Raw genomic sequence first — 72089 nt, 5'->3', positions numbered from 1 at the left:
AATTTTGGAGTTTGGTTTAATTTAATAGCTTTTTTTGCAATTGTAAACTTCAATAGGGGTTTTCTATTAAAAGTATCGTAACCAAAAAAAAAAAAACAGACCAAAAAAATCAACTAAATACAGATTGGTGGGACGTGCGACGGATTTTTGTTGGTCGTCCGTAATAGTTTGGTAGAAAGATTTTCAAAAAAACAGACCAAAAAAATCAACTAAATACAATTTTTTTTTGGAAAAAATAAATAAAAATTTCGATTGACGTGTCAACTTACTATATATAGTAGTTGGATGCTCACTTAGTCACTTGCACATTGTTTAACGTTTATAGGTCAAAATAAGCGAATGTCATCTGTCAAAGTCTTCCCATATATAATTTGATAATTTGGTTTCATTCTATGTTCCCAAGTCAACTTTTAGGTGCCATCTTACCGGCAACGCTAGGGTTTCTCACTTCCACGTACGTACACTCTAAATCTTAATAATCTAAAACAAAAGATAGATGATGGAGAATTTCATGAGTAAATTTTAATATTTATTAATTTAAAAAATATACTAAATTAGCGATCGAGAAATTAAATTTGTGGTGTAAATAAATTGAAATCATCACCAAATATTCAATCGGTTAATTTCCACGTTATGGTTACGAGGGTTTACTTTTGAATTTGATCTAACTTTTTTCCGGTGTCAATGCAATAAGAATTTCCATAATAAGAGTATTATTACCGATCGATATTGAAGAATTAATATCTTATATATTACCATTTTTTGTGAAATAGCTCATTTTTTTAAAAAAAAAGTTCACGAAGCACGGATACCATAAATTAAGATGCGTAGAAATCTTTAATTTCATTAAGTTTGTGCATGGATTGATGAATTTAAATCTTTTGATTTTAAATTCCTTGACTTACTTGGACTTATAATTACTTGGATCGACAAAATTGAATTAGCTTTCAGAACAACTATATATCAACTCATGTGATTTCAATAGTAATTGTGAGTAATTTTAAATATGCATGGGAGGATAAATTTCATTCAAAAAATTCTATATGCAAACTTATTATAGCTAGCTTAATTAATATTGGCGGTCTTCAATCGGGACAACACAATTGTATTCTTTTCAAAGAAATAATATCTGTGATGCCTACGTTGTTGTGATTGTCGATCGAGATTTCAGAAGATCGAAATTTTCTAACATGTCATCCACGACTCCATGTTTAACTTTTTAAAATCTAATTAAAATCGAACATAAATAAATATTGGATCATATCATATATTTAGTCATCAGATTATTCACATAATTGCACAGCTAATTAAATCACACTAAATTTGGTTCTATTCAATTATAATCTACCTAACACAAAGTTACTAACAACAAAGCACATACATATATTGGTCATACGAGGAACACGACATAATCAATACATATTGATTAAAAATTAATGCTGATGCGACGAAATACACATTTAAATTTCGAAGGAAAGAAAGGACGAGACACATGCATTAAAAAAATTTCAAAGTATGAGTTCTCATCGATTGATCTTTGATCCGATCCGGTCAAGCACGAAAAATTCAAAAATATTGCCTGAATACAACAAAACATACATAAAAATGATTACGAAAGACAAGAAATTGGCAGCCCTCTGCTGAAATATTGCATGTGAATTCAAAGAAGTCATGCTCAGGGTTTGGTTAAAATTTCCCCCTTGAATTGATATTACAATCAATATATATAATATGTGTAAAATTACGATTCGACTTGATGTTGTTAGCGACATTCAACGACTTTAGTGTGGAAAAATGAGAGGTAATGGGAATGTATCCAACGATTTTTGTGTCTCGTTTTCAACTCATCTCTGTGGTTTGGTAGCCGCCAATTTGCGATACTTTGTTACGTTGGCCCATGTTTTAGAAATTTTTAGATGTAGGTATTAATTTCAGTTGGCTATATATTCTATGATATATATGGCATTGACCCGGAAACAAGATAAATTTAGAGAGCCATAAATTAAATTATGTTTTTAGAAAAAAATAAAATAAAATGGGGGTAATCATTTTCTTTCGTCCTTATCATAAATTTGGGCCTCAACAATTTTCGGAATGTGCAAAGAAATATCCCCCGGCTTAGAATTTTGCATCGTTTGTAGTCCCCGGTGTTCGTTCCGTACAAATTAAAAATTAGTGGAAACAGTACAGATGTTGCAAAAAAATAATATTACCCTGTTAGAAACAATATGGGTGACCGATTAGTACTCGATAATCCAATGAATGAATTTCGTGGCTTGATATCGATAATATATAAAATAAAGTGGGTGAAGATGGATTTCCGACAAAACACTGCGATGCGTGCTCAAATCAGTTGTTGCCTATAAAAAGTTCCAAAGAACCAAATCATTCAACTAGTAATAGAGAGCGTATCTTGAGAATGTGATAGTATTATCTATTATAGGATTGTGTCGATGCTATCCCATTGGAGTAGTGCCCAATGAAATATCCAACGGATCATATTAATGCAAGCTGCGAGATGTTCACATGAACATCTCGTTTGCATAAAAAACGGGCCGTTGAATCTGACATGTGGATATCGACATTACCCTATTATAGATTTTTGGAGAGTTTTATGGGCTAAAATACTAAACCTTTGTGCGAATGGCCGGGAGAGTAGATGAATTCCTTTGCTGAATTGTCGCAAACATCAAGTTGGCGATGGATTAGCTGGCAAAGCCCATCGGTTTGTGCAAAATTACATCAAATATTAAGGTAGTGTTTGAGAGAGCTTCTAGGAAGCAATTCTCAGTTTAATTTCCTTAACAAAATTTTGAAAATTTGTGAAATTTTGTTAAGGAAAAGCTGAGAAGTGCTTTCTACAAGCTCTTCCAAACACTACCTAAACCTTTACATCTTTTTTTTTTCATATATATATATACTTATTTATTCTTATTTATTAAGTAAGAAGGCCTTAGAAAAACTAACATGATCTCTTGGTATGACACCCTAATTATGAAATTTCAAATTATTTGAAAAAAAGTGGAAAACAACTAATATAATTCATTATCTTTTAACTACTCCTTATGGTTAATATTTTAACCCAAAAAACATTCATTTTTTCCTATAAATTTATTAGATTTTTTTTCCGAAATTATTAATTTTAATAAAAAAAATCAACATTTTCTTCACACACACGGTGTGTGACAAAAAAATTGATTTTTTTTAAAATTAAAATGTGTGCAAATACACTATTATACTAGCGACTGAGGCACACGCGATGCGTGTGCAATATTTATACATGAATATTAAGTATAACATGTGTATGAATAAGTGTGCTATAAACTAAAATATTAATGTTGAGAGTGAATGTCTAAAATAATAATTATATCTTACCTCAGTTGAAATGACAAAATGTGGGTAACATGGAGTTGTAAAGAAAATTGACATAATTTTACCATAAATTAGAATTGCTAAAAAAAATCATATCTAAAATAAAAACAATGAATTTTTAATAAATGATCATAATTCTCGGCCGATAAATGGAAATAAGACCAACATATACTGGAAAAAAAACAAAGCATATAATTAACTGGAAACATATTGGAGCTAAGATTGAAATATTTTATTTTAGAATCTAAGTTATGACTCCTTGTAATAAACTTTGAAAAATCTATACTCTTCAAAACTCAAATTTAAAATTCTTTCACAGCCTCTCTTGATCCTTGTACATCGATGCATTGACATGCTACCTGTCCAAATAGAAACAATCATAAATAAAATGAGTGCAAGCAAATACTATTAAATATACATTTAAGAATTTAATGTAACAAAATTAATATAAATAAAAGAAAAACATATATTTCAGAATTTTTTTTCCAGTCTATGTGAGTAAAAGTAGAACGTCTTTGTATACAACATTTTTGGGATATAACCAGATAGCTAATGTAACTTTCCATCTTTTATCAAATTCTTTGTGCAATGTTGAGTTATTCTTATTGAAATTGTGACATATATGTAGCAAATAAAAAAATATTTAATTTCATTACGTTTGAAAAAGAAAATGCATCACATATATCTAGCAACCGTGGCACATGCGTTGCGTGTGTAACGAAAAAATATGGCAAATACGTGTAACTTAATACATGTTCTCAAAATAAATTTAATTCAGTCAAATAAGATAACTAAAATATTTAAAACATATATATACACATCATGTATCTTTTAGAAAGGCGTTAACTAAAAAAAATTGAAAATACAATTTTAATATATACATGTTCCACGAAATAAGCAATTTCATTAGATACACTTGAAAAAGATTCCTACATTTCAATTTTTGAACTTAAACTTCCCTCAACTCCATTTTAGATTTTTGATGTGTGGACTTGTAGTAATTGTAGGAACCGAAGAGTCGTACGTTGCTGCATAGAATCCAATGTCATGATGTTGTAATTTCTAGCAAAATAATAGATGAAAACCATTAACATACTCATGCACCAACAGTAAAATTGCAAGAAAAAATGTTCATGAAAAGTAATTATCATTAATTCAAAAAGAAACTTGAGAACATAAAATTTTAGGCTACTAAGAAGAAGACAATATTAAATCACGTAGTCATCATCAGTATTTGAAAAATTGGAATTAAGACACCTACAAAAAAGAAACACACAAAAAACATTAAAATGTGTAAATGACGTAAAATTGTGGCAAACGACAAAGTAATAATAATTTCATTCTGAACTAAATAACATTTATAGTATTTATCAATTATGAAATCATACGAATAAAATTTATGTTTATAAGCTAGCTTCAACTTTGCGTAATCAATTACCATGAAATTTAAAGGTATACATAGTTAGACAGATACATATGCATCGCTTTGATCATAAATTTTTGTTAACATGCCTCGTAAAATTTCCAAAAGAAGAATCCAACTTTAGATAATTTTTTTTTGACATTTCAGAAAATTTAAAGAAAGAACTCTAAGAGAGAAAGCAATAAGAAGAATATGAACTAAACAGTATATGAAAAAGAATCGTACTACATGCCGTTAATTTAAACTGACGATGTTGGTTTGAAATCACGTTATGAACTACTCATAAGCCAGTAAAGTAAAATTTAATCAAATTTAGTAACATATAATGAGAAAAAGGAGATATGTCTATATGTAAGAGTTCAAAATCAAATATCTTAAATAAAATTTTATCAACACGACACTATAAATGAACATGTGTTCAAATGTTATCAACACGACAATATAAATAAGATCAAAATATACAATGAATAATGAATAAATAAATAAAAAATGGGATAAAGCAAAATAATTCTTATTTAAAAAAAGGCAAAGAAATAAAAAATTAAATTAAAAAATAAAGAACACAAAACTTAATCCAAAAAAAAAAGAAAAGAAATCACATGATACCTCTATTTTCGAGTATTCAACATATAAGATGTGGTAAAATTTATCTAAATATAATGCCATATATATGCATAAATTTTCTTATATTCAATTCACAAACAAAACAAAATATATATGCCGACAAATATAATGTATAAATAAAATTATACACAATAAATCTAATTCAACTTAATTGACATCGTATCTCAAAATTCCCAATTTTTTCTATTGCAAAGCATATAGATATATAGAAGACAAATACTAACGCCCTATTGCCATTTTCTTTGAAAATCAATCTTTGTTGTTCAGTGAACAGAGATAATGAGTCTAATGACAATCTTCTCTTCATTATCGTTAATCCTACGTACTGTGGTACGCACTCATAGAAAAGCTATTGATACAAATTAAAAAATAATAAATATAAAATTTATCTGCATTCGAACAATGTTAAAATCACAAAATCCATAGCCAAGAATTGAAAATCTCATTAATGTCTTGCGATTCAAGCAATATAAATTACCTCGAAAAAACAGTATGTTGGCTTTTCATATCACGCCAATCTTCATGGCGCTTTACCAAGATGAGAACAAACCCACCTCAATGCGACGCCTAGAATCCTCAGATCCCTCCAAACCAACAGTTCTCGGCTACTATGTTTGCCCTTGGGTTTCTCCAATTCAGTCGCGAGCAATCCTCACTGGCACATATTTTTTCTCCTTTTCACCATCCACGGTCATCCCACAAATTTGGACAAAAATCAGATCTGCTCTGCACCAACAATTTTATTGTTGAGAGATGGACATGAAAATGCATGGCATTGAGAAAATGAAAATTGTGAGATTTGTCTTTTTTACTATGATGATTAATTAACCTGAAAAAATCGCTCTAAATCCAAAAGGATAGAAATAATCACTCTCATTCCAAAACATAATATAACTCACGCCCAATCTTCAATAAATTCCAACCAACCTACCACTCCAAGCAACATCAATCGGCAACATGAAACAACTTGAGAGATCAAAATAATCAGAAAGCAACATGAAAAATTCATGATATTTGAAAAATGGGGGAAAATACAATTTACATATGTACCTTAATTTTTAATGTTTTTGCGATAAAATTTAGCGAGAAACACAAACAAAGAGACCCGAAAACCAATCGTTATTCATCAATCACTCCGAGCAACATAGAAATCGTACAAATGAGAAATATGATTAAGAAAGTTGAATCATGAAATACAAATGATGAATTACATTTTAAGAGCATTTCTCAGTAAACGTTAATTATCAAATACAAATGTTTGTATTATTAAATACAAACATATATTTGCTGTCTTATTTTTGGAACAAACGTATATTTGCTCAGAATATCAACAGAATATTAAATACAAACATTAATTATTTTGTTGCCTTTGTATTTCCTGTTTTTGTTTCATAAATATTAAATACAACAGAAAATAATACAAACATTAATACTATCATAAATATTTTATTTCATAAACCATATTGTATGAAAGCCCGTCAATAGAAATACAAACGATGAACATATTTGCTCAATTTAAATGTATACAAAGATAAAAAATGTTGAATATAAATTCCATTTCTTCAAATTCATTTCTTTTCTGAACTCCTTTACAACACAATAAAGGAAAAGTGTGAATAATTGATTCAAGTAAATGCCGTAAGGTAAAATTCAGTTCCATCAAACCATTTTGACCATTCTAATAATGCAAACAATAAACAACAAATAAAAAAAAAAACACAACAGAGCCTAAACATATTCTCGTGAAGGGAATAAGTTAATGATTGAAGCAAATAGCTCGACAAAGCAGAAAACAAACAACATAATTCGGATAAATAGAATACCGATATTAAAGTCTTTATTAGACAGCGAAGGAGAATTGCGAAAAATTCAAAAGAATAGAGAACAGAAGAACTAAAAATCTGATTGAATGAATATGAAACCTTGGACGCTGAACAATTGGACCCATAAGGATATCAACAAATCTGGACGGTTTCTTCGATGTATGCTTGATTTTCCATTCCCGTCGCCATAAGAATTTGTCGGCTTCGAAAGAGAAAGCAATGAACTTTAAAGTGAAGGGGTTGTAGCAAACAGATGCGGTTTTTCCGAAGTAGAAGTTAAAAATCAATCGGTTTTATGGTTTTCTTCATCATGTCAGCCACGATCTGTGAAGAGTAAGACGGTGGGTTTTTACTTTTTTTTTTTTTTTCCATACCAAACTGAGGGGTCGTACAAAGCGTGAGTTTTTTCGGCCACGACGTGAAGAGCAAGGCGATGGATTTGTTTCGTGGGTTTGGTCATACCAAAATAAGGGGTTGTACGCAGCGTGAGGTTTCGTGGTTTGCTTTTTGTTGGTTAATTTATTGGGCCATTCCAAAGTGACGACCATACCATACGCACAAAACAGTTTTTATCATACCCTCAGCCTTTATAAAATAGAAAGAGATATTAACAGTGACGGAGCCCCAACTGCCCCCAAATTTTTCCAAAATTTATATATATATATATATATATTAATTTATAACTAATTAAATTAAGAGAAGAAAATGTTAAAATAAATGTTTTGAAACAATTTCGCCCCCTCCAATTTTGAATTTAAAAATTTATAAATCATTTCAGTTTTATTTTAAAATATAAATCCTAATTATAATATTTGTGATATCGATATATATCATGTTTTTCATTAGTGACATAAAGACCAACTTTAAACAGAAATAATATAATATTATTTATATTTGCAAACATTGTTTTACAAAATTGTTTCCAAGATTTCACAAATAAAAAACAGTTACCTATGAAGTGTTATTTAGAGTTTTTGAATATTATATTCAGCACAATCACCAAATTTTGGATGTATTAAAATAATAGAATTGTAAAGACTATATATAAATTGAAACATAATTAATTAGTATTATCATTATATTAATTAAATTTATCAATTATCCCGTATTCATTGTAATAATAGTGTGATTTTTAGTTTTAAAAATTTTAAATATGAGATTACGTATATAATAAAGTAGAAGATGATTGTTTTAATAGTTATTTGGTAATGTACATTTATTTATACATATTTTTTTCTCCAAAATTTCATAAAAACTCGAGCATAATATAAGATATCCAATTCATGTAATCAACGTAACTAGAAACTTTTATTATTAATATCCTTTCTAAATTTAAATTTTTATACATATTTGATTTTTAATGATTAAAATTTTAATTTTAGTATTCTAAATATTGAAAATTTTTGACCCACTTCTTAATTTTAAGTAATTAATTAATAAAAAATAATTTAAAATTTAAATCTTCATTAGATGAATTTTTTTTAATTAAAATAATCTATTATTTACTATATGAGTCAAAAAACATTTATTTTTCAAAGTATTATATTTATATTTTAATAATTAATTATATTACAATACACAATTTCGCCCCCAACGAAAAAATCCTGACTCCGTCCCTATATATATATATATATATATATATATATATATGATGATGATATGATAAAAATTCTATCATATCTTTATTTATATTTTAGAGATATATCATAATATTGCATGAATATGCATAAATCTAGTTGTGTTATATATTATAATTTTACATGGACTGAGACTCTATTCCTATAAATAAGGGATCTCTAACCCTTATTAGGACAAGTTGTATCGTTTTCATACGCCTCCCATATACTTCTTTTACACATCTTATTTGTGTCTTTTTCATCATCATTCACTCTCACTTTACATTCACGCATGTTGGGAATTTTCCGTTCGATCCGCCACCTTTCATCCTTGTTCCTAACCTGCACAAAACAGATAACAAAGAAAAACAAAACAAGAGCGGCCATAACGTGAGTAACACAAAGGATTCCGGGGCTCAGACCGCTACGACTCTCCAATCCACGGCGAAGGCCACAAAGGCTCCTCCCAACCCAACTCATGCCTACTGCCCTCAATCCCACTACACGTCTACTGCCCTGCTCTCTCACACTCTCGGTTGCTCTCTCACGGCTGCCTCAACAAATGAGGCTCGCCGCTCCATTCTCTCTGGCCTCTTCTTCGGCTCCTCAACACACAGTAAGGAATGGCTCACACAGAGCCGAGGGCTATTGGCTCACAAAGAACCACGGGCGAGAGAGTATAATAAGTTGGGCCAAATCCCAACAATCTCCACCTTTTGGCCCAACATCGGTTCACTTGTTATGAGAGTCATCTATAACCATCAGCATCGTCCCACAATAAAACACAAAGTTAGTAAAAGAACAAATATGCAGCAAACACAAAGTAAGCTACAACACTACACCGAAAACAGAACACATCTATCAAAAACATCAAAGTTTAAAAAAAATTTCAACATTTTCAGAAACAAGACTCGAACCAAGTAAAAAATTCACCTCGTTTGGAGCCGAGGAAAGTTCTGAAAATATCAGGCATAACTATTTTTCACACAGAAAAATAGAAAAAACCTTCTAGCAAATTTGACAAAGAAAAATGCACAGTCACAATGACACAGGTCTCACAAAGTGACACAAGCACAAAGCTAACATATTTTCACACATAAAACATTCACATGATCAAAAAGACGCACATGGTCACAAAGACACGGGCGAATCACAAAGAAACGCGAAAAAAAATCTATAGTCTCAGACATGGAAACACGACAATAACCGCACATAAATCCTAGGATTCTAGGAGCAACAAATGCACATAAGTCCTAGGCTTCTAACAACACATGCATACAACATCCGCACCAAGCAGTTACTCTACTAAAGTAGTAAAAGGGGGTTCCAGCCAATATACCAGAGCGAAACTCAACGCAAGAGTTTCGATTCCAACAAACCAGTAAGGCTGACAACCGACACACAGCAGCGGCGGCTCCTAGCGGCAACAACCATCAACGGTGGCGGTGACGGCAGCACTCACGGCGGCGGAGGCGACAGCTCAGCAGCTGCTCCGGAGACGGCTCTCCAACTAGCTCTCGGCGACGGATCTCCACCTGGCTCTGATACCACTGTTGGGAATTTTTCGTTCGATCCGCCGCCTTTCATCCTTGTTCCTTACCTGCACAAAACAGATAACAAAGGAAAACAAAACAAGAGAAGCCATAACGTGAGTAACACAAAGGATTCCGGGGCTCAGACGCTACGACTCTCCAATCCACCGAAAATCCACGGCGAAGGACACAAAGGCTCTTCCCAACCCAACTCATGCCTACTGCCCTCAATCCCACTACACGCCTACTGCCCTGCTCTCTCACACTCTCGGTTGCTCTATCACGGATGCCTCAACAAATGAGGCTCGCCGCTCCCTTCCCTCTGGCCTCTCCTTCGGCACCACAACACACAACAAGGAATGGCTCACACAGAGCCGAGGGCTATTGGCTCACACAAAACCACGGGCGAGAGAGGGCAACAACACTAAGCCGGCCGCCTCACTCTCACGACCTCTCTCTCACGCACAAAAATAAGAACCAGAGAAGTTGAGGCGCTGCTCACTGAAGCAGAAAGGAACGCACTCTGTCATCTCATCTGATTAGGGAAAAGGGGGGGAATTATATATGGGCTTTGGAAGTGGGATGGGTAAATATAATAAGTTGGGCCAAAACCCAACAATCTCCACTTTTTGGCCCAACACCGGTTCACTTGTTATGAGAGTCATCTATAGCCATCATCATCGCCCCACAACAAAACACAAAGTTAGTACAAGAACAAATATGCAACAAACACAAAGTAAGTTACAACACTACACCGAAAATAGAACACATCTGTCAAAAACATCAAAGTTTAAAAAAAATTTCAACATTTTCAGAAACAAGACTCGAACCAAGTAAAAACTCCACCTCATTTGGAGCCGAGGCCAGTTCTGAAAAATATCAGGCATAACTATTTTTCACACAGAAAAATAGAAAAAACAATCTAGAAAATTTCACAAAGAAAAATGCATAGTCACAAAGACACAGGTCTCACAAGGAGACACAAGCACAAAGCTAACATATTTTCACACATAAAACATGCACATGGTCACAAAGACACGGGCGAATCACAAAGAAACGCAAAAAACAATCTATAATCTCAAACATTGAAACACGACAATAACCGCACATAAATCCTAGGATTCTAGAAGCAACAAATGCACATAAGTCTTAGGCTTCTAACAACACATGCACACAACATCCGCACCAAGCAGTTACTCTACTAAAGTAGTAAAAGGGGGTTCCAGCCAATATACCAGAACGAAACTCAACGCAAGAGTTTCGATTCCAATAAACCAGTAAGGCTGAAAACCGACACACGGCAGCGGCGGCTCCTAGCGGCAGCAACCATCAACGGCGGCGGTGACGGCAGCACTCACGGCGGCGGAGGCGGCAGCTCCAGCAGCTGCTCCGGTGACGACTCTCCACCTAGCTCTCGGCGATGGATCTCCACCTGGCTCTCGGCGACGGATCTCTACCTGGCTCTGATACCACTGTTGGGAATTTTCCGTTAGATCCGCCGCCTTTCATCCTTGTTCCTAACCTGCACAAAACAGATAACAAAGGAAAACAAAACAAGAGCAGCCATAACGTGAGTAACACAAAGGATTCCGGGACTCAGACTCTACGACTCTCCAATCCACGGCGAAGGCCACAAAGGCTCATCCCAACCTAACTCACACCTACTTCCCTCAATCCCACTACACGCCTACTGCCCAGCTATCTCACACTCTCGGTTGCTCTCTCACGGCTGCCTCAAAAAATGAGGCTCGCCGCTCCCTTCTCTCTGGCCTCTCCTTCGACTCCTCAACACAAAGCAAGGAATGGCTCACACAGAGCCGAGGGCTATTTTCTCACACAGAATCACGGGCGAGAGAGGGCAGCAACACTTAGCCGACCTCCTCACTCTCTCGCCCCTACAATCCTTTCACTCTCACGACCTCGATCTCACGCACAAGAAGAAGAACCAGAGAAGTGGAGGCGCTGCTCACTGAAGCAGAAAGGAACACACTCTGTCATCTCATCTGATTAGGGAAAAAAGGGGAATTATATATGGGATTTGGAAGTGGGTTGGGTAAATATAATAAGTTGGGCCAAAGCCCAACAATGCACTCATATTTGCCAATTTTTGCATTCATCATATTCTCTGCCTTTAAAACACGACTTAGGCATCGGAGGGGTCTCGCCGAAAATACTTTTGGCGCCCCCTGACCTAGTTGTTGCTTGTGCAGAGTTCGGTGGTACCCGACCCGACCTGCTTCATGAGTTGGTGGATCCATTCTACCAGACCGAACCCGAGGTAAAATTTCGACATCATCAATTGGCGCCATCTGTGGGAACGATATCTATTCCCATGATATATTCTCTATGGTTAAAAGAAGAAAAAAAATCCCAATCCTCATGGTCGAGCACCATCCTTGCCTCACGCTTTTTCCATCTCCGTTGCATGGTTGTAAATCCTGCAATTAGCCAAGTCTCTAAGTCACCATCGCGGAATCCATCACCTCGGTGGAACCTGAAAACAAATCCCAAATTACAAAATATTAAGCCCGTCTTTATGAGATTTTCACTTCAATTTGCGTCAAACCCAAGCCCGGCCAGCACCTTACTAAAACCTTGGCAAAGGCTGGCTGCTATTCCCATTGACATCCTCTAAGATAGTCAAGCTTGCAGAGGAAGAGAGGAGACTATGGGTTTTTGAGGGGACGAGATCTATTTACTTCGAATTCAAGCGGCGCAAACCTCTTCCATGTCCCATCTATTTTAGAATCTGCCGCCATGCTCCATCCGCGTCTTTTCTCCACAGAACCCTCATCGCCGCTCTGTAACAATGTGGCGTCTTCACCGTTACGCTCACTGTCGCGGAACATGTTCTTAGCCTTTGTCCCATGAGTATGCTTCACCAAGGGATTATCGACCATCGCCGTCTCTGTCTTGTGTGCTCACACAAGTAATACAAACTATATTTTGCTGCCCGTGTTCCTCTGCTTTTTACGAATGTGTCATCTCGCACACGTCTCGTGCTATGCAATCCGATCGTTGTGCCTCTGTACAAAATCCCCAAATCAGGTTTGAAGGATGAAACTCTTATTCGCAAGAGAATGAGTTACACATTTTTTTTCGTTTAATTCGATGCTAGAAAGTCTCAATTCTCAATTCCTAAATCCTAACTTACTAAAAACCCATCACCAATTGGCCAATTCTCAACCCCTTCTCTTAAAAAAATTATGATTACCTTTTAAGAGAGTCACAGTTGATGATATCTTTTTGGATGACTTGGATCAAATTATAAAGTTGGTTCGGTTAAACTATTATTTATTTTGGTAGTGGTGTTGTCCGGTAACTAAACAAATTAATTGTGCTTTTGAGAGTTTAAAGTTATAATGTATGGGCTATTTGTTGTCCTATGACAACAGAAAATTTGGGATTCCCAGTGCATGTGGGTGACAATTTCTTTGTGATGAAACACATTACTCTGTATATTGTGAATAAGACGGACTATGTTGCCTCTTAATTAATGACAAGATCAAATGGCTTTTTCTATGGGGATCATTCATTGAAGAAATCGAAAATTGAGATTTATGCCAGGAGATGGTAGTAATAGCAGCACGTTAATTAATAGCTTACCAGATTATAACTATGATTTCAGCTAATTATATTGGTTCAATAAGTAATATTTTTCTTATTACCTTAATGTTAAACCCTATCTTGAGTAGTCTATGTGATACTACTTATTGTTCTCTTGATAATCTTCTTAAATGTCTAATTAGTTATACAGGGCAATCAAAACCGAACTTATGTCAAGTTTTCTTCCTCTTGTTTGATCATCTACGTAGACTATAAAAATATTTTGTTTAAAATTCAGAAAGAATTAATTCATTCAAAATCTTTTGCATTGGCATTGAAATAAGCATAAAACATAATTCTAGTCGCGTCTGGGACTAAAATACTCTAATATAGGCTAGTGTTATCAATGGTTAATACCTAGATCCACATAGACCCATTACGTGACTGGCCCATGTCAAATCCGATGAATCCATTTATGTTTGTCTAGTGATGAGTTTATGTAGGAAAAATATATTTCAACATAATTAACTCATACTCTTGCCAAACCTTAGCACTAGATCACAATTTTGTGTGCTGATTAACTCCAAGTGCATGTCTTTTATAATGAAATTCAAAGTATTATTATTTTGGATTTTTCTGCATTGGTATCGTCTTTTGGTGCAGCACTTGGAACATATTATATTTGGCCATGAATATTTCTTGGACTTAGCCCATGTCGCTTTTACCATCAATCATCTTAACATGACACCTTGTGGCAACCTAGGCAAGCCTACTCGGCCACTCGAGAAATAAAGAGACATCAGACATGCAATCTCACTATAAGGTCCAATTATATCACATCGGGCATGCAATCTCGCTGTAAGACCCAATTATATCACATCGGGCATGCAATCTCGCTGTAAGGCCCAATTATATCACATCGGGCATGAAATCTCACAGTAAGGCCCAATTATATTATAGTGGGCGTGCAATCTCGCAATAAGACCCAATTATATCATATCAGGCGTGCAATCTCGCTGTAAGACCCTATTATACGTCATTATGCATGCAATCTAGCAATAAGGCCCAATCTGTGGTTCAACAGTTCAAAAAGCCCAGGAAGGTCTGGCACTCAAAGTTCACGTCAGAGGCCCACATCAGTGGTATACAAAGCCCAGACAGGTCTGACACTCAAAGTCCACATCAGTGGCCCACATCAGTGGTATACAAAGCCCATGCAGGTCTGACACTCAAAGTCCACTTCAGTGGTATAAAAAGTTCAGGCAGGTCTGGCACTCAAAGTCCACGTCAGTGGCCCACATCAGTAGTATACAAATCCCAGGTAGGTCTGGCACTCAAAGTCCACTTCAGTGGCCCACATCAGTGGTATACAAAGCCCAGGCATGTCTGACACTCAAAGCTTACGTCAGTAGCCCACATCAGTGGTATACAAAGCCCAGGCAGGTCTGACACTCAAAGTCCACTTCAGTGGCGCACATCAGTGGTATACAAAGCCCAGGCAGGTCTGGCACTCAAAGTCCACGTCAGTGGCCCACATCAGTGGTATACAAAGTCCAGACATGTCTGGCACTCAAAGTCCACTTCAGTGGCCCACATCAGTGGTATACAAAGCCCACATCAGTGGTATACAAAGCCTAGGCAGGTCTGGCACTCAAAGTCTACTTCAGTGGCCCACATCAGTGGCTTCAGTGGCCCACATCAGTGGTATACAAAGCCCAGGCAGGCCTGACACTAAAAGTCCACTTCACGTGGCCCACATCAGTGGTATACAAAGTCCACGTTAGTGGCATAAAAAAGCGCACATCAGTGGCATCAAAAGCCCACGTCAGTGTCATAAAAAACCCACATTAGTGGTCTCAAAAAGATCGGGTAGGTCCGGCTTCATAAATCCACGTGAGTGGTGTTCTCAAAATCCCGACCAAGCTCGGCACATCTCACGCAATTCGTGGTCAATTCAAAAAGCCCGACCAGCTCGGCACTATAAGTCCATTAAGTTGGAAAAAATCACAAGTTCGACCATCTCGGCACCATAGAAGTTCACTCCATCGCGAACACTCAAAGAAAAATGCAGTCAAACAGAATATGGTCTTACATGCTCTAAAATATAAAGTCAACAACTTCAAAGTTCCTCCTCATTTCACTCGTCGTCACTTATCTCCGGGAGGTAGTATTGATGATATGATAAAAATTCTATCATATCTTTATTTATATTTTAGAGATATATCATAATATTGCATGAATATGCATAAATCTAGTTGTGTTATATATTATAATTCTACATAGACTGAGACTCTATTCCTATAAATAAGAGATCTCTAACCCTTACTAAGACAAGTTGTATCGTTTTCATACGCCTCCCATATACTTCTTTTACACATCTTATTTGTGTCTTTTTCATCATCATTCACTCTCACTTTACATTCACGCACTCATATCTGTCAGTTTTCGCATTCATCATACCCAATGCCTTCAAAACACTGATTTAGGCATCGGAGGGTTCACGCCGAAAACACTTTCGGCGCCCCCTGACCTAGTTTTTGTTTGTGCAGAGTCCGGTGGTACCCGACCCGACCCGACCTGCTTCATGAGTTGGTGGATCCATTCTACCAGACCGAACCCGATTTAAAATTTCAACATCATCAATATGTGTGTGTGTGTGTGTGTGTGTGCATGCTGTTTGTATCGTGTTTTCTTTTTTTTAGTGGTTTGTAAACTTTGTATCATGCTTTACAACAACTGAAGTTTAAAATAAGGGTAATTTGCTCAAAAATCCCCAAATGCAAATATATTTTGCTTTGACTCCCTAGTCATAAAATGTGGTACAAAACAATACAATATGTGGTATAAAACCATACAAGATGTGGTACAAATTAACAAAAATTGTGGTACAAAAAAGTGGCTAGGGAGTGCAGAGCAAAACATGTTTGCATTGGGGATTTTTGAGCAATTTGCACTTAAAATAATTATATAATCTACATTTTTTCAATTTGTTATCCCTATATTATAAATATTTTGTTATCTTATTTCACGAATAAAATCTTTTATATTATGATAGGTAAATATGTTCGTTCGGTATCAACCAATCCAATTCTTAGAAGATTTTAAGTGATTTTTACTTTTAAATATATTTAATCCTCAATTTTTTTTCTAAAAAAAATAATTCGATTTTCAGCATAATTTAATAAATTTTTATGATATCGCCCGATGTCTCTCTCATTACGTTGGTATACTTTTAGTTAGGAAAAAAATTAACATTTCTGGTACTTTTATAATAGGCAAATGAGAAAATTATTTTTTTGGTCCTGTATGTTTGTCAATTTGCGATTTCAGTAATTTATATTTTCAGATTTCAGTTTTAGTCCGCTATCATTAATTTTTTGGTAATTTTAGTCCTTTTTCCGACGTGGCGTTGACGTGGCACCAATTCAGTGCTGATGTGGAGCTGACGTGTACATTGCCACGTAAGCATTTTCGAATAAAAATGATCGAAATTGCCAAAAATCGGAGCATACAAGACTATAACTGAAATATAAAAACATAAAAGACAAAAATCGCAAAGTGACAAATATACAAAACCAAATTTGCATTTTTCTCTAGGAAAATTTACAGTTAGTTAGTAAGTCACACTTTTTTTTAGTACATTTTCGCCTAATGTCCAGTCCAATATCATGTCAATAATTTTCAATATCATCTTATTATTTTCTGATGTCTCGACAATATTCGTGAACCGAAAGATAACTAACATTTAAATGAAGAAACCCAACTATTTATTACCGAAAGATAACTAACATTTAAATGAAGAAACCCAACTATTTATTACTTTACTTGCAGAAAAAATTTATGATCATGCCGGCCAGCAGAGAGAAACTCAAAATCGAATAATGCACGACCACGCGAGACAAATGAATAAATGTATCCACATGTAATTTGGTATGTTTGAAATTAATTATTTGAACACTGGCAATCCTTTTTTTGTGATGACAACTTGATAAGTGTAGTGATGACGAGTCGTGAAATTTAGATTTACACTTAACCTATTTGTCAAATTCAAACCTAATTAAACACGATTTTTTTTTTTTTTAAAAAAGAGTAACACTCTTATGAGACGGTCTCATCCGTGAAATGGGTCAATTATATCCATATTTATAATAATAAGTAATACTTTTTACATAAATTGTAATACTTTTTAATGGATAACCCATATAAAAGATCCGTCTCATAAATATGACCCTTGAGACCGTCTTATAGAAGTTTTTGCCAAAAAAAAATCCATATTTTATGTCAGATTTGGACACACGTATTAACAACTTCGTCCCAACTTCTTTTACTGTAAAATAATTTCCTATTCACAACTTATCTGAAACAAGAGAAATAAAAACTGGGAAAATTGTAGTAGGTTTTTTATATTTGTTATTGTCTGATTTTGGTCTTTCATTATAAAATTGCGATCGTAATCCACTTTCTTTATTTTTATGAAATATTTAATTAGTATTTTTTTATGTGATCCCGAGGTGACGTCGATATATTCAATGTCATCATATAAATACTTTTATGGTGAAAGAGCCGAATTGCAAAATAAATAAAAAAAAAAAAAAGAAGAAGAGAAATATGGAGTAATAAGATTTAATTTTGATGGTATAGCAGACAAAAATCAAATGAAGGTTCAAAAAAAAGGGTTTCGAAAGATAATATGGTGTATTCATTTTTTTTCCCCCGTTTTGAGGGTTCCTTCAAAACGACAAATATAAAAAATAATTATATATATTATCAAAATATATGTAAATTGATCAAATAATAAGGCTAAGATCTTCAAAGTAATGACTTAATCAGTTAGTATTCATCATGCCCTTTTGGGTGCCCAAATCTTGATTAAGTTTGCACGTATAATACTCGAGGTGTTAAGCAATTAATTGTTCTCTCGATCAATAACGTAGTGCGTTGATTCACTAGTTGATTGCAGATATTTCTATACTTAACTTTAAGTTGAAGAAATATATATATTTTTCTTTTGGGTCTATATATGTTAATTAATAATGTTCCGAAGCATTCACGCACGAAAAATCTAATATAATTTTTTTTACTGATGAGCATCAAAAAAATTTCTCAAGTCTCCTCAAAATTGGGTTTTAAGCGTGTATCTCTTAGCTTGTGCCTCATGACCTAAGTTCAGGGGAAAAAATATGCCAATAAATAGTGTGTTATATATTGTACACTGCATATCAAGTTATGACAGGGTGCTCTTGACTGTCGGGTTTCGAGATGGTATAGTAAGTGCGACCTTATGCCGGTGTATTCTGGAAGGATTCTTTTGTTTCAGTTTGGCATTATAGGAAGACTTACCTCAGTCTCGTTGTATGTACAGTCATAACAATAGGTATAACTATCAGAAGAATATTCAGGATTTATTTAAGTCTTATAAAATTATACTTGGTACTGGATTAGTTCCAAGGGATTTGAGTTATCGTCTGACTTCATCAGAGATACAGACTTTGGTTTCCGTGGACAGAATAATCTTGGAAAGGATTCCTTGACAAGTGAATATTCTGGACGGGTAGTTCTCGCACGTGATACTGGGGAAGAACCAGGAGGTTTTACCATTATTGTCTGATCTTATCAGAGGTATATTAGTGATCAGGATCTTGATTACGAGATGAACAGGAAGGTCTAAGTGATGAGTTTACTTAGGTAAGTTTTCCTGTAAGAATTGAAATTCGATTGATGGATTGTCAAGCAAAGAAGAATTTTATCAGGACACTGTGATGACTTATACTGGGAGACGTGAACTGTGATCAACGATAGACATGGGAGAGTATATTTCCATTGATATTCTGGAAGTCTTTTGTACTTCAGAAGGGGATGAAAAATTTACTCAGTCTAGAGATCATTGCAATAGTTACGTTAAAATATAATTTGGTGTCAGTTTGATAACCTTGAAAATATACTCGATTCTATTGACAGATGTCATGAGCCTGTTAAGTTACAACATGGATTCGTCAGTATGAGAATTCACTTGGATAGTGAAAGTTGAGCATTTAGGTGTTCATGTATGTTTTGAAATGGTTAGTTAAATTGGTGCAAGTTTGGTGCCCAATAACTATTTGCAACTATTTGTCTGAGGTAGATAAAGATGTTATAACCCCGTGATGGGGGAGTTATATATTCTTTTGCATAAAGAACGATTGTAATTGTTCACTTTTTGGTAGACTAATAAGATGTGTATAGTACTCAGATATTCAGTTCTCAGGAATGATTTGCAGTAATTCTCGGACTTCAGTGTCAGAATTGATCTAGCAAGCATTTGAATTTTAATGAATACTAACATGATAACATCAAGTATTTAGACATGGAAAAATGATAGCAGCTGAGATCTAAGGTTATCAGATCCAGCGGGATTATTATCACCAATTTTTCGGGATGTCTATTGGATGCCTTAGGTCATTTATAAGTCTGATTCAATGAGATTGAATCAGGGGTTAGCTAGATTGTTTTGGTTTAAGGTCTTTGCCAAAGAATGATGAAACGATTTTGTTCATCTAATAACGTAAGTCTGAATTCAGCAAGGAATTGTTATCCGTGGCAAGATAATCAGTATTCTTATTTTCAGATGTTATCTCAAGTTATGAGATAGATGTCATTATATTAGTACTAGATATTGTACTGATTGAATTTTGAGTCAATAAGAATATTTGTATTGATATTTCCAAGAAGAGAACCCGAGAGGTTCAGGAAATTAAGAATTGTGAACAACGACGTTGTCACAGGTGTTATGACAAGTGTTAGTAATAAAGTATGAGAATTTTTTTGGTATTCAAAGATTTGCGTCCGAGGTTCTTTCCACTGGAAAGGAATGAAGAAAAATTTGTATCAGTATGTTTTTAGATGTTTGGTGTATCAGTAGGTCAAGGCAGAACACCGACGACCTAGAGGATTGCTTTACAGTTTATCCATTCGCGAGTGGAAATGAGAGTTGATCATGATGGATTTCGTGACCCATTTACCGGTGAGCTCGAGGAATTGTGATGCTATTTGGGTTGTGGTGGACCAACTCACCAAGTCAACACATTTCATTCCTTATAATCGGGGCTACAATTTTGACAGGATGACACGGTTGTACATTCAGGATATTATTCTGTTGCACGGAGTGCCTGTGAGCATTGTCAGTGATCGAGGCCTCAGGTTTACTTTCAGGTTTTGGGGGAGTCTTCAGCGCGCTATGGGTACTACTCTTAGTTTGAGTACAACATATCACCCAGAGACTGGGACAGTCAGAGCGCACGATCCGTACTCTTGAAGACATGTTGCGAGCATGTTCTGTGGATTTTGGTCCAGCATGGCAAGATCAGTTTCCATTGATTGAATTCACGTACAACAACAGTTACCATCGCAGTATTGGGATGGCTCCGTTTGAGGCGTTGTACGGGCGACGTTGTTGTACTCCACTGTTCTGGGAAGAAGTGGGGGAGCGACAGATAGAGGAACTAGAGTTAGTCCAACATATTGTTGATATTATTGGGCAAATCAAGAAGAGAATTGAGGTTGCGCAGGATCGACAGGCTAGCTATGCGAATGTCAAGCACAAACCTTTACAGTTTGAGGAGGGTGAGAAATTATTCCTGAAAGTCTCACCATTTCACAGGATTTTGAGATTCGGTCTCAAGGGTAAACTATCTCCTAAGTACATTGGTCCATTCGAGATTCTGGAGAGTGTTGGAGATCTGTCTTACAGATTGGCGTTACCACCATATTTGTCAAGTATCCATGACGTGTTCCATGTTTCAGATGAGTCTCACATCTTACAGCCGTTTGAGGAACAGTTGGAATCGGATTTGACCTACGTGGAGAAACCTTTGCGTATCATAAGTCATAAGGATAAGGTGTTACGCAACAAACCATTCCTCTTGTTCTAGTTCAGTGGCAACACCGAGGCACTGAGGAGGCCACTTGGTAACTTGAGAGTCGTATGCGTACAGATTATCCAGAGTTATTTCGAATTGTCGTATTTTCAGATTGTAACTTGTAAAATGAATCAGTTTGAATAAAAAATGTTTATTCAGTATTTTACTGCATTCAGTTCTTAAGATTGTTCGAGGACGAACTATCTTAAGTAGGGGGAGAAATGTAGTAGCCCGGTTCCATTTTACAAGATTAAGTGATTTTAAACATGTTAGAAAATGACATATAATTTTAAAAGTGTCAAAACATGTTTAAGGAGTCCTTATTTTGTAAAAATAATTGGAAAATCAGATCCGAAACATTCGAAAATGGTGGGGTAGGTCCCGGGGGTCCAAAAATGACTTCGGAAAGACCAAAACAGTTCGGAGCACACGGACTACTTCGGGCCCTCCGAACTCAGCACAGTCCATGTGTCAAAAGTGGCTCGGAAAAGTGGAAGTTCGGACCCTCCGAACCCAGTTCGGACCGTCCGAACTCCCGCCAGATTGAGGTATAAAAAATGCACTCTACACGTGGGAATCATGCCCGGTTCGGAGCCTCTGAACCCAGTTCGGACTGTCCGAACCCAGGCCTATAAAAAGGGGTCCGAGGCTCTCATTTTGAATGCCAAAATTCCTCTCCTCTCCCGGTAATGGCTCTATTTTAAGGGCTTCGGGACTCTTTCTTTAAGAGTTGGAGTTGAAAATAGTATTTTTTATAGAGGACAGTGTCCGCAGTAGCAGCCAGGCGGCGGAGCTCTGGCGAGGCGTCTAGGGGTTGTAGCTAGGCTATGCCCAGGCTCTGGGGCATGCGTCATCAGTGGGCTGACGACGGACGAAGGTATGTCTTTGGTTCCCTGTAGTAAATAGGGAGTAGGCTATAGTTTATTTAAGGCTTTTAGAGCCTAGTAGGTGATGTTTGGCATGCTAGGTAATGCATGATTATTTATGTTGTAGTGCTGCATGGTAGGCTTGGACCTAGAGAGGAAGCATCTAGGATCTGCCTTAGTAAGGTACGGAAGTATTATTCGAGATATCCAGATTGAATATGCATGTATTATGTGTTTGCATGGATTATGTGATTGCATGTTTTACATGCCTTTATATACAGCATGTCATGACTGTATGTTGCATAAATGAGCATATTGAGCCTTTATCTTAGAGGTATCCTGTAGTAGGGCGCTCACCCTACGAGTTTGTGGATGGTTGGATACGTAAGTCTTGTGTCAGGTCACCTTTATGGTTGGACACATGTACTAGTATCAGGTCCTATTATCCACTGGGTATATGAGCCACCTCCTGATGCGACGGCGCAGCGTGCTATATACCTTGGGCCTGGTCTTTGAGCTTGTTTCTTGACCTGAGAGTCTTGGTACCCAATTCATTTGCATTCATGCGCATATAATAGTGTATACTCATACTCTCGTACTGAGCAAGTTAGGCTCACTTTCGGTTATTTTCTGTTGGCCGGATGCCCTATTCCATGGGGCAGCTGCAGGTAGTTCTCCCGGGGACAGGCAGGCTAGTTGGTGACCAAGGCTGGATAGCAGGGTTGACCACTAGGTTTTTCCTACCTGGTATTATATTATTTTAAGATTCCGCAGTTACTCTGATTAAGATTATTTTATTGATTAATTACATTCTTAAGTTCTGATTAGTAGGTGATCACGGCGCGGGTCACTGCAAAAAAATTCAAATCTGGCACTATATCAAACCACTGACTTTTTGAATCAAAGGAAAAAGCCTAGAAATGATCATCTGAAAACTAGCACCACTCTAACCCCTGGTTATGCAAATATCTATCATACTAAAACACCTACAATCATCATGGCGATGGTGATGACAACCCAACGATGCTCTAGATCGTCCTGATCACCCCAGCATCCACCCACTCTACTATGGCTACTTTCGTCACCAAGTCCCGCCATCTATACGATGGTCAAAATGTTAAACCCAATTCCAACAATCTAGATCCCAAGATTACTATGCATGCTCTGATACCATAAATGTAGTGACCCGCACCGTGATCACCTACTAATCAGAAGCTTAAACATGCATTTAACTGAAATAATAAATCATCAGAATTAACAACGGAAACTATAAAAGATATACAACCCCAAGATAATTAAATCTAAAATACAACCAAATCGAATAAATATCAGTTAAAATCTTAATCTTAAACTCTTCTGAAGACTCCTGCTACCAAGCCCTGGTCACTAAACAACTACATCTCTCGCTCCTGATCCACCTGCAAACCTGCCCCGTCGAATGGGGTGTCCGAGATAAAAGCATGGACGTGAGCGCTAACGCCCAGTACGTAAAGTATTGAATATACATGTCTATATGATACATGCAACATGAACTATGAATGCTCTGGGTAAACTGGGATCAATTCTGTAAAATCATGCTCAGTACACATGCGCTTCTAATATGTGCACGCTGCTCCGAAGATCCAGTGGGTGCCACACATACTGAACCCGATCTTGGACTATCACCGTCCTGGGTAAAACCGCACATGCTGCCCCGTCGGTCCAGTGGGTGTCACACGGTACCCGACCGTATAATAACAACAACCCTAGGGCTAAGCGACCCTAGAACAACTGGCTATCTCAAAAGGATAACAGGATCAACATGGTATGCAAATGCCGCATACAAATCATGAACAATAAATCATGCATATCATGACAGATAATAATGCAACACAAAATAATGCAACACATAAACATGTATATTCAGCTGGCTATCTCAGTCTGTACTTACGTACCTTAGTTCTACTAGGCAAGCTATACCAGCTCTAAAGTCCAAGCCTACAGTCCACACTACAATGCAAAGTACTCATGCATTATCACTTTATTCTAAAAGCCTTAACTAGACTATAGCATACTCCTATTTACTATAAGGAGCCAGAGCTATACCTGCGTCCATCGTCAGCCCACTGATGACGACTGCCCCAAAACTTGGGCACCGCTCCACTGCAACTCCGGAGCACCTGGCCAACCTCCGGACCAAACCTAGGAAGGCTGTAAACACCCCAAAACCCTAGAATGCACTAAAGACCAAGAGAGAATACTTGAATTGGTGTGAAAATTCTGAAATTCGGAGGGCCTATTTATAGGCGGAGTTCGGACGGTCCAAACTGGGTCGGACGGTCCGAACTGCCACTTGTCCGAGCCGTTTAGACACCTGGGCTCTGCTGAGTTCGGAGGGCCCGAACTGGTCCCTATGCTCCGAACTGTTTTGGTCCTTCCGAAATCATTTTTGGACCCCCGGGACCTACCCTACCATTTTTGGACGTTCCGGATCTGATTTTCCACTTATTTTAACCAAATAAGGAACCCTTAAACATGTTTTGACACTTTTAAAATTATATGTCATTTTATAACATTTTTAAAATCACTTAATCTTTTAAAAGGGAACCGGGCTATTACAGACATTGACTATCTTCGTTAGGAGGTGATGTCCGAATCACACAAATCAAAATTTTCAGTCCACCCTGGCAGTACCAAAATGTATAGGGATTTGAAAGGAAATTTTTGGTGGAATGGAATGAAAAAGGATGTTGCAGAGTTTGTTTCTAGATTCTAGGTCTGTCAGCAAGTCAAAGCCGAACATCAACGACCTGGAGGATTACTGCAGCCCCTGGAAATTTCGGAATGGAAATGGGAACACATTTCTATGGATTTTTTTGTCGGTTTACCCAAGTCTAGATAGAGTCATGACGGGATATGGGTAATTGTGGATAGAGTAACAAAGACAGCGCACTTCCTACCAGCCCGCATGAATTATAATCTGGATAAGCTAGCTACCCTATATATGGACAATATCGTGAGATTATATGGGGTACCTGTTGAAAAACGTGTTCAGATCAATTAAGAATTGATACCCGGTGCAGCGGAAGTTTAAAAATTTTTATTTTTCGATATGGAACGATTCCATATCATGGGTATCAAAACTTTACGATTAAATTTATGCAAGTAAAAATAAAATCACAATTAAATTTTTACCTATTCAAGCAACGGCTTGATTATGGACACCAACAGAATTTAATCTGCTCTTCTTGTATATCCCGGGAACCGATGACTTCACGATCAATCATCGGAATAAGGTCCACGAACAGAAAACAGAAATCCTCTGATTGATTGCACTAGAAATCAATCAGATGTTTATCGTAGAGAATAAAAAGATTTTATCTGTTAATTCAGAATGTAATTTTTCGTAAAAAACCACAAACCGAATTTTCTCAAAAGGAGTAGGAATTTTCGAAAAATCCCTTTTAATATATTGTGTGTATTTCGAAAATTGCTAGAATGAATTCTACCTGATTTTCGAACACTACATACTTATTTATAGATAATTTCTAGACTATATTAAGTTATAATTGTATTAGGACTCTAACTCCTTAGGGCCCACAATCCATAACTTAAGCCCAACAAGCCAAGCCTGTTATTATAGAAATTAATATAAAATTCATCGTGACTCCGATTGATAAACTGATTTTACCAATGTGCACAGAAACCATTTCTGCATCTTTCAAAGTCAAGTTATTTTTTCTGAATCCGAATTCAGTGATTTCCAAAAATGCCCATCCCTATGTCATTTTAGGAAATTCCACTTCCTTTTAGTTAAGAAGTCCAACTTCTCTTTCATTAAATTTAACTCTTTAAATTTAACTATCTCAACGGGGTTTAGTAATCCATTACTTGTGTGACCCTCAATGGTTCAGGGATACAGCTAGCCGTGGGCTCACAACTCTTTGTGACTCGTAACAACAATTTCCGACTTACCCATTGAATCATGGTAAGAGCGCCTAGCAATATCGCCCCATGATTCCCTAGGTATCACTGATAGTGCCTGAAAGAACCAGTAGATTTTGGTTTGCGTACAGTACGGTCCCTTCATCCATATATCCCGATCGAATCAACAACCATTGGTGCATCGAGAGTCGTTCGAGATTCGATAACTATGCATTACATCTTGGAGATCAAATAGTGACATCGCATGTGTTACTAGGAAAACCGAGTAACCTAAAACACCTCATGTACTCTGGCCAGAGATTCGTCACACTAATATCTCCTCAGATCGCATAGGATATCCACACTCGCAAGTATGTGGTGAATCCTTGACAACAAAGCATCGACTCCTATATGTGTCGTAACTGTACCCAATCCCGACACCTGATGACCCCAATAGAGTCGGTAAACGATTCAAAGTACAGTACTAGCATATAGAGTCTCAATGATGTTTCAAGTAGTAAGGACTAATGGTATACAACCAAAACCGCGGACTTTATCCACTCGATAAGTGATAACCACTTGGAAAGTCCGAATAGGGTAGTTCGATCATTCATCATATGAATATCCATTTGCATGATTTGAACATCTCCATGTACATTACCAATGAAACGTGGTACTTGGCATCACAAATGCTAGTCTCAATCTCGAGCGATCCTTATCCTTATTAGCGGACGGCTCAATTGACTAGGAACTGTTTAGAATATACAGTGACTATAAGATGTGTTTCATAATAGTGATCTCTCTTTATTCACTATCTCATCATATTCAAGGTCTTTATCAAAACATCAATAGTATATCACAATATAACAATATGAAGAATGACAAAGAAAATGCCATTAATGAATGTAAATTATATTAAACAAAAATTGTTTATACATAGAGTCACAAAAGCCCTTAGCCACAAGTTGGCTAACCGGGCACCCACTCTTTCAATCTCCCACTTGCCCTAAATCCAACTAGTCACACTACGCAATCCCATTGCTTCGCGATGTTTGTCAAACAATGGTCCTGGCAAGGGCTTAGTAAGTGGATCAGCGATATTGTCTGTAGAGGCCACTCTCTCGACAGTGATGTCTCCTCTTTCCACAATCTCTCGGATGATGTGGTATTTCCTCAGTATGTGTTTGGATCTTTGATGAGACCTTGGTTCCTTTGCCTGAGCAACGACACCAGTGTTGTCGTAGTACACCGGAATTGGACCAACAGCTTCAGGAATTACGCCCAACTCTTGGACGAAATTCCTCATCCAAACGGCCTCTTTAGCAGCAGCTGATGCTGCAATGTATTCTGCCTCAGTGGTGGAATCTGCTGTGGTGTCTTGCTTGGAACTCTTCCAAAAGACAGCACCGCCATTGAGCATGAATACAAATCCAGAGGTTGACTTCGAGTCATCCACGTCGCTTTGGAAGCTAGAGTCGGTATAGCCTTCCAATTTCAATTCTCTTCCTCCATAAACCATGAACATATTCTTAGTCCTTCTCAAGTACTTAAGAATATCCTTCACGGCTTTCCAATGCATTTGACCGGGGTTTGCCTGATATCTGCTCGTGACACTTAGAGCAAAGGCTACATCCGGTCTGGTAGATATCATCCCATACATAATACTACCTATGGCTGACGCATATGGTATGTGTGTCATTTTTTCTATCTCTTCGTCAGTCTTGGGACACATAGACTTGGATAGAGAAACTCCATGACACACAGGTAGATGTCCTTTCTTGGACTCATCCATAGAAAACCTTTTCAATATGGTGTCGATGTAGGTTGCTTGAGTGAGTCCTATCATTCTCTTAGACCTATCTCTATAGATCTGTATCCCTAGAATATAGGATGCCTCATTCAAATCCTTCATCGAGAATCTACCTGATAACCATATCTTTTTTGACTGCAACATCCCTACGTCATTCCTAATGAGTAGGATGTCATCAACATAAAACACTAAGAACGTCACCGCATCCTTAACTACTTTCTTGTACACGCACGGTTCCTCCGGGTTTTGATGAAACCAAAGTCCTTTATTGTTTCATCAAATTTCTGGTTCCAACTTCTTGATGCTTGTTTGAGACCATAAATTGATCTCTGAAGCTTGCATACCTTATGCTCGCTTCCCATGGATGTGAATCCCTCGGGCTGCATCATATAGATTTATTCCTTAATGTTTTCATTAAGAAATGCAGTCTTCACATCCATTTGCCATATCTCATAGTCATACCATGCTGCTATGTCAATAAGGATTCTTATGGACTTGAACATTGCGACTGGTGAAAAGGTTTCATCATAGTCAACTCCTTGTCTTTGAGTATAACCTTTTGCTACCAATCATGCCTTGTAGGTAAGTACCTTACCATCAGGCCCAAGTTTTCTCTTGTAGATCCATTTACACCCTATTAGAACAATTCCATCGGGAGGATCTACTAAAGACCAAACTTGGTTTGTATGCATTGAGTCTATTTCCGTTTGCATAGCATCAAGCCATAAATTAGAATCCGCATCAGAAATTGTTTCCTTGAAGTTTCTTGGATCACATCCAATGTCGGGTTCACTTTGATCCCCTTCAAGAAGAAGACCATATCGTATAGGAGGTCTAGAAGTCCTCTCAGATCTTCTAGCAATAGGCGTGTCCACTGAAGGTTCTTGAGGTGTGTGATCGTTATTTTGTATCTCGGGTTCTTCTCGAATTTCTTCGAGTTCCATCATCTTGCCTTTCTTATCTAATAAGAACTCCTTCTCCATGAAGGTGGCATTCCTCGAAACAAACACTTTTGTTTCAGTAGGATGATAGAAATAATATCCGATTGAATTCTTCGGATATCCTACAAAATAACATAAGATGTATCGACTATCCAACTTATCTCCCAGTGTCTGCTTCACGTAAGCAGGACATCCCCAAATCCTTAAGTAGGAATACTTAGGAGCTTTTCCATTCCATAACTCGTATGGAGTTTTATCTACTGCTTTAGTGTGGACATTGTTCAACAACAGTACCGCCGTTTCAAGCGCATAGCCCCAAAACGAAGGTGGGAGCTCAGTGAAGCTCATCATAGATCGAACCATGTCCAACAAAGTTCGATTGCGACGCTCCGAGACACCATTCAGCTGAGGTGTCATAGGAGGAGTCCACTGAGAGAGAATCTCATTCTCTTTTAGATAGCTCAAAAACTCGGTACTTAAGTATTCTCCACCTTGATCCGATCGAAGTGCTTTAATACTTCTACCTTGTTTGTTTTCTACTTCAGCCTTGAATTCTTTGAACTTTTCAAATGATTCAGACTTATATTTCATTAAATATAAATACCCATACCTAGAATAATCATCAGTAAAAGTAATGAAGTAGGTGTGTCCAAATTTAGTACCGATACTAAATGGTCCACAGACATCTGTATGGATCAAATCCAACAGGTTTTGACTACGCTCAGGCTTCCCTTTGAAAGAAGATTTAGTCATTTTTCCTTTTAGGCAGGACTCACAAGTAGGTAGAGAGTTAATATCAGACATATCAAACATGCCCTCTCCCACTAGCTTGTTCATCCTCCTTGAGGAAATATGACCTAGCCTAGCATGCCAAAGGTTTGCCGGGTTTTGACTATCGTTTTTCCTTTTATTTGTTGTTACCAATTTATCAACATAATTAATTGGAACGTCTTTTAATTTTAAGTTATATAGATCGTTTTCAAGTTGTCCATTTCCAATCAAACATTCATCCTTGTAAATATTGCAAATCCCATTCACAAAATTACAAGAAAAACCATCTCTATCAAGCATAGAAACAGAAATAATGTTTTTAACTAAATCTGGCACAAATAAAACATCTCTCAAAAATAACTTAAAATAGTTCTGCAAAACTAAATAAACGTCTCCCACTGCTTTGGCTTCAACTCTGGAACCATTTCCAAGCCTCAGCTGGGTCTCACCCATCCTAAGCTTACGACTTCTTGTCATCACCTACAAATCATTGCAAATGTGAGATCCACATCCGGTATCCAATACCCAAGAAGTAGTATTAAGTGAAACATTTATTTCAATGTAAAACATACCCTTTGCAGTTCGCAACTGCTCGAGGTATTCCTTGCAGTTACGTTTCCAATGACCGGGTTTCTTGCGGTGATGGCAAACATCTCCAGATATGTTCACGTTTGAAGCTTTTGTCTTGGCCTTCTTTTGTGGTAAAATTTTCTTGGGTGGGGCAGAACGTTTCTTACCCTTTTCACTTGGCTCCTTTTTGGAGTGAGAAGAGGAGCCAACCAAGAGTACCGGTTTATCCTTCTTTAATGTGGCCTCATAAGACACAAGCATATAGACTATCTCTTCAAGGGTGGCCTCTATCTTGTTCATATTGAAGTTCACCACAAATCCGTCAAACGACGAAGGAAGGGAAAGAAGTAACAAGTCCGCGTTTAGTTCATGCTCCAAAGTCAAATCGAGTGTTACCAACTTTTCAATGAGCCCAATCATGTGTACCCCATGCTCACGGACCGAAGTCCCATCTTGCATGCGGCATGTCATGAGCTCTTTGACGGTGGCATACCTCTCCGACCTTGACTGAGCTCCAAAACGTTCCTTGAGGTGCATGTGTATGTTAGCAGCATTCACGGCATCCTCAAATCGCCTCTGGAGTTCATCAGACATTGAAGCTTGCATATAACACTTGGCCTTGACATCATGGTCCCACCATTGATCAAGTTTTGCCAATTCTTCCGGACTTATATTAGCCGGTGCTTCCTTTGGAGGATTCTTTTCTAACACGTAGAAAATTTTCTCCGAGTTTAGAACAATCTTTAATTTATGGAACCATTCTGTATAATTTGCGCCAGTCAATTTGTTTTGTTCGAGAATTGAGTATAGTGGATTTCGCGAATTCATTGTAATGAAATACTGAAAAGAAACAGACAATAATCAGTGATTGTTTAATTAATTTACTAAGACATAAAATATGACGAAATTTAATTTTATGAATTTCACTCCCACTATTTTAACGATTTCACTACCCTCTAGTGAAAACGGGAAACTTGTTTTCTTAGTGGGAACATGGAGTCCAATTGACAAACTATAGTCCCGAATAATATCAACCAACCATAATTTTCAAAAGGTAGAGCCCAATTGCTTCCAAAGCAACCCCCATGTTTTTACCTCATGTCCAATAAGGGCCCAATAATATGACGCCGTTTAATGTGACATGTCAAGATGACCCATCAATATTAAGTTGTGATGGACGGTCGCCATGTGGATCCCCAATAATATGAGCCAATCCCAAGGGAGTTCCACCCAACTTACAACATGTGTCGATCCAATGTACAGCTTTTTGACGAACGGGGCCCCCCAATAATATGAGCCAGACCGTGCCCGCGGGTAGCATCTCATACATTGATCGTTGATGGAAGGTAGGAATATTTAAACAATATTTAAATTCCCTTTTGTTTATCTTGATATCAATTTTAAATCATATTTAAAATGAGGGATTTTTTAATTTTTTTGAAAATCTGTCTCATCATGAAATTTATGTATGCTTGAGGGATTCATACAATTTAGTCTAAACATGCATACATCAACAATATCATATATTATTTAAGGATGATCGATCCCATTATCTATTCGACCCGTGGTTGCCAATCACGAGTCTAAGTCCAATCCTAGATGATATGCAAGTATGCAATGCAATCCTATTACATTGAGCTTCCATTTACATTTCTTAGGTCTTTATCGTCTGCTGGGCCCACCATTGTCTTCAAATCTTTATCTCCCACTAAGTCTAACAAATTTACAATAAATTTCGAAGACAATTAGGGGATACATATTTAAGGGGTGGGAACGGGCCATGAACCAAGCCCACTTTTTATTACAAATGACAATTCAAATTGGGCTATAAACCAAGCCCATTAATAAAACCCAACAACAATAAAACCAAATGTAAATTACCTAACATACACCTAAAACATTGGTCATGACAATCGATCATCCTCTTATCCAATAATTAATTCAATAATTAAAACATTGGATAACATGCAATGACATCATAATTTAAAAGATAAAATCATATTTTATCTAATACTTTCATAAGATCATATCTTATCATCAATTGTATCAAAATAATTAATTTTATAAAATCTAATTTAACGGTAAAATTTACAAATTTTCCAAAAATTCAAATTTATCCAAAAATCAATTTTAAAAATTTCGGACTCAAACAATTTTATCCGATGCCTCGTGGACCAATCAAAAACAATTTTCGATCGGACCAAAAAAAAAAAATTTCAAAAATTTAAAATTTTAATTAAAATTAATTTTAATTTTTTCCCTGGCTACCCGGGACAATCCTGGGCAGCCCGCGCCCCAATATGGGGGCCAGGCAGGGCAGCCCGTCGCCGCCCCTTGGGCAGCGATCAAATCGCTGCCCGATGTGCCCATTAAATTTTAATTTAAAATTTTGTTTTTGTTTCAAAAACCCGAGGCCAAAAATTTTGTACAATCGATTAATTTAATCGTTTGACCTGAGCAACCTGTCTCTGATACCACTGTTGGAAAACGTGTTCAGATCAATTAAGAATTGATACCCGGTGCAGCGGAAGTTTAAAAATTTTTAGTTTTCGATATGAAACGATTCCATATCATGGGTATCAAAACTTTACGATTAAATTTATGCAAGTAAAAATAAAATCACAATTAAATTTTTACCTATTCAAGCAACGGCTTGATTATGGACACCAACATAATTTAATCTGCTCTTCTTGTATATCCCGGGAACCGATGGCTTCACGATCAATCACCGGAATAAGGTCCACGAACAGAAAACAGAAACCCTCTGATTGATTGCACTAGAAATCAATCAGATGTTTATCGTAGAGAATAAACAGATTTGATTTGTTAATTCAGAATGTAATTTTTCGTAAAAAATCACAAACCGAATTTTCTTAAAAGGAGTAGGAATTTTCGAAAAATCCCTTTTAATATATTGTGTGTATTTCGAAAATTGCTAGAATGAATTCTACCTGATTTTCGAACACTACATACTTATTTATAGATAATTTTTAGATTAGATTAAGTTATAATTGTATTAGGACTCTAACTTCTTAGGGCCCACAATCCATAACTTAAGCCCAACAAGCCAAGCCTGTTATTATAGAAATTAATATAAAATTCATCGTGACTCCGATTGATAAACTGATTTTACCAATGTGCACAGAAACCATTTCTGCATATTTTAAATTCAAGATAATTTTTTCTGAATCCGAATTCAGTGATTTCCAAAAATGCCCATCCCTATGTTATTTTAGGAAATTCCACTCCCTTTTAGTTAAGAAGTCCAACTTCTCTTTCATTAAATTTAACTCTTTAAATTTAACTATCTCAACGGGGTTTAGTAATCCATTACTTGTGTGACCCTCAATGGTTCAGGGATACAGCTAGCCGTGGGCTCACAACTCCTTGTGACTCGGAACAACAATTTCCGACTTACCCATCGAATCAGGGTAAGAGCGCCTAGAAACATCGTCCCATGATTTCCTAGGTATCACTGATAGTACCTACAAGAACCAGTAGATTTTGGTTAGCATATAGTACGGTCCCTTCATCCATATATCCCGATCGAATCAACAACCATTGGTGCATCGAGAGTCGTTCGAGATTCGATAACTATGCATTACATCTTGGAGATCAAATAGTGACATCTCATGTGTTACTAGGAAAACCGAGTAACCTAAAACACCTCATGTACTCTGGCAAGAGATTCGTCACACTAATATCTCCTCAGATCGCATAGGATATCCACACTCGCAGTATGTGGTGAATCCTTGACAACAAAGCATCGACTCCTATATGTGTCATAACCGTACCCAATCCTGACACCTGATGACCCCAATAGAGTCGGTAAACGAGTCAAAGTACAGTACTAGCATATAGAGTCTCAATGATGTTTCAAGTAGTAAGGAGTAATGGTGTACAACCAAAACCGCGGACTTTATCCACTCGATAAGTGATAACCACTTGGAAAGTCCGAATAGGGTAGTTCGATCATTCATCATATGAATATCCATTTCCATGCTTTGAACATCTCCATGTCCATTACCAATGAAACATGGTACTTGGCATCACAAATGCTAGTCTCAATCTCGAGCGATCCTTATCCTTATTAGCGGACGGCTCAATTGACTAGGAACTGTTTAGAATATACAGTGACTATAAGATGTGTTTCATAATAGTGATCTCTCTTTATTCACTATCTCATCTTACTTACACTATAGTATATTCAAGGTCTTTATCAAAACATCAATAGTATATCACAATATAACAATATGAAGAAAGACAAAGAAAATGCCATTAATGAATGTAAATTATATTAAACAAAGATTGTTTATACATAGAGTCACAAAAGCCCTTAGCCACAAGTTGGCTAGCCGGGCACCCACTCTTTCAGTACCTGCTAGTATTTTGTCGGATAGGGATCCGAGATTTGTGTCCCGATTCTGGATTTGTTTTCAAGAAGTAATGGGAACCAAGGTTACTCTTAGTACAGCCTACCATCCGCAGACTGGGCCAAACAGAGAGAACAATTCAAACCTTGGAAGATATGCCGAGGGCTTGGCTTGTGCCCTAGACTTTAGTTGTAACTGGAGTGAGCACTTGTCTTTAATCGAGTTTGCTTACAATAATAGTTACCACAGCAGTATTGGAATGGCACCATACGAAGCCTTGTATGGGAGAAAGTGTCGTTCACCTTTGTATTGAGATGAAGTGGGAGAGAAAGCTATCACTGGACCTGAACTCGTCCAAACAACGGTAGAAAAAGTTTCTATCATCAAGGAAAGACTCAAAGCTGCTCAAGATCGACAAAAGAGCTGGGCTGATATGAAGAGACGACCGTTGGAATTTGACATAGGTGAAAAGGCTTATGTTAAAGTCTCACCCATGAAAGGGGTGATCCGGTTCGGGAAAAACGGGAAGTTAAACCCGAGATATGTCGGACCATTTGAGATTTTGGACAACGTAGGGACATTGGCATATAGACTGACATTACCACCAGATATGTCAAGGATTCACAATGTTTTCCATGTCTCTCAGCTAAGAAAGTATATTCCAGACCCAAATCATGTCCTTGAAATTGAACCTCTTGTAATTGAAGGAAATCTGAATGAGGAACTAAAGTATAAAGAGGTTCCTATTCGAATTGTGGATGCAAAGGACCAAGTTCTAAGGATACGGACCATACCATACGTTAAAGTGCAACGGTCTAATCATTCTGAAAGGGAAGCCACATGGGAACTCAAAGAGAAGATGCAGAAACAATATCCTTATCTGTTTGAAAAGCAACTCGACTCAAGTTTCAAGGACGAAACTCTCAATAAGGAGGGTGGGATGTGAGAAATCAAATTTCAATCAGAAACAAAGAGTCATAACCGATCGAATTAAGAGTAGAATTTTCAAATTCAAGGATGAAAGCCAAGAGTTGTAACAACCAAGAATTTGTAACAGCCAAAATGAAGAGGAGTGATGGCTGATAATGAAAATTATTGCCATTGAATGAAGGGTCTTTCAGATGTTATTTTGCAGCTATAAGTAGTGGCTAAAGCTGAAGGGAAACCACACAATTCTGAGCACCAAAAATCGAGTGACAAAGCTAGTGTGTTCAAAATTTTTTGCACCAGTTCGTTGCCATTTTTTGGCTGAGTATGAGCTGCTGAAAGTGAAAGAGTTCAGCATCATCTTGAGCGTATCTCTTGTCCAATATCAAAGAACTCAACCAGCTTTGTTCTTGCCTAAATTCGAAGCACACAGCAACCATTCGAAGCTTAGAAATTCTGCTCGGTGTCGATCTTCAAAGCTGCCCAGAAAACTCGGAAAAAGTTGGCATCGTTTCGAAGTAAATTTTTTGTCCAAAGTTGAGGTGTTTCTGTCCGATTCTTGAGCATAATTCTTGTCCAAAGTTCGAGCGGATTTTGTCCAGCATTGAATCCACTGAAGCTGTCTACATTTCAAAGCCAACACCTGCAGCAGCCATTGGAAATTTAGAAACAATCAAGGTCCAAAAATCTGTCCAAAATTGCACCAAAACGTGAACAAGGATCTGCACTTTCTTGGGACAGAAACCGAACAGCTCAACTTCCTTAAGATCGAGCTGATTTTTTCCATGAATCTCGTTCGTGTTTTTGCTCCAGTCGAGGCTCTCCAACAACGTTTACTCTTACACGATTTTATTAGAAATCGAATAGAGTAAGTGAGCTTCTACTTTTATTTTGTGTGATATAAGTTTCTACACTTATATTTATTTTTGTGTGTGAGTTAAGTTTTATAAAATAAATAATTATGCTTTTGAAAATTTGATCGGCATGATACGTATGTTTGTTTCACTTTGATATATATTATTTGTTGGATATTCGTGATATTATTTGAAGCATGTTAGAATTATTTGGAAATATTTGAGATGCACTGTTGAGAGTCGAATTAGAAATGGTTAAGGAATTTCCGATTATTTGATTTGATATGGCCCTGATGCGGTGGGTTATAATAACCGTTCCTTTGGCCTCGCCCCTTAGAGGAGTAACATATAGGGGACTGATCAGTAGAACCACGGAAAATGAGATTATTAACAGTGCAATATTTGCTTCGTATTTGTTCGGATTCAGCATGCTTATTTTGCTTCGAGATTTTGAAATATACATGTGTACATGTAAATATATTTTTGGTGTTTATCGTGCTCGATCGGCCCCCACTTGCTGAGTGTTTTGACTTGCTGAGTGTTTCCCAAAACACTCACCCCCTTACTTTCCTCCCCAGATACCGAAGAACAGTTAGAAAAGGATGAACAATATGCATTCTGGGGTTGGTGATCAAGTTGAAGTTTTATTAGTAGTTATTTTCTGTTATTTTGTCGTTTCCACTATTGTCTTATTTCCTATTTTGTAAAAACATATTTGATTATGTAAAAGACTGGTTGAAGGCTATTTTTTATACTACGTGTCTTGTTGTTTTATAATTCGAAATGTTAAACAACGTCGATGTCAACTAGGCCCGGTTTCGGGGCGTGACATTTTTTTGGTATCTGAGCCGCCAAGTTCATAATCTGGGTGGGAATTCCTTAGAAAAGTTTTGACATTTTCTCATAGTAGGCCAAAAGGCCAATGTAGTCCCCTCCGAAACGATCTCACAAATCGAAACCCTTATTTCGGCCGAACTCAATCGTTTAGGCCTCCGAAATCGTTTTTTTTTCTTTTTAGGAAAGATTTAGAATGCTTATAACTTTTTATAGAAAACTCGAAATCCAATTCCGTTGATTGTGTCACGATCCTCACAATCGACACTTTTAGCTCAACTAAAAATCTCAAAATTTTCCATTTGTGGAAAATTTTTCCGAAAAGTCCCGTTTCGTTTGTAATTATTGAAACAGTTCATGTGTTGTTTAATTTCTGATATTTTGTTCTAAGCCTTACCTTTCCATTTGTTTTCTTTCAGGAAATGGCACCAAGTTTTCCTTGTACCCGTGCCCATTCCATCTTTCGCATGAAGCAACTGGTTATTTATAACCAGAAGCATAGGATTACACGTCTTTGTGCTCAAGTTGTTACTACTAGGCATGAGCAGCGAGAGTGGGATAAGAGGACCAACAAATACTTCCACTAGTAGAATTTCCATATTTTGCTTCGCTAGTTTTTACTTTGGCAATCACTATTACCGAAGTAATACATAGTTATTTACTTTGGTTATAAAATTAACGAAGTAAAATGCACTTTAGACTTCATGAATTTTAAAAAAACGGGCTTCGCTTAAATTTGAAGTGAGTTTTTTTTGATGAAGTAAAAATATGAAAATAAAAATTTTAATTTGTTTTTGATGAAGTAATAGAATGATATGTTTAGAATCTCGATCGTTTTTATTCACGTCTTTTACTATGCTTCTTCTCACTTACTCTGCACTCTTTTTTAGGGTTGTTTTGTTATGTTAGAAATCCTTTTCCCGTCACTCTCGTTCCTCCACAAATCTACCACCATCGTTGCTCCTACACCGGTGGGAACTGAACCGCGACCACCCTAGATGATACCTCAGTGACTCAAGACCTTGGTTATGGCCTGGATCGAGTTTGGATCTCAAGAACAGTGCGACTGAAGCCCTGTCGCAAACAGAACTGTGCAACATTCTTCCTTGCAATTTCGTCCACTTTGTTAGTCGTGTTTGCTCGATTAAAGGCTTTATTCAAACCCTGGACTATTTTTTGAGCTACGATGGCTATGGAGGTGGGAGAGAACATGGTCCAGTTCACATATCAATCTATTTTGATTAAGAGTGAAAATGTTACTCCTGCAGTAACCAAGGCCGATTTGGAGCTCTCGGCGAAGAACAGAGGCAATGCTATGCAACGATGTAAGGAAAAAAATGTTGGAAATTATAATGGCTCGATTCTTTTGGATTGTGTCAGATTTTTTGTGAATTATGCTATGAGCCTGTGAAGTATCGTTCATTTATGCTTTCTTTGTTTTCCAATCAGAGCATGGTGAGCTCGAGTCACAAAGTTGTTGTGATTATGTGCACTAAGCTCATTAAAGGTTCTCTGGTTCTAAGAGGGTGGATAAAGCTACTAAGTTTTGGGGATTCTTGAGAGATTTGGTGTGCCAAATCGTCCATGCTGAGTGCTAGGTAAAATCTCGATTGATATCTGTTGAAAAACTGCATTTCTGGAGAATAATTCCTTTTCATTGATTGATTGTTATTGAGAAAGTGATTGTTACAATATTAATCTAACTAACTACCACCTATTTATACCTTTACAAAAATGTTTACACGCTTTATAAAAAATAATATTACAAATGCAACTCTCAACACTCCCCCTCAAGCTTGGTATATATTTATTGTGCCAAGCTTGCCCAATAAGTAGCCATGTTGTGATTTTCCTAAAGCCTTCGTGAATATGTCTGCTTGCTGCTGATCCGTTGGAATATATGCAGTTTTGATTACTTTATCTTGAACTTTTTCCCTCACTATGTGGCAGTCGATGTCTATATGCTTGGTTCTCTCATGATATATGGGGTTTGCTGCTATGTGTAAAGCTGATGTGTTGTCACAGTATAATGTTGTTGGTTGTGACAAATTCATTCCCATCTCTTTCATCAATCCCATTATCCAAGTTATTTCGCAAGTAGTGCTTGCCATCGCTCTATATTCTACCTCTGCTGATGACCTTGATACCGTACTTTGCTTTTTAGTTTTCAAAGAGATTAATGATTCTCCAAACTTAATGCAGTACCCTGTAACAGACTTTATACTCATCGGGCAGGTCCCCCAATCCGAATCACAAAAAGCTTTCAATGAACAAGGTCCCTGGGATGATAACAAAATTCCTAGACCAGGTGCTGACTTCAAGTATTTTAAGATTCTAACTGCTGCATCCATACGAGATTCCTTGGGAGCTTGAATAAATTGACTCAATGATTGTACAACATAACAAATATCTGGCCTTGTCACTGTTAAGTATATCAATCTGCCAATTAATCTCCTGAAGGAACCTGGATCATCTAGTAATGTGTCAACAAAATCTTTTTGTTCAAAGCTTTCATCATATTCTTTGCTTGTAAGCTTTAAGTTCTGCTCCATAGGTATGTCATATGGCTTGGCTCCAGATAAACCTGCTTCAGAATGTAGCTCCAAAGTATATTTCCTTTGGTTCAAACAAATCCCCTGTTTCGATTTTTCATTCTTCTCTTCCTCAGTTGATTATGCTTTGATTGTATTGACACGCTATTCTCTGAAACAGTTTTTGTAGAATTTCAGGAGAATGATATGTTTATTCCCACATCTGTTTTGTGTTTTTCTCATAATTTAAGTGACGAGATTATGTTTTTGGTGCAGATAGACTTGACTTCGTACATTGTTAGCCTTTATTTGACATTAAAGGCATTCGTTTTCACCCATCTATGATTTGATTTTGTTTTGTTATATTTTTTTTGATAAATAGACTAACTTGTGAAAGGATTATCTCCGGTCTTCCTTTTGTACAGTCATTCCTCTTATTTTTCAGTTTTTATTGACATGCAATATTGCATCTGGGGGTGCTGCTGGAGTTTCATCACTGATTTTTGTGTATTCCTTGGATTATGCCCATACAGGTCTTGCTAATGATTCCAAAGCTGCAAAGAAGGGAGGTGGTGAGAGGCAATTCAATGGATTGGTGGATGTTTACAGAAAGACTTTGAAATCTAATGGTATTGCTGGTCTTTAATGTGGATTCACTGTTCATTTTTTGGCATTATTGTTTACCGTGGTTTGTACTTTGGAATATATGATTCTCTCAAGTCTCTTGTCCTCACTGGATCCCTAGAGGTTAGCAATATATAGCATTGTTTGCTTGCTAGTTATATATATATATTGTTTTGGCATCTTTTTAATTCATTCGTTAATATATATACACAGGACAGTTTCTTGTCCAGTTTTGGGCTTGGTTGAGTGATCACAAACGGTGCTGGTCTTGCCTCATATCCTATCGACACAGTTCACAGAAGAATGATGATGACGTCTGGTGAGGCGGTGAAGTACACGAGCTCAATGGATGCATTCACTCAGATCCATTCCAATCTCTCTAATCTAGGATGCTTATTACCATGATTTTTCACGGGGCCTAAAATTACTAGAGAAGACGACACTGAGTGGGTCTGGAACATCTTCACGGTAAAATGATACATTTTGTAGCTCTGCTGCTTCCATTTGATTTTACTACCTATTTTGGATAAAAGTGATGATTTGATGTGCACTTGTTGGTGTATTGAATGCATCTGTTTTTGTTTTTATTTTCTGTTTTGTAAATTTTTTCGTGCTCTTTTTTGTCACCTGAGAGTGTCCTTAGCCTGGAGTCATGTAACCATATAGTTCTCGTTAGTTCAATTTTGAAATTCTCAACAGATTTTGTGTGATTATTAGTTTTTTATGAATAAACTAGAAAAACACAATTGATTTTCCGTTGGAAGAGCAAGTGTAATGGAATACATGACTTGCTATTCGAGAATTTTGAGACTTATATAAAATTCATATTAATTCGAGTTAATGGAGAGACTGATCATTAGTGCAATGAATCAATAAAGGATATGCAGCTGATCAAGGGTATATTTCATTACATATTTTTATATTTGCATACATCAAATTCTTGTGTGTTTGTAAACTACTATCTAGCACATCAAAGTTCATACAATTATTGTGAGTAAAATATTTATATAGGATACATTTCATGAAACATGTATCATCTTATGTATCAAGCCTACAATCTCGTAGATTTTTTTTTTACCTTCAATTGACTTCACCAAGAAAACAGTACATGTTTACTTGTTTCCTGAAGATGATGACATTCCTATTGATATTGAGCTTTTTTTTTTTTTACATTTTAGTTTGCAGATCCAACAAAGACCAATATTACAGCAAAGATCAAAGATCAATTTGATGAAGTTAGAAGTGAATGAAGTGAATTTGTTGACTCCTATGTAGGTGCCTAAATGTGTCATGCACGTTGAGATAATACTTTGTTTTGTCTAAATAGATACACTTTTAGTTTTGTGGAAATAATTGTGAATACATGCATATTTTTGGGTTATTTTGGTGGATATACTTGTCGATTAATTTATGGGTGTTCATTGTTTTGATATAGATAATTTATGAACCTTATTAGTCTATTTTAAGTTTCAAAAATATATTTATATCGTGTCATTATTGTATATAAATTTTAATGAAGTGAACATATGTTACTTTACTAAAATTAAATAGTGAAGTTAAAGAAATAATTTACTTCACCATAATATCGTAGCAATGAAGTCATTAGAATTAATTACTTTACCACAATACATAACCTGTGAAGTTAAATAAAACATTTACTTTATCAGTCAATGTAAATGCTGCAGTTATATGTCTTCTATTACTTTGTCGATTAGAAAAATTGTCGAAGTAAAAGACTTTCTTCTACTTCTTCAATTACTCTCATTTCCAAAGTGTAATCATATCTTTTACTTTGGCAATTTCATTAATCGATGATGTACAAACATATTTTTTACTTCGAAAATTTATGGAATTAACGAAGTAAATGAACTTTTTTTACTTCGTTAATTAATGAAATCACCGAAGTAAAAGATATGTTTTTACTTCGGCATCGGCCCAATCCTGAACCGGTTTTGGCTCCATAAACCGACCAAAGACTTCGGTAATTTTTGGGCTACGACTTCGGTTATAACGCGAAGTAAAAAGGTACCTATTACTTCACGTGACACTACTTCGGTAATTATCTATCTACGACTTCAGTTAATAACCGAAGTCTTTTGCAACTTTTCTACTAGTGAATTCTATGAGTTAGAGCAAGTGAGGGGGATAACATATACCTCCGTGATGACATGGACTTTAATCACTTCCGTGAAGAAGCTCTGCGCAACCAAGTGATTAAGTCTGAAGAGGAGCATAACTAGATGAAAGGAAAAATGGAGGCAACCGAGATAGAGCATAAGCAGACGAAAGATAGATCGGGGACAACACAGGACACCATAGAATAGCTATCTGGTGTTGTTAGCCACTTGACTAAACAAGTGGATCATGAGAAGCAGTTGAGGCAGCAGTCCTGTGCCGAACAGGTGCAGAGTCGTCAACAGATGCGAGATCGCATCCAACAGCTGGAAGCTCAAGTCCAGCAGTTGTAGGGTACAGTGGCAAACTTGAATAATCATAATTCCATTCTACTCTAGACCATAAATCAACTGCAAGAATAGGATTCCGAGGAGGATCCGAAAGAGATAGAGGTTGAGAAGGAGCCCATCGAAGCTATGGGGGATGGAGAAGTTATAGACTTAGATTAGTACGGATGAATTAGTTTTTGTTCAGCTATGTTTCCTTGTCACTTATTTTCAATTCAGTTCTTGCTTTAAATTCCAAAACTATCAGTTGTTATTTCAATTCAGTTGTTATTCTGAAATTCAATGAATGGTCTTTTGTTTATCTATGTGTCCAACTTGTTCAGTTATGCTTCTAATCCATAAATCTATCAGAATCTTAGAAACTTATACGTTTGTAGGACATGGACAAGAGACCTGTACGCAACAACTGTAACCCCTGCTATAGAAACCGCAACAACAACAATGAAGGGAACCATCCACCGCCGCCGCCTCCACCACCTCCACCAGGGTTAGGCCTAAATCATGCTGACTTGGCGGCTATAGCAGCCATTGTAGCTAACACCCTTCAAGGGTTGGGAAACCCGCCTACCAATGGCAATACACCACCACATGCAGTACCACAAGTGCATGGAGTGAGTTTCATTACGAGTCACTGAGAAAGAATCGAGCCCAAACCTTTAAAGGAGATCCAGATCCTGAGGTTGGCCAATATTGGCTCAAGAATATCGAGACTCAACTCCGCCTACTAGAGATCCCTGATGAGTTTAAGGTGGATGTAGTGACACCCTTATTGGAAGAAAAAGTAGCCAAGTGGTGGGAGGCAGTTTCACCACCTATGATAGCAGCTGGTCCAATCACGTGGCAAAAATTTAAGGATACGTTCTTGAAACAATACTATCCAGCTGAAGTTAAAATACAGAAATTGAGTGAGTTTGAAAGTTTTACTCAAGCTCCGTATATGTCAGTGGTTGAATACAAATCAAAATTAAACTCACTTGGGACATATGATCCTACGATTATTGCGGATGATATTTTGAAGATGCACCGTTTCAAACGGGGTTTAAACAGCCGTATTCAGACAGTGTTAACACTATACCATGCCACAAGCTTCGTCGATCTAATGGGAGCAGAAATTCAAGCTGAGACCGACATCAAGCGAAGGGAAGATGAAAAGAAGAATAAGAGGCCTCTCTCTGGCCAATCTTTTCAAGGAAATCAACCGTACAAGAAACACAATCAGGCTAGTGGAGTAACCAAGAACACTTTTACCGGCTCAAACTATCAAGAAGCCAAGATGTTCCGTACCTGCAATACTCGTCATCCTGGAGAATTTCGGAAGAAGTCTGGAGCATGCTTTAATTGTGGGAAGCTTGGACACAGAATTGCTGAATGTCCCGAGCCAGTGAAGAGAGGGACATGATCAAATGTAGATGCTACATTCAACAAACCAAAGGTTCACAAGGAGAATAAGCCTAACGCACGTGTGTTTTCCCTAACTCAAGAGGAGGCAGGAAAATCTAACGATGTCGTGACAGGTACCATCTTAATCAATCAATCTACTACTTATGTGTTGTTTGATTGTGGTGCTACGCATTCGTTTATATCTAAGAGGTTTGCTAAAAAGTTAGGACTTATTCTTGAAATACTTGTGGAACCTTTTAGGGTAGCAACTCCCACTAGTAAAGCAATTGAAACACATAGGGTACACTGATATTGCATAATTGGCATCAGTGAACACGTATTTCAAGCTGAACTGATTCAACTAAACATGGTAGAGTTTGATGCCATTCTAGGGATGGATTGGCTAGAAAATAACCATGCATTAGTTGATTGTCGCATGAATAATGTCAAACTGCGAACTTAAAACCTCGATGAAGTCATTTATCATGGTAAAGTCAAGGAGCAGAAGTCTCTTTTATCTGCTTCTCAAGCTTAGAAAGCTATGAAAAGTGGAGAGGAAGTATATCTAGCCGTTGTAGGTGAGATAAAGGAAGAAGTTACCCTTGCATTAGAAGAGATCCCAGTAGTACAAGAGTTTCCGGATGTGTTCCCTGAAGAACTCCCTGGAGTAATTCCTGACCGCGAGGTGGAATTTGAGATTAATCTGGTACTCGGTGCTGCACCTATATCAAAAGCACCATATCGAATGGCTCCAGCAGAATTGAAATAATTAAAGGAGCAACTCCAAGAATTATTGGATAAAAAGAAAATACGACCAAGTGCATCTCCTTGGGGAGCCCCGGTCCTGTTTGTAAAGAAGAAGGATGGGAGTATGAGGTTGTGTATTGATTCTATTTGTGATGCGTGTCAACTTGGAAAACACACAAAAGAATCTTTTAAAAGCAAAAATTTTGTATCAACTTCTATGCCCCTTGAACTTCTCCACCTAGATCTATGTGGTCCCTCGAGAAACTCTATCCTAGGAGGAAAGCTTTATGCATTTGTCATTGTGGATGATTTCTCATATTTCACGTGGACGTTGTTTTTAGCACACAAAAATGATGCCTTTGATTATTTTAAAACTTTTGTCAAACTTGCTGAGAATGATAAAAATAATTCAATAAAACAGATCCGTAGTGACCACAGAACTGAATTTCAAAATGAGAGTTTTACAAATTTTTGTGAAGAGAAAGGCATCGGTCACAATTTTTCTTGTCCTAGGACTCCTCAACAAAACGGGGTCGTTGAGAGGAAAATAGGACACTCGTGGAGATTGCGAGGACCATGATATGTGAGCATTCTCTACCAAAATATTTTTGGGCTGAAGCAATGAACACTGCCTGTTACATCATCAATCGTGTATCAATAAGGCCCATTCTCAAGAAAACTCCATATGAATTATGGAGAGGGAGAAAGCCTAACATTTCTTATTTTCGGGCTTTTGGATCAAAATGCTACATCCATAATAACGGTAAGTACAACCTCGGTAATTTTGATGCCAAGTCTGACAAAGGCATTATTTTCGGATATTTTACCTCAAGTAAGGCTTTTAGAGTATTTAATAAACGTACTTTACTTGTGGAAGAATATATGAATTTTGTATTTGATGAATCTATGTCTGTAGTTTCTCGTACTAATAACGATGATGTAGAAATACTCGAAGAAGAGATGGCTTCCTCAAGCCTGAATGATATAGATGTTTCTATTGAGGAAACTCGACCACCGAAGGAATGGACGCTTCACAAAGATCATCTTATGGATCTTATCATTGGAAGTCCTTCGAAGGGAGTAACCACTCGATCTTCTCTTAATAATATTTGCAATCATCTCGCTTTTGTTTCGCATGTTGAAACTAAGTGTATTGTTGATGCTTTATTAGATGATTCTTGGATAATTGCTATGCAAGATGAATTAAATGAATTCAAGCATAATGATGTTTGATGTCTTGTTCCTAGGCCGCATGATAGATATATTTTTGGTACTAAATGGACTTTAGGAATAAACTTGATGAGAATGGTACAATCACTAGAAATAAAGCTAGGCTTGTAGAAAAATGTTATAGTCAAGAAGAAGGCATTGATTATGATGAGACATATTCTCCTGTTGCCCGACTTGAATCTATTCGCATGTTGCTTGCTTTTGCCTGCTCTAGAAATTTTAAATTATTTTAAATGGATGTCAAAAGTGTCTTTTTAAATGGTGATTTGAAAGAGAAAGTTTACATTGAACAACCTGATGACTTTGTCGATTCTTTATTGCCTGATCATGTGTATAGATTAAACAAAGCTTTGTATGGTTTGAAACAAGCTCCTAGAGCTTGGTATGAAAAGTTGTCTACTTTCCTTCTTTCAAAGGGTTTTTCTAGAGGAAAGATCGACATTACTTTATTTAACAAAAATGTCAAAGATTATTGATTGTGCAAATTTATGTTGATGATATAATTTTTGGTTCTACTGACGAATCTCTCTGTCAAGAATTCTCCAAGATTATGCAGGATCACTTTGAGATGAGCATGATTGGGGAACTTAACTATTTCCTCGGATTGCAAATCAAATCATGCAAGGATGGGTTCTTTGTGAACCAAAGCAAATACATAAAGGAGATTCTAAAGAATTTTGGGATGGAGAACACAAAATCATCATCCACACCAATGTGCACATCAATCAGACTCGACAAGGATGAAAATGGTAAACCTGTAGATCAATCTTCCTTTCTTAGTATGATTGCCTCCTTATTATATGCTACTGCTAGTAGGCCGGACATTATGTTTAGTGTTTGCTTGTGTGCACAATTTCAATCATGTCCAAAGGAATCACATTTTTTCGTCTTAAAACGCATTTTCAAATATCTTTCAAATACTCCAAATCTCTGCTTGTGGTATTCGAAAAATTCTTTCTTTGATTTAAAATCTTACTATGATGACGACTTTGGTGGATATAAGGTGGATAGAAAAATCACTAGTAAAACCTGTTTTTTAAGGAAATTTTTTGGTTTCTTGGTTTTTCAAAAAGCAAAATTGTGTTGCGTTATCAACTACCGAGCCGAATATATGGCAGCCGATAGTTGTTGTGCGCAAATTTTTTGGATGAAGCATCAACTGCTCGACTATGGCGTCTCTTTTTCAAAAATCCCTATTTTTTGTGATAAAACTAGCGCCATATGTCTTACAAAAAATCCGATTCAACATTCGCGCACCAAACATATTGATATTCATCATCATATTATTCATGACCACATCGAAAAAAATGAAGTTGAACTTCAATATGTTGACACTAAAAATCAAATTTCCGATATTTTAAAAAACCACTAGATGAAAATACTTTTATTCGTTTGCGTGGTGAACTTGACATGATTGAGTTGTAATCGCTTGTAGACATAATTTTAGATTTAATGTCATATTAAGAGGGAGCTTAATACTAAATTCGAGCAATTTAATGTTGGATAATACAAATTAATTGTATCTATTCATAATTATAAGCTCACATTTTATGTGTATTATATAGTATAAAATCTTTAAATTATAATTCTAAGAAGAAAAATCCGAAATTTACATACCCTGTCCGAACGTTGCATCCGTTCAAAGTAATGTTGCATCCGTTCTCGGCTCTAACGTTTCGAACGTTCGCTTAACTTTGATTCCGTTAATAGCTTTACCCGCCTAAATTTTAAATCTTTGGCCAAAAATTACTGCCAAATTCTTACCGCCAAGACAACCAACGTTGCGTCCATTGGACCAACGTTGTTTCCGTTCCCAACATTCCCGCCTCAGTTTTAAATTTTACCGCGAATTTTTACCGCCAACAGGTCCAACGTTGCATCCGTTGGATAAACGTTCCGTTCGTTCTGTTTCGTGCCTATATATAAAGGCCGAATGTAGTGACCCGCGCCGTGATCACCTACTAATCAGAACTTAAGCATGCAATTAGTCAATAAAATAATCTTAATCAGAGTAATTGCGGAATTAAAGTAAGTCAAATACCAGGTAAGCAAAACCTAGTGGTCAAACCTGCTATCCAGCCTTGGTCACCACCTAACCTCCCTGTCTCCGGGAGAACTACTTGCAACTGCCCCATGGAATAGGACATCCAGCCAACAGAAAATAACCGGAAGTGAGCCTAACATGCTCAGTACGATACGGTGTTATGTGTGCATGTATGCAAGTGAACTGGATACCAAGACTCTCAGGTCAAGAAACATGCTCAAAGACCGGGCCCAGGGTATATAGCATGCTGCGCCGTCTGGAGGTGGCTCATATACCCAGTGGATAATGGTGACCAGATACTAGTACATGTGTCCAACCATAAAGGTGACCTGACACAATACTTATGTATCTAACCATCCACAAACTCGTAGGGTGAGCGCCCTACTATAGGATACCTCTAAGGTAAAGGCTCAATATGCTTATGTATGCAACATACAGTCATGACATGCTGTATATAAAGGCATATAAAACATGCAATCACATAATCCATGCAAACACATAATACATGCATACTCAATCTGGATATCTCGAATAATACTTCCGTACCTTACTAAGGCAGATCTTTGAAGCTCCCATCTAGGTCCAAGCCTACCATGCAACACTACAACATAAATAACCATGCATTACCTAGCATGCCAAAAATCACCTACTAGGCTCTAAAAGCCTTAATTAAACTATAGCCTACTTCCTATTTACTATAGGGAACCAAAGCCATACCTTCGTCCGTCGTCAATCCGCTGATGTCGCATGTCCCAGAGCCTGGGCATAGCCTAGCTACGACCCCTAGACGCCTCGCCATAGCTCCGCCGCCTGGCTGCTACTGCGGACACTGCCCGCTATAAAAATACTATTTCCTACTCCAAATCTTAAAGAAAGAGTCCCGAAGCCCTTAAAATAGAGCCATTACCAGGAGAGGAGAGGAATTTTGGCATTCAAAATGAGAGCCTCGGACCCCTTTTTATAGGCCTGGGTTCGGACGGTCCGAACTGGGTTCAGAGGCTCCGAATCGGGCATGATTCCCACGTGTAGAGTGCATTTTTGACACCTCAATCTGGCTGGAGTTCGGACGGTCCGAACTGCCACTTGTCCGAGCCACTTTTGACACATGGACTATGCTGAGTTCGGAGGGCCCGAACTGCTCCGTGTGCTCCAAACTATTTTGGTCCTTCCGAAGTCATTTTTGGACCCCCGGGACCTACCCCACCATTTTCGGACGTCTCAGATCTGATTTTCTACTCATTTTCACCAAATAAGGACTCCTTAAACATGTTTGGACACTTTTAAAATTATATGTCATTTTCTAACATGTTTAAAATCACTTAATCTTGTAAAATGGAACCAGACTACTACACCGAACCCATTCGAAATTTTCACACCAAAATCAGACTTTTTTCTTCCTTGTGTTCGAAATATATCTTCCAAAATGCCTCCAAGACGTGAAGTGATCTCGTCAATCCGAGGCGACGCACTCGTGCTCGTTCCCAACCTTTTGTCCACAATCTTAACATACCTCCCGTCTCTCGACCTATACCTGCCGATTATCATGATATGAAAATTCTTCCAGGTCGTATTCTTGATCATCCTTATTTAGCGAAATCACATCTTCGTGTGTTGGACCTTATTGATTTCAAACAATGGGGAGCGTTTTTCCATCCTTCTTATCCAGATTTCATTTATAACTCTCTCATTCATGAGTTTTACGCCCATTTTGAACTTGAATTGTGCAGCGATCACATTTATGTTGTTACAATTGTTCAAAATAGGTATATTCGTTTTTCTTCATATGATCTCTCTAAGTGGTTCTCTCTTCCTAGAAATGTACCTAGCGAGTTCTTTGTATTTAAATGGCATGAGGATAGTCCCGCATTTAACCGTGAGGAAGCTCTTTCTGTCATTCTTGGTCGACCAACTCACGCTGGTGATGATCGACCAACTCTCAAAATGCACTCTCCTGATTTTCAAATTATCCAAAAACTTATCACTTTCTCAATTATTCCTCGCGCTAGAGACCACTCCAAGTGCAAATATCTGGACCTTTATGTCCTTTTTCACATTGTTTCTCAGTGATCTTTTAACCTTCCTAGGTTTATCATTCAGGTCATGCATCACACTGCAAAAAATTCAAAAAAAGTCAGCCTTCCTTTTGCTCGGTTTATTAACCGAATTCTGACTCATTTTGACATAGTTTTCGATGACTTGGAGAAGACACCTATCACTAAGGCTTATACTCTTGACCATACCTCCATTATTAAAATGGAGTTGTCATGGAATCCTGTACTGTCTCGATGGGTGTCTGACCCAGGTCATATTTTCTCTCGTTATCATCCTGAAACCAATTTTCACATTTCTTTTTCACTTCTTCCTCCCTCTATTCAAGAGCAAGGATTTCCTGGTGGTTTCACTGACACCGATATTCATTCCTCTTCGACGATTTCTCCTCCTTCTTCACCTATGTTTGATTATGGAGATCTACATTTTTCTCCTCCTATGATGCCTCAGCCTCCACCTACTCCGGCCCCATCTTCTGATCGAATCTTTGAGTATCTTCAGCGGCTTGAGCTCAATTTTGATCGCAACTTCTCCGCTATTTAGTCTATTCAAACATCTATCACGAATTTGTCTTCACAAATGCAAAAATCCTTTGATGTCATCAACAACAGACTTAATGTGCTAGAAGACTACTATACTCAAGACCCTTCGGATTAAGATTCTTAGTTTTATATCTTTGTTGTAATTAAATTGTATTTAAATTTTCTCTATTAATGAAATTGTTTATTTTATTGCATTGTTCATTTATTATCTTTGTTGCCTTTTTAATTATCACAAAAAGAGGGAAAATATTAATGTGGTTAAATGTTTAATACAAACGGAAAAAATGAAAATTGATTATGTCATAAAGAATTTGTTTAAAATCTTGTTACATTAAGGGGGAGCTTTTTATATGTATTTCAATTTGGCTTAAACTATTACACTTTATCTTTCTTATTTAACCAAGTTTTGTGATTATCAAAAAGAGGGAGATTGTTACGCCTTAAACGCATACAAATCTCATAAACGAGATTAATGTTTTTAATGCAATAACTTATCTTGTTTTGATAATTACAAAACTAGGTTATTATTTCTAATCGTTTAAAGTGAAACTTTGCAGATTAGATTCTTATGAACAAATAAATTCATGTGCGGAATATTCAAAATTATGGAACAGAAACTTGCAAAAATTACTGGGAATTTTTGAATCATCCAAATCCGATCTCTAACAATAATAATAAAGTATAGGAAGCTCAAAAGCAACGATCCAAATCTCAGCTCAATCCAACGGCTAGATCAAGAGAAATGAATTTTTCAAAAGAGCCGAGCAGAACAAGAAGAGAAATTATGACAAAGTGACTTAAGAAAATTACTGGAATCGTTTGAGACATCCAAATCCAATCTCCACCTTTCACAATGAAAATCAGGATGTTTTAAAGCTACTGTCCAAATTTCAGGTCGATCCGACGAGTAGATTGTGAGATATGAATTTTTGAAGTTTGCCGCGCAGTCTGCAACGAACCTAAACGGATGCAATGTTCGTGTAAAAAACATGATCCAAAGTTTAAGGACAAAATTCGTCCGACAAAAGCTGCATTGTGCCGAATGGATGCAACGAACCTAGGAACGGACGCAACGTTCGTCACCGGCGCCAGAAGAATTAAATGTGCGCCGAACGAACGCAACGAAGGCCAGAACAGACGCAATTAACCTTCTCGAGTTTGAAACTATAAATTGAGGCCATTCCAAGCCATTTCAAGCATCCCAATTCATTCTCCTCTCTTTTGCAATCAATCTTCTCTCTATCATTTGTGAGTTGGTTGTGCGATCATTGTAAACACTTGAGTGTGAAGCCGAGTGTGTTGTGTGATTGTTGAGGCTATCCTTGGAGCCTTTAAGGCCAAGTGTATTGAGTTGTATCAGCGCGGTGATCGTGTTGAGTTGTATGGGTATCCTTGGAGTCATCAAGGCCAAGACGTTTGAAGTGCTAGTGGATCCTCGGTTAATCGATCTTAACCAAGAAGGGGAGACGTAGACGATTTATCGTCGAAATTTCATAAACATCTCTTATCCCTTTTACTGCTTTATTTACTTAACGCATTTATTTACCGCACTTATATTTGATTGCTTTATGTCTTCTGCTTGCGTACTTGCATAATCGCTTTAAATTGCTAAAGTTGCCAATAGAACCTAAATCCCCCCCATTAGGTTCTAACAAACTCACCGAATCTCCCGATCGAGGTGGATGATACATATCTCAATCCTCTAGACTCTGGAGCAACTATAAGGAGTTTCGGGCTATTGGAGTAACTCGAAGACCAATTTCACTCGATTATAGCCCCCATAATGTCTAATTCAAAATGAAATCAAATCATGTGGCTCAAGATGAATGCAAGTGCAAATCGAATACATTCAAACATAATTCAAGTAATTCAAATAAACATGCAAGTATGTGGTTTCAGGGAAACTCAAAAATCAACTCGGATTCGAGTATTCGTCCCATTTCAATTCGATGTCTACTTATACCTTTCTCGATTCGAGGCTCCAACTCAGGATAATCTGCAAAGGTAGAAAAATACTATCAAAATCTAATCCAACCTCAATTCAAATCGACAAGTTAACTAGTTACCAATTCACGATCAACTCGTCGACAATTCCAATTCTGTCAACTCCGAGCCCAACAGCCTTCAAACCAATCTATACAGAGATGCATAAGAATTCAATATCATTCATTCAATTCAAATCAATTCCAAAACTAAAACAAACTCCCGAATTTCGGAAATATCAAACCGGCGGCATAACGGCTAATATCGAACAACTGAAAAACCACGAATTCAGCATATCAATCAGTACAACTCATAACAACCACAATCTCAACAAAACCAACTCAATATCAATCAAATCTCAAAACCCCATTTTTGAATTATGCTTCAAAAATTCATAACAAATCCGAACGTAATTTTTCCAATCTGACTTCGAATAAACGATATATGCTAGCCCAAGAACAACATATCCAAAAATAATCGAATTCCAAAGATGTCCAAAAATTGAAGTATAGATGATCGAAGAAAAACTTACGATAAAACGAAGCCTTCGATGTCGTGATCGCGAATATGCCTTTAGATTAAATTTCTACCAGACGGATCGAGCGAAATCGGAAATCTAAAATCTTGGAGGATCACGCTGGGTATTAAATGGAGGAAGAGGTGTAGGGAAGAAGAATAAAATAAGGGAGAATAATCCTTGTCATCCATATAATATCTTAGACTTAGTCAAATTGCCAATTTTGCACTATAGTCCCTGAAATTTCAAAAAATTTCAAAACAGTCCCTGATCAAATATCAATTAAATCCTTCAAATTTATAATCTCGGATAATCAGTAAAAACTCAATTAAGATAATTTCGGAAAATTATAATTCTTCCCCTCTAATAATTGATTTCGTCCTCGAAATCGATTAAGAATCAAACTCATAAGATAGAGAATATAGAACAAAGACTGAATAAGAACTCATGTCATAGAGATAAGTCTGGAAAACACTGTCTCATATCAGACTCTGTCTCCCAAGTCGCTTCTTCGACTCCGTGTCGGCTCCACTGAACTTTTACCAACGAAATCGACTTGTTTTTGAGTTGCTTCTCTTTTCGGTCAAGGATCTGAATAGGTCGCTCGAATTAGCTCAACGTCTCATCAAGTTCTGCCTCATCTAGCTGAAGAACATGAAAGGATCTTGGTGATACTTCCGCAACATAGAGACATGAAAGACGTCGTGAATACCAGAAAGATACGGAGGAAGAGCAAGTCTGTAGGCAAGATCACCTATCTTCTCTAGAATCTCATACGGACCGATGAATCTCGGGGACAACTTCCCTCTATTCCCAAATCTGACAGTCCCTCTGAAAGGAGAAATCTTCAGAAATACTCGGTCTCCCTGATAAAAGTACAAAGGTCAGTGTCTGATATTTGCATACTTCGCCTGTCTGTCATGTGCCATCTTCATTCTCAATCGAATAATCTTCACTTGCTCAGCCATATCTCAAATCATATCCGGTCCTACATCATGTAACTCATAAATCTCATCCCAATACAAAGGAGATCTGCATTTCTTTTCGTACAACACTTCGAAAGGTGCCATACCGAAACTTGTCTGATAGATGTTGTTGTACGAAAATTCCACAAAAGGTAACAAATCCTGCCAACTAGTGACAAAATTAAGCACTACGGCTCGTAGCATATACTCTAAAGTTTGAATCATCCACTCAGATTGCCCGTCGGTCTGAGGATGATATGATGTACTCAGATGCAATCGAGTACCAAGTGCCTCTTGAAGACTGTGCCAAAAGTGAGAAGTAAACCGAGGATCTCGGTTTGAAACGATCGACTTCGGCACACCATGCAATCTCACAACGTCTCGAACATATAACTCGGCCATATGATTGTGTCAATACATCATCCTGTACGGGATAAAGCAAGCAGACTTTGTTAATCGGTCAATCACTACCCAGATAGCATCACAACCTCGGACTGATCGTGGTAGCTTTGTGACAAAATTCATCTAAATGTGATCTCATTCCCACTCTGGTATGGATAAACTGTGAAACAAACCTCCCGGTCGCTTCCTATATACTTTCACCTGCTGACAGTTCAAACATCGGGATACAAATCTTGTGACATCATTCTTCATATTCTTCCCCCAGAACTGATTTCTCAAATCATTATACATCTTTCGGCCACCTAGATGAATACTGAATCGACTGCAAATGTGCCTCTTGCAAGATACACTGTCTCAACTCTGCAATATTGGGCACAACAATACGATTATTCACAAACAAAATATCATCACTGACCTGAAACTCAGACTGGTGTCCTGATCTGAATTTCTCTATCAAACTCTAAATACTCAGATCAAATTTCTGTGTTTCTTTGATTCTTCACAATCAAGTCTGGTTCGGCTTGAATAGAAAAAATTCTGTTATACCTCCTATCTATCTCAAAATCTAAACCAGAAGTGCAACAATCATCGATCAACTAAGAAACACCGATAGTATATAAATATAGAGAACAAATCTTTTGGCTAAGAGCATCAGCTGCTGCATTCAATTTTCCCGGATAATATTTGATTTCACAGTCAAAGTCTTTCAACAGATCCAACCATCTTTTTTGCCTCATACGAAAACAGATACTTCAGGCTTTTATGATCAGAAAAGATCTCAAAATTCTCACCATAAATATAGTAACGCCTGATATTCAAAGCAAATACGATCGATGCATGCTCAAGATAATGAATCGGATATCGAGTCTCATGCGGTTTCATCTGCCTCGATGCAGCCGTAAGGTTTGTGTTAATGCTCTTCACACTAGTGCAGTATCCAGTGCAGTTCAGGAATGTTGTTCTTTGGCCAACACAAGAAAAGACAACAGGGGATCCAAATCTTTTCAATGTTAGCTGAGCCGACATCATTTGCTCGTATTCGGAAAATTTAGTTTTCGGATCTGAAGACATAGAAGATAGCCAGACTTTCTCAAGGAGACAACACCATTGGTTTAAATTTTCAGACGAATGGATTATTGTGTTTTTCTGGTAGAGTAGTCGTGCCTAACGATTCGACCTTGCGTGATGAGTTTTTTTTCTCAAGCTCATCGTAGTAGATTCATCATGCACCCAGACAGTGAAAAGTTGTACGAGGACCCACGTACGAGATTCTGGTATAAATGTAAAAAGAGTAGTGTTTTTCAGTTTGTATCTTGATGCCTTGTTTGTCAGTAGGTCAAGGCTGAGCATTGTCGACCGTGTGGTTTTATGCAGAGCCTGGAGATTCCAGAGTGGAAGGGAGCATGTGACAATGGATTTTTTCACCCACTTGTCGATGTCCTACAGGCAGTGATGCGATTTGGGTTGTTGCAGACAGGTTGTCCAAGTCTGCACATATTCTTCCATATAACCTCGAGTTCACTTTTTATCGCATGTTGATGTTGTAAATCGAGAAGATTGTGTGTTTGCATGGATTACCTTTGAGCATAGTCAGTGATAGAGATCTGAGGTTCACCTCACAGTTTTGGGGTATCTTTCAGTGATCTTTGGGTACTACCTTGAGTTTAAGTATTGCATATCATCCAAAGACTAACGGTCAGTCCAAAAAGACTATTTGGACATTAAAGGATATGTTGAGGACTTCGGTGATGGATTTTTGTTCATACTGATAGGATCATTTGCCAAAGTTAGAGTTTGTGTATAAAAATAACTATCATCGCAGTATTGGCATGACACCGTTTGAGGCTCTTTACGATCGCCGTTGTCGGACACACTTATTTTGGGATGAATTAGGGGAACGACAGGTGGAAGGACCGGAGTTGATCCAACAGATCGTGGATAAAGTCGAGTTGATCAAGAAAAGGATAAGGACCACACAAGATATACATGCCAGTTATGCCAACACCAAGCACAAACCGTTTCATTTTGAGACAGAATAACATGTTTTTCTATGAGTATCACCTTTTCGGAAGGTGACGTGGTTCGGTCTGAATGTAAAGTTAGCTCAAAGATTCATTGGTTCATTTGAGATACTAGAGAAAGTCCGAGATGTGGTTTATCATTTGGCATTACCACCGTATCTCTCTAGAATTCACAATGTGTTCCACGTATCTTTTCTTTGTCATTATATTGCATATGAGTCGCATATTTTGCATCCGATGAGGTTCAGTTAGATCCCGATTTGTCATACGTGGAGAAACAACTCAAGATTATTGACAGAAAAGACAGGTTCTTTGGAATAAGCACATCAATCTAGTCATGGTTCAGTGGAAGCGTCGAGGCACTGAAGAGGCGACTTGGGAGTTAGAGAGTCGTATGCGTTCTGAGCATCCAGATTTGTTTTTATTGTATTTTTATTTGCGCAATTCAGTTGTATTTGTAACTGTAGTATTGTATTCAGAACTTGTTTTCAGTGTTGTTTTGTTTTGATTATTCTAGTCTGGATTTCGAGAATGAAATCTCTTTAGTTGGCGATAATGTAGTAGTCCGATTCTAATTAATTTAATCAACAACGTAAACATGATTAAGGGGTTCTTAATTGGTTTTAAGGAGTTTAAAATTGGATTCGAAATGATCAAAAATGGTTCCAAGTGCTTCAAGTTATTGGAAAGTTCGGAAGCAGCGATGTACTTTGGAGGCAGAGGGTGAGTTCGGAAGCTCCGAACTCAAGATCGGAAGCTCCGAACTAAAGATCGGAAGCTCCGATCACCTTTGGATAAGACAGTATGGGCTTTTTGTTTGGTGAATTTACTAGAGATATATCGGAAGCTCCGAACTCCAGTTCGAAAGGTCCAAACTCCGTCGGAGGCAGTGTGTTGTACAATCAAGGAAACACGTTTGGTGGCTAGTGATCGGAAGCCCCAATGATGAGATCGGAAGCTCCGATCATGGGATTGATAGTTCTGATCGTTGTTTATAAATAGGGGCCAAGAGCTTCATTTGTAACTTGAACCAATCACTTTCCTATCTCGTTTTCTACTGATTTAGAAGGATTTTGAGCGTCGTCTTGAGGGCCAGTCGATAGCGAGGGGTTATCTGGATTGCATAAGAGTTGTGCCTAGGTTTTCAGGCCATCGCATTCAAAGGGCTAACGAAGGACGCAAGTATAATTCTAGACTCTGATTAGGTTCCGTGAGTAGCTATTACTCTATTTAAGACTTTCAGTAGGCAATAAGTAATATGATGATTATCTACTTATAGGCTTGGACTTGAGTACCCGAGTGGCTAGGTTGCTTGAGTTTCTTGATTAGAGGTACATACGTACTATTCGAGTTTTATTGGTTGAGTATGTATGTTCTTTGTTTGCATGGTTTATATGGTGAAAGTCGTGTTTTGTTTGCATTTTTTAATGTTATTTTGTTAGTAGTTTGCATGCATTTATTTATTTTTGTTCATGTTTTATCTTAGTTTTGTTGTATGCATGCATTTAGCTTCATAACATACTCTCGGGTTTAATGTCTAGGAGGTGTCAAGTTTGAAGAAGAAAAACAGAATGTTGGCAAAGTTTTCACGCGCTCGATCCCACGTACACATAGGATCGAGCGCGACATCTGGTGATTCAAGGCAGTAGATTTTGCATTTTTCATGCGCTCGATCCTGCATACTCACGCGATCGAGCTCGGCCGAGGAAATTCAAAACAGTGGGATCGCAACTTTTTACGCGCTCGATTGGACGTACTCATGCGATCGAGCGCGCTAGTCTTTTCGGGAAATATTTTGTAATTTTTGAAACTTTGTTATTTTGTACTCTAGGTTTTATTAGACTTTTTTTTCCGTTTTTGGGGGATAATTATCAGACTTTTGACACTCTCGAAGGTGGCTAGGTTTTGTTCTTACATCTCTCTCTCAAGTTTTCTTCTTTTCTTTTGAATTTTTCTTGAGTTTGTTGATGAATCTTTGTAGCTAAACTTTTATTCTTGGTTGAGGGAGACGAAAACTTGATATAATTTGTTCATGAGATTTGATTTTCAATGTTTAATCCTTATTGAGTATTGATAGTTGATCTGTTTTATTTTATGCTTGTGTGCGAGATTTTAGGACTGGCCATCTTAGAATTTTGTTATACAAACTATAGCTAAATTAGAATTCAAGTCCGTAATTATTTAAATTAACTAATTTGCGAAGCAACTACGTTTGATATTTTCTGCTGTTGAATTTATTAAATCGTAGGGCCAACTTTTGACTAGGCTAAATACAACCGCTGGTGTTTGTGTTGTCTAGATTCGTCAGTTTTACTCGTTTGAATGCTACCTTAGATTTAAATCTAGATCGTTGGAATCCGGATTAATTTATTGGTAAGGGTTAATTTAGAATGCTGGTTTCTAATTAATTAAAATTAAGGTGAAATAGGAATTTGATTTCCAATGATGAATATTTGATAGGATTAATTATTTTTAGGGAATCGATGATTGAATGAATGAATATCAAGGGTGTAGTCGACCGATACCAAGACTTGTCTCTTATTAATTTCTCTAGTTAAATTTTCATTCTTGCATGCTAGTGATTATATTTATCTTTAATTGTTTAATTTTTAGTAGTTAATTCCAAAACTCAAAACCCCTTTTTAGTTTGTTTAGAACACATTAAATTTACCTTTTCTCGTGGGAACGATCCCTACTTACACTACTACGTTATTGTGGTTATCTGATTGAGTTGGGTAATTTGGGCGTGACGCGACTTAGCGCTACCAAATTTTGGCGCCGTTGCCGGGAAACGGTGTTTAATTTATTGTGTTCTTTTTATTTTTTGTTTTGTTTTGTTTAATCTCACTCTCCTCTATTTTCTTTGTTTCTAGTTCTCTCTCGTTCATGCTCTTAGGTGATTTTGCTGAAGAAGACTTTCTTTACAACCCGGAGATTGAAAGGACTTTGCACAGGTGAAGGAGAGAACTTCGTAGGCAACAACAAGAGGCAGCTGCTTGAGCCGCATTTCCAAAAGAGATGGCTGCTAATGCGAATCCGAGTCTTAGACAATTGGGCACTCCTGATCCCAATCAACAACCTTTATGCATTACTTTTCCTACATTAGAAAATAATGCTACTTTTGAGCTTAAGTCTGGATTGGTTCACTTATTACCTGCTTTTCATGGTCTTGCAGCTAAGGACCCGAATAAACACTTAATGGAATTCCACGTGGTTTGCACGAGTATGAAACCCCATGGAGTGATAGAGGAGCAAATTCAGCTGAGGGCCTTTCCTTTCTCTTCGAAGAGTGCTGCTAAGGATTGACTATATTACTTGCCCTCTGGTTCTATCACAACTTGGACGGAGATGAAAAGAATCTTTCTGGAAAAGTATTTCCCAGCCTCTAGAGCTGCGAACATCCGGAAGGAAGTCTGTGGAATCAAGCAATACTCAGGGGAATCACTGCATGAATATTGGGAGCGGTTCAAGAAGCTTTGTGCTAGTTGTCCGCAACACCAGATAAGTGAAAATCAGTTAATTCAATTTTGCTATGAATTTTTGTTGCCTCATGATAGGAGTATGCTAGATGCGGCAAGTGGAGGTGTTTTTATGGATAAAACGCCGGTACAAGCAATGAACTTAATTGAGAATATAGCTGCCAATTCTCAACAATTTGGCACCATCAGGAATGAGCATGTACTGAAAAAGAACAACGAGGTAAATGTCTCTTCCCTTGAACAACAAGTAATTGAATTGACATCTCTTGTGCGTCAGATGGCTGTAGGGAATGGACAAACTGCAAAAGCATGTGGGATTTGTGCTGCAGTGGGACATGCTACTGACATGTGTCCCACACTTCAAGAAGAATCGGTTGAACAGGTCAATGTTACTGGAGGATTTCCTGGACCACCACAATGGAAATATGATCCCTATTCCAACACATACAATCCTGGTTGGAAGGATATTCCAAATCTGAGATATGGGAACCCTCAAGCAAATCAATCGGGGCCTCAAGCACCACCGCACAATCAAGCTTTTATGCCACCGTATCCTCAACAACAACAACGTCTTCAGATTCCCAATCCGGATGAGTTTCTTGAAAATATTGTTAAGGAGCTTGCTACTAATACTGTAACTTTCCAACAGGAAACAAGATCAAGTATCCAAAACTTGAATACCCAGATGGGACAGCTTGCCATCGCCATCAATAAGTTGGAAGCACAACATTCCAATGCTTTGCCATCACAAACAATTCCAAACCCAAAAGAAAACTCAAGTGCCATCACTCTAAGGAATGGGAAGGAGTTGAAGATCAAGGAGAAAGAAGTGGATACTTCGGCCAAGGAGAAACCGCAAGAAGAGCCGAAATTGACTGATGGAGAAGCATCCAAGGAAGAACCGCCAAGAGGTAAGTTTCCTCCACTTTTTTAGTATAAGCCTGTTGCCCCTTTTCCCTTAGCACTTAAGAAGTCTAGAAAAGATGAAGGGATAAAGGATCTTTATGAGACTTTTCGTAGATGTGAGGTGAATATTCCGTTGTTAGATGCTATTAAGCAGGTACCTTGATACGCGAAGTTCTTGAAAGAATTGTGCACAGCAAAGAGGAAACAGACACTGAAGGGTTGTCAAAAAGTAGAGCTTGGTGAGAACGTATCTGCTGTGATCCAACGAAAATTGCCCGCATAATGCAAGGATCCAGGTATGTTTTCTATCTCATGCACTATAGGGAAAGTTAGACTTGAGAAGACCATGTTAGATCTAGGAGCATCAATCAATGTTATGCCATATTCTATCTATGCATCCTTGAACTTGGCCCATTGAATAAAACTGGAATTTTTATTCAGTTAGCTGATAGGTCTAATGCATACCCTAGGGGAATAGTAGAAGATGTGTTAGTGCAAGTGAATGACTTGGTATTTCTTGCAGATTTTTATGTGCTAGACATGGAAAACGGTGATCATAATAGTCCTATTTTGTTAGGCAGACCATTCTTGAAAACTTTCATGACTAAAATTGATGTTCACAGTAGCACACTCACTATGAAATTTGATGGCGAGGTTGTGAAATTTAATATTTATGATGCCATGAAATTTCCTGACAGTGATGATTGCGTATTTTCTGTTGATATTGTGGATTACTTGGCACAAGATTATTGTGAGCATGCATGAAAAGATGATCTAGAGGTGGCCATTGTTGCACCCATTGAGCAAAGAAGTGGAAGAGATTGAGGAAATTCTAAATAGTGCTCCTAAGCTACCCTAGTCAGGTAATATATCTTATATCTCACTACCAATTTCTAATACTCGATGCCTTCCATCTGTTTTGCAGGCACTAGTGGTCGAACTAAAGACACTTCCAAAACATCTCAAGTATGTTTTCCTTGGAGAAGGAGAAACATTATCAGTCATCATCTCCAATAGTTTGGAAGCCGACCAAGAGAAACAATTAGTCAAAGTTCTACAAGAGCACAAGACTGCTATTGGGTGGACTATATCAAACATCAAGGGAATTAGCCCTTCCACATGCATGCACCAAATTTTAATGGAGGAAGGTGTGAATCCCTCACGTCAGCCGTAGAGAAAGTTGAACCCACCGATGATGGAGGTGGTGAAGGCTGAAATTTTGAAACTCCTTGAAGTGGGAGTCATCTACCCGATTTCTGACAGTCAGTGGGTCAGTCCAGCCCAAGTGGTTCCCAAGAAAACCGGAATAACTGTGGTGAAGAACAAGGATGATGAATTGGTTCCCACCCGCATTCAAAACGGGTGGAGGGTTTGTATATACTATAGGAAATTAAATGCGGGAACCCAAAAGGATCACTTCCCTTTACCATTTATTGATAAAATGATTGAACTTTTAGCATGCCATCCTTATTATTTTTTTCTTGATGAATATTCTAGTTATTTTCAGATTGCTATTGCGCACAAAAATCAGGAAAAGACGACATTCACTTGCTCGTTTGACACCTTTGCATATCGACGCATGCCCATTGGACTTTGCAATGCACCGGCCACTTTCTAACGGTGTATGGTTAGTATCTTTTTAGACTTCATTGAGCATATCTTAGAAGTTTTTATGGATGATTTCACTGTCTATGGTGATTCATTTGAAAACTGTCTGTCTAACCTTGCTCTTGTCCTTAAGAGGTGTGTCGAAACCAACTTAGTCTTAAATTCTGAAAAATGTCACTTTATGGTTGGGCAAGGTGTTATGTTAGGTCATGTTGTTTCACCTAAGGTAATAGAGGTAGAAAAAGCTAAAATTGATATTATTCAGTCTCTCCCTTATCCCACATGTGTGCGGGAAATGCGTTCTTTTCTTGGCCATGCAGGTTTCTACAGGAGATACATTCAGGACTTCGGCAAGATCGCATCCCTCATGTGCAAATTGTTGCAAAAAGATGTCCCGTTTGAGTTTGATGAACCATGCAAAACATCTTTTGACAAACTCAAAGACTCATTGACATCTGCACCAATAATCCAACCACCGGACTGGAGCCAACCATTTGAGATCATGTGTGATGCCAGCGACTATGCAGTTGGCGCGGTTTTATGCCAAAAATTTGGGAAAACATCGCATGCTATATACTACGCTTCGTGTATCCTTAACGATGCCCAACGGAACTACTCCACCATTGAAAAGAAGCTTTTAGCTGTAGTTTTTGCATTAGAAAATTTTTTCTCTTATTTACTTGGTGCTAAAGTCATTGTTTATTCTGATCATGTAGCTCTTCGTTTTCTGATGGCGGAGAAGGAGGTAAAACCAAGGCTGATAAGATGGATACTACTTTTGAGCGAATTTGATGTGAAAATCAAGAACAAAAGAGGGACAGAAAATCGAGTTGCTGACCACTTGAGTTGCTTAGTTCATGTGGATGAGGAGCTGAATTTGCGAGAAGAATTTCCTGATGAGCAACTGTTTTCAGCAAGCACGGAATTACCCTGGTACGCAAATATTGTTAATTATTTAGTGACTAAAGGTTTTCCTTCTGAATTTTCTAAGGCACAAAGGGACAAAGTGCGGAGCGATGCAAAGTATTATGTGTGGGATGATCCATACTTGTGGAAACACTACGCTGATCAAGTCATACGACGATGTATACCGACAAGCGAGGTAATCCCTCTCCTCACGTTTTGTCATTCGTAAGCATGTGGAGGCCATTTTGGAGCAAAAAGGACAGCGAGAAAGGTGTTGGATTGCGGATTTTTTTGGACATCCTTATTTCGATACACTTACGTGTTCTGTAAGTCGTGCGCTCAATGCCATAAGACAGGTAATATATCCCAACGCAAGGAGATGCCCCAGCAACCTATTTTAGTTTGTGAAATTTTTGATGTATGGGGCATCGACTTCATGGGGCCTTTTCCTAGCTTATATGGATATATATATATATATTACTTGCTGTTGACTATGTCTCGAAATGGGTGGAAGCAAAGGCCTCCCGTACTAACGATTCTAAAGTTGTTGCAGAGTTTATCAAGCACAACCTTTTCTCTAGGTTTGGGATTCCACGAGCTATCCTCAGTGATAGAGGTACACACTTCTGCAACCGAACTGTGGCTAGTTTGCTTAAAAAGTACCATGTGACGATAGGATCTCTACTGCATACCATCCACAATACAACGATCAAGCTTAGGTATCGAACCGAGAGATCAAGTCCATCCTAGAAAAGACCGTGAATCCTACAAGAAAGGACTGAAGCTTGCGCCTGGATGACGCTTTGTGAGCCTACAGAACCGCGTTCAAGACGCCTATTGGAATGTCCCCATATCGGCTGATTTTTGGATAACCATGCCATTTACCAGTAGAATTGGAGCATAGAGCCTATTGGGCTATCAAACACTTTAACATGCAGATGGATGAGAGCGGCGAGCACCGAAAGCTGCAGTTGCAAGAATTAGAAGAGATCCACAATGATGCTTATGCCAGCTCTAAGATTTACAAGGACAAGACAAAGGCCTTCCACGACAAGATGATCTCTAGACGAGAATTTGAAGTCGGACAGAAAGTTCTACTCTATCACTCACGACTTCGAATATTTCCAAGTAAGTTGCGTTCACGTTGGAATGGTCCGTTTGTTGTTACTAATATCTTTTCCCATGGTGCAGTCGAAATTCAAAGCTTGGACACATCCAAAACATTCAAGGTCAATGGCCACCGGCTTAAACACTACTATGAAGGAGTCCAAGCGAACGTAGGAGGGGACGAGCATGATATCACTCTAGATGCTCCGCCAAATGTTGACTAAATCGCGGCATGCAGTTGAGCTATAGACTGACTATAAATTTAGCACTGACTGGGAGGCAACCCAGTGTTTCTTTCCCTTTTGTTTTTGTTTGATTTTATTTATTGGTTTATTTTGCTTTTGTTTTTTGTTTTTTAAAAAAAGGGATTTTCACTGAAGGCATTATGCGCTCGATCCTGCGAACTCATAGGACCGAGCGCATGTTTTTCCCCCAACTCTCTGCCCCGGATATTTTATTGGGCGCGCTCGATCCTGCGTACTCATGCGATCGAGCGTGCATTTTTACCCCAGTTCTCTGCCCCTAACTTTTAAGTAGCGCGCTCGATCCTGCGAACTCACGCGATCGAGCGCGCTCCCCTGTGCGCTTTATTTACTCTCTTTTCTTTTCTTTCCCCCTCATTTTTCCTTTGTTTCTACTCGGCTCCCTCAATCCCTAAATACCCAAAATTTTGAGTTTTTTCAATCTTCACCAATTATTCTTCATCTCTTGCAGGCATCATTCCAAGGATTGAAATCATCATCCCTTCTCTCATATCCACTTCTCCAGCGCCTTATTTTGCTCAGAAACGCCGGAAACTTTGGTGCACACCACGTGTTCGACGAATTGCCCTATCCATTTTTCTTGCCAATTCTTGCGACATTATGGGACCAAAACGCAATTGAGAGATCGGCGAATCTTCTCGCCAGGGCACACATGCTTCAAACGCTCCACTCCACCTCGCCGTCTTATTCGTAAACCAAACGGCTCGGGATAGGTATGATCATGCTAAAACCCATCGCTCCCCTATTACTGAGAGGGGTTTTGATATAGAGGCTTACGGCATCGATGTGGCTACCCAAGTCTTGAACCGTGGGTGGGGAAAATTTTGTCAACAACCTTCTCCGGCCATTTTCCCTTTTGTTAAGGAATTTTACGCTAATGTTGCGGAGCGAACGGATAGTAAGGCCTTCGTTCGAGGCATTTTGGTTTCTTATGCGCCCAAAGATCTGAATAGTTTGTTGGAGATGCCCGACGTTGATGATAGCTTGTACCAGAGCATCGCCCTCAACCCGGATTTGCACGAGGTCCTTCAGCAATTATGCATGGTAGGGGCTGCCTGGCGGGACCCTGTTACTTTAAAATGCTTTAAGGAGAAATACCTACTTATGGATCCGGCCACTTGGTACATTTTCGTCGCCCGCCGTTTGATGCCCATCTCCCACACGAGTGAAGTCCACGTTGAGCGTGCCGTGCTACTCTACCCTCTTGATCTTAATCTTCCGGTAAATGCGAGACGAGTGATTCACGCACAGATGAGGAATTCCATCACTACCAGGGCATCAGGTCTTTTCTTCCCGATGATCATCACGCAGCTGTGCTTGCGTGCCGGTGTGCAACATTGACCTGACGAGGAATGGTTGCCACCAATGCGCCCCATTGACAGAGCGACTATCGATGCCATATGCGCATATCGGAGAAACCAATTCATGGTGGACGATCAATTTATGCCGGTCCACGATCCAGTACGGCCTCCGCCGCTCCCCTGCCAAACTACTATTGTCACTTTTAGGGAATTGGCCCACCATTCCCAGTATCAAACTGCCTTCAATGCCGCTACAGCCTCCAATTTTCAAGTCCTGGACTATATTTGTCGTGGCATTTCTGAGAGTCTTGGGATCAAACCTACCATGCTTCCACCGGCCGTCCCATTCCCACCACCTTTCGAGTTTCCATTCACTGATCCTGTTCTTCCTCCCGAGCATGAAGAGGAGGACGACACCAACCGTTGAACCAGGGGAGTCTTGTTTACTTTTCTTTGAATTTGATTCTGTTTGCATGTTGTTCTTTGGTTTGTTGGTTGTTTTGTTAGTTTAGTCCATGGGCATTGAGGACAATGCTTAGTTTAAGTGTGTGGGGGGGGGGGGGGGGAGGGGGGTTGTTTCATGCATTTCATTTGTTTTTGTTGCGTTGTTGCATTTAGTTCATGTTCGTGTCATATCATTGTGTTGCATTCGTATTGAGTTGAGAAAGAAATGGTAGCCTGGCCAATGATGAAGAAATTTTTTTGTTGTTCAATAACTAAATCACATGCCCTTCTAACAAAAAATTTTGAATTGATGGAACCAAATAGACGATTGAACTCTTATACACTCAATGAAATATGCTTGAATCTAAAATTTGAAACATACAAACATGGATAGGATTGAGGCATTGTTGGATTATTTGGGCCGAATTTATTCTTGAATTATCCTTAGATGCCCTGTTGAGCTTTCACGTATATATGAGCACATGAGGTGCAAACTTCTGAATTTGGTGTAAAATCATCGTTTACTGTTGATTATTTCTCTTTTCTGCACTGATTGAATTTTGTATGAATTGACGGTGAATTGAGATATGTATAGAACAAGTTTGGACACCCCTCGAGGCGCAATACGGGTAAACTGTGACTTAGGAATGATGTAGGCAATTTTTTTTTCTGACTATTGTTTGAGCTTTTCAAGCCACCCACTGAATTATTTATCCCTAGTACCTTGTTTGAGCTTAATTAAAAAATGAGTGGCACGCGTGTAAACGTGTGGTTGAATGTCAAAATTACTTTTATGCTCCTACTTTGTTTTGAGAATATGGAATGGTGTGGTGATAGAAATTTGAAAACAAAATATTGTAGTGAAAAAGGGAATGAAAGAAAAAAAAATGATGAGAAAGAAAGTGGTGAAGAGAAAAATAAAAAAAATTAGTTGGTGAAAAGCAATAAAAAGTTTGAATACCAATGCAGTGCAAAGAGGTTGAAATCCGAATAAAAAGGAGTGGACTTTAGAAAAGAGCATAATTTACTCCCTCTTTGAATACTTTTCCTTCATTTGTAGCCATAAATCAATCCTAACATTACAAGCTGATTAAGACCTATTGACCGAGTCACAGTCGCCCAATATACTAGTGAAGAGGGGTTGCGAGAATTTTGCCTATGGACTCTCGATTGACACTGTTGATGAGTATGAATTTTTGATCGAAACACGCACACACTAGAATTCTTTGTATTTGACTAATTGTGAGTTTGTTAATTTGATTATCTATTAATTTTGATCCTTTGAAACCTTGAGAAGTCCTCATGATCTATGAATGTATGAATTGAATTTGGAAGAGAGTGTTTTGAATTTGAGTTGCGGAGTTTATAAGTTTGTGCGGTGAAATTAGTCCGTGTTTTAAAAATTTTCAAAAGAATGCCAGTGAGTTGGATATGGTTGGATGTGAAAATTTTGAAAATGCTGAGGCTGGTGCTCCGTAGTATTTCTTGATTCTTGTTTGTGTATTTCATTCTGTTTTGCATGACTTGCTCGAGGGCGAGCAAGGATTAAGTGTGGGAGTATTTGATAGTCGTGTTTTGTTTGCATTTTTAAATGTTATTTTGTTAGTAGTTTGCATGCATTTATTTGTTTTTGTTCATGTTTTATCTTAGTTTTGTTGTATGCATGGTTTTAGCTTCATAACATACTCTCGGGTTTAATGTGTAGGAGGTATCAAGTTTAAAGAAGAAAAGCAAAATGTTGGCAAAGTTTTCACGCGCTCGATCCCACGTACTAATAAGATCGAGCGTGACATCTGGAGATTCAAGGCAGTAGATTTTGCATTTTTCATGCGCTCGATCCTGCGTACTCACGCGATCGAGGAAATTCAAAACAGTGGGATCGCAACTTTTTACGCGCTCGATCAGACGTGCTCATACGATCGAGCGCGCTAGTCTGTTCGGAAAATATTTTGTAATTTTGGAAACTTTGTTATTTTGGACTCTAGTTTTTATTAGGCTTTTATTCCATTTTTGGAGGATAATTATCAGACTTTTGACACTCTCGAATGTGGCTAGGTTTTGTTCTTACATCTCTCTCTCAAGTTTTCTTCTTTTCTTTTGAATTTTTCTTGAGTTTGTTGATGAATCGTTGTAGCAAAACTTTTATTATTGGTTGAGGGAGACGAAACCTTGATATAATTTGTTCATGAGATTTAATTTTCAGTGTTTAATCCTTATTGAGTATTGATAGTTGATCTGTTTTATTTTAAGCTTGTGTGCGAGATTTTAGGACTGACCATTTTAGAATTTTGTTATACAAACTATAGGTAAATTAGAATTCAAATCCGTAATTGTTTGAATTAACTAATTTGCGAAGCAACTACGTTTGATATTTTCTGCTGTTGAATTTATTAAATCGTCAACCACATTGATAATTTTTCTCTTCCTTTTTCCTCTTTACCTCCATCTATCCAAACCAAGGGATTTTCGGCGGGCCCTCCTAACCAAGATTTTCCATCTTCCTCCTCTCCTCCTATCAACATTGGGGAGCTTCCATCTTTCTTTCCCGAAGTCCCTCCTACACCATTGGATTGTTTTCCTTTGCTCGATTCACTGACTAGCTCAACCGCATTGACTCTTCCCTCCTCATCATCCAAAGCACCATGGTGCACAACCAAGAGGAAACTTATGCCTCTCTTGCTCATTTATCTTCGCATGTTGACCATTTGGAGTCGCGATTTGACCATTTGAATTCACGGGTTGACCAGTTCTGGAGCCAACACCAGCCTCAAAATAACGACCCTTAGTTTATATTTTAATTGTATTTTCATTTCGCACTTTATGTAATTTTTCTTTCTATTTATTAATGAAAATTCATTTTGTGCACTTTGTGTTTATGAGATATTTATTTATTTTATACTTTTTGATTATCCCAAAAAGGGAGAGAATTATTTGGTTAAAAATAAATGCATTAAAAATATGGATCACGTATTGAGGGGGAGTTATTCAATATGATTGACTACATGTTTATTTTTAATGTTCTATTTATTTTATTTAACCAAGTTTTGTGATCATCAAAAAGAGAGATATTGTTATGCCTTAAACACATATAAATCTCAAGTGTGAGATTAATGTTTTTGATGCATTAACATATCTCAAAAAATGTATTTTGATGATTAAAAAACTCGGTATATTGTTACTAATCATTTAAAGTAAGAATATGCAGATATAAAGAATTTTTCCCAGTTGAGTTCTGAAGCTCCGAACACAATCTTTTTTTATGCCCTACCGAAGCAGTTCGGATGAAGCGAAGTGCAGAGTTCGGAAGCTCTGAACGTAATCTCAAGAAATGTCCATCCGAAGGAGTTCAGATGAAATGAAGTGCACTGTTAGGATGTTCCGAAGACGATATCGCTTGGTCTGATCCTCAAGATCAATATATTGAATGAAATGAAGAGTAATAGATTCTGAATACAGATCGAAAGGTCCGAAGTGGGATCGGTGGTTCAAAATTCTATGCCAGCACATTAGATTTGAATTTTGAATTTGAGCGGACTATGCACTTCGGTAGATCCGAAGAGAAGATCGGAGGATCCGATCCTAAAGCAGAAATTATGGGATTTGATTACACAAGATCGGCAGTTCCAAATGGGGTTCGGAAGGTCTGAACTAGCTCGATTTTTCACAAATATAAAAGGGTAATTTTGAAGTCATTTGAAGACACAACACTAGCTTTCAAAGCGTTCTTCTCTTGTGTCATTTACTATTGATGTCCCTAAAAAATATACGGATCTAACCCGACCCGAACCCAATAATCCATATTTTTGAAAATATACTTTGAGGCCCATCTAGTCTTATTTTGTGAAAAGCCCAGTCTGGGATAGCCCTGGTAGGGAATAGGATTATGATCATAAATTCATGGGCTTGAGCCCTAACTGGTATGGTTGGAGCCCGACCCGGGCCTAGGACGAGCCTAAGATCTAGAATCTTCTATTATTCTCGGATATATGAAGATCTGTAAAAAATAATGACGATATTTAGCGAATCCAAGATTTGATATGATTTATGGGTTGATGTTAGATTCCTACTTGGTCAAGGCTCTTACCCGAGTAAAGTCCTACTCTAACACATATTCTACTTCATCAAGGTAACTTACCCCTCTAGCCCCTATAAATACAGGTATGGTTCATGTTTTACACATTGATCTCTTCTATTCACTTCTTGTTCACACACTCATGCACGCATATTCTCTTGTTCTTACTTTTTGTCGAGCTCTTTCACTTTTAAGCACTGACTTGGGCATCGGAGGGGTCACGCCGAAAACACCTTCGGCGCCCCCTAACTTAGCTTTTGTGTAGTGACCCTTACCCGGATCACCTACTAAACAGAACTTATGCATGCAATTAACTTAATTAAATAGATATCAGAATAAAACTGCGGAATCCAAATAACATTATACAATCCCAAGTAAAGGAATCTGTAATTATCCAATAATATACAACCAAATCGAATAGCTGTATAAACCTAAACAACAGTAATAAAACCTAAGCGAAGCTCCAGCCGGCCAACCGCTGACTAGCCCCTCCTGGATCCACCCTCCTCGTCCAAACGCAAACCTGCCCCATGGAATAGGGTGTCCAGAAAATACAGAATACGAGACGTGAGCATAAAACGCTCAGCACGAGAGTATGAGTATACATGCATGCAAAGTGAACTCCCTATAGACTCGAGGTCAAGGATCAGATAACAGAGACAGACCGGGCCCTGGTATGTAGCACGCTGTGCCGTCGCTTCAGGAGGTGGCTCCCATACCGAGATAACTGTGGATACGCCGGACCCAAATCGATGGAAGTCCATCCACTAACAGGATAAGGTACAACCCTACTAACAGACATCTCGAAAGAGATACAGCAAGATGC

The 72089-nt window shown here is 37.7% G+C and overlaps 1 protein-coding gene and 2 long non-coding RNA genes across 5 annotated transcripts; 2 read left to right on the top strand and 1 right to left on the bottom strand.

Moving 5' to 3' along the window:
* Nucleotides 1–4228: 4228 nt before the first annotated feature.
* Nucleotides 4229–7678, bottom strand: LOC140867336 (uncharacterized). 2 transcript variants are annotated; one of them, XR_012145118.1, is made up of 3 exons: nucleotides 7342–7678; nucleotides 5898–6145; nucleotides 4229–4434 (listed from the first exon to the last, which is right to left on the bottom strand). It is a non-coding gene; the product is annotated as an uncharacterized lncRNA (long non-coding RNA). The 2 variants fall into 2 exon arrangements; XR_012145117.1 differs by having other exon boundaries at nucleotides 5898–6140.
* Nucleotides 7679–35138: 27460 nt separating this feature from the next.
* On the top strand, nucleotides 35139–36011 carry LOC140862500 (uncharacterized). The gene is made up of 2 exons (XM_073265530.1): nucleotides 35139–35265; nucleotides 35386–36011. The coding sequence occupies exons 1-2, from the start codon at nucleotides 35139–35141 to the stop codon at nucleotides 36009–36011; spliced, it is 753 nt and encodes a 250-aa protein (XP_073121631.1).
* Nucleotides 36012–38580: 2569 nt separating this feature from the next.
* LOC140866544 (uncharacterized) lies at nucleotides 38581–42149 on the top strand. Of its 2 annotated transcripts, none has more exons than XR_012144924.1 (5): nucleotides 38581–39005; nucleotides 39130–39278; nucleotides 40745–40958; nucleotides 41049–41303; nucleotides 42014–42149. It is a non-coding gene; the product is annotated as an uncharacterized lncRNA (long non-coding RNA). The 2 variants fall into 2 exon arrangements; XR_012144925.1 differs by lacking the exon at nucleotides 42014–42149 and adding an exon at nucleotides 39883–39988 and having other exon boundaries at nucleotides 41049–41187.
* Nucleotides 42150–72089: the final 29940 nt, after the last annotated feature.

The sequence above is a fragment of the Henckelia pumila genome, chromosome 4 (assembly GCF_033568475.1).
Source record: "Henckelia pumila isolate YLH828 chromosome 4, ASM3356847v2, whole genome shotgun sequence".
In the NCBI taxonomy this organism is placed as follows: domain Eukaryota; kingdom Viridiplantae; phylum Streptophyta; class Magnoliopsida; order Lamiales; family Gesneriaceae; genus Henckelia; species Henckelia pumila.
The sequence above is the reverse complement of the archived record's forward strand: the minus strand, read 5'-3'. Positions and strand labels throughout refer to the sequence as shown.

Bases quoted from the DNA above. Each gene is read 5' to 3' on its own strand.
- LOC140862500 (XM_073265530.1), top strand. From the start codon at position 35,139: ATGGGAACCAAGGTTACTCTTAGTACAGCCTACCATCCGCAGACTGGG. The intron at 35,266-35,385 runs GTGAGCACTTGT...ATTGAGATGAAG, and splicing joins AGACTTTAGTTGTAACTGGA to TGGGAGAGAAAGCTATCACT.